This window comes from Zingiber officinale, chromosome 4B (assembly GCF_018446385.1).
Source record: "Zingiber officinale cultivar Zhangliang chromosome 4B, Zo_v1.1, whole genome shotgun sequence".
Lineage (NCBI taxonomy): Eukaryota > Viridiplantae > Streptophyta > Magnoliopsida > Zingiberales > Zingiberaceae > Zingiber > Zingiber officinale.
The window spans coordinates 123,864,715-123,936,192 of record NC_055993.1 but is presented as its reverse complement, the minus strand read 5'-3'; the positions used below and the strand labels follow the sequence as shown (position 1 = coordinate 123,936,192).

The following is a 71,478-nucleotide window of genomic DNA, read 5'->3' as shown; positions in this document are numbered from 1 at the left end:
ATGATATTGGTGCAGTAACAAACTCGAAGAAACCATAAGTCTATAAGGTAGGTAAACACAATAGAGCGCAAGTACTACCCAATACGAGAAATTGTATAACGAGGAGAAGTTGTTGCCGCCTAGATTGCATCAGATGATAACCTAAGGTCCTTAAGGCAAGAGCTTTTTGAAAGGCATGGGAATCAGATGTATGGCAGTAGATATGACAGCTTAGTCTTTTAGTATAAGTGGGAGATTGTTAGAATGTATACTAAAAGCCTAGCTTTTGGTATAAAATATTTATCTAGAAATAAGAATCACATTGGTCAAATGTCTACATTTGTGATAAATGTAGTTGTTCAATTAATTTATATTGTAGATAACATGGTGTGTGGTGTCACACACAGAAGATCATGTTATCAGTACCTTATAAATTATAAACAGTAGCTCACGACCATGATGGAAAGGAACAAACCATTGGAAGGTCGTAGTGTAATTAGGTGTTAGTTATCTTAACTATATAATTACACTAGTACACTAAGAGTGTATTGAGTAGGACCATTAGAGGTCGTTTCTTTTATACTGACTTTATAAAGAAACAAAGACCTCAGTTATTGTGGAAGTGTGTGCTCTTAATCTTAATATAATAACAAGCACATATATTTGATATTTATTTCTTTAATTTATCAATGGGTGAGATTTAGTTCGATGAATCAATAAGCCCGATAAGTTGGGAAATGATATCACTTATAGTGTGTATTGTTGATTATAGAAGGAAACTGTGTCCTAGTAATCTAGGTTGAGAATGTCCCCAAGAGGAGCTCATAAGGATTGTCATGTTAAACCCTGCAGGTGGACTTAGTCCGACATGACGATGAAGTTGAGTGGTACTACTTTTGGTGCTAGATATTAATTAAGTGAGTTGTCAGTAACTTACTTAATTAGTGGACGTTTGTTATCTTAAACACAGGGAGACTAACACACTCATGATAAGAAGGAGCCCAAAATGTAATTTGGGATTGGTGCGGTAGTTCAATAATAGTTCTCTAGTGGAATGAATTATTATTGATAAAATTAAGTTGTGTGTTCGGGGCGAGCACGGGATGCTTAATTTTATCGGGAGACCAAAACCAATTCCTCCTCTCGGTCCCTATCGTAGCCTCTAGTATATAGAGATTTATACCCACCGCATACCCACCTTCTTACCCATCCAATGGGGCCGGCCAAGCTAGCTTGGAACCCAAGCTAGGGCCGGCCAAGACCAAGTGGATGAGCCATGCAGGTGGCCGGCCAAATCTTGGGTCCCAAGCTTAGGTGGTCGGCCACTAGAATATTAAAGAGGATTTTTATTAAAATTATTTCTTATGTGGATATCATGATTTTAAAAGAGAGTTTAAAAATTAAAAATTTTCTTTTATAGCTTTCTACAAAAGATTAAGAGAAGAGATTAATCTCTTTCCTTATTTGTAGTTTAAAAGGATGGTTTTAATTTTTTGGTAAAAACTTTCCTTATTTGTAAATCATCTACATGTTTAAAAGAGAGTTTAAAATTTGAAATCTTTCCTTATTTGTTGATTAAAGGAGGATTTTAAATTTTAAGAAAACTTTCCTTTTTAATCATGTTCATGATTTAAAAGAGAGTTTAAAATTAAATATTCTCTTTTATAAGTTTCTACAAAAGATTAAGAAAAGATTTGATATCTTTCCTTATTTGTAGATTAAAAGAGATTTTAATTTATAGAGATAACTTTCTTTTTATCCACATGTTTAAAAGAAAGATTTTAATTTATTAAATTTCCTTTTTATAAACCAATCATGAAGGGATAAAAATTATTGGAGAAATTTTTATAAATTTCTGGAAGCAAATAAGGAAGTTTTAATTGGTGTTTAAAATTTTATTTGCTTGGAGATTTTATTTGTTATGGCCGGCCATTGTAATTTGAAAAGAGAAAATTGTTTTAATTAAATAAATTTTCCTTTTCAATGGCAAAAGAATTAAGGAAGTTTTTATTAAATTTTCCTTATTTGCCAAGACCAAGGATTATAAAAGAGGGGGTAGAGGAGGCTTCAAGGCTAAGGACTCTATTCTATTTTTCTCCCTCTTTTCCTTGGTGTGGTGGCCGGCCCTTCCCTTTCTCTTCTCTCCTCTTGTTGTGGCCGAAATCTATCATCTCTTGGAGCTTGGAGGATGTGGCCGGATCAAGGAAGGAGAAGAAGGAGAGAAAGCATGCATCCCTTGGAGCTTGGTTGGTGGAAAATACTTCATCCTTTGGAAGTTCTTGTGCTTGGCCGAAACTTGAAGGAAGAAGGAAGAAGGAAGAAGGTGCCTAGGTGATTCTCATCTTGGAAGATCGTTGCCCACACAACGTCCGAGGTTAGAAGAGGAATACGGTAGAAGATCAAGAGGTCTTTCTAAAAGGTATAACTAGTAATTTTTCTTTCCGCATCATACTAGTTATTTTTGGAAATAATACTAAATACAAGAGGCATACGATTCTAATGTTTCGAATTTGTTTTTGATATAGTGTTTTTTTGTTTTTCTTTTCCTTGTGATTTGATTGTTCTTTTCGGTTGACCTAAAGTTATTTTAGGAAATTAAATATTAGCTTTCCTTAAAAGGTTTTGTCTAGTCGGTGGTGGTTGCTCCCATATCCAAGAAGGCCATGTACCTCGCCACGTCAGTACTGGGAACCAATTTTGGAAATTAATATTTAATGGAATTAATAACTTAGGTGATTTGGATCAAACGTGTTAAGTTCCGCAGGAGATCCAAGTCAAAACCTAAAAGAACAAATAGATTAAGTTTTGGATCAAACGTGTTAAGTTCCGCAGGCGATCCAAAATTTAATTTAAAAGAACACATGGTAACTAGGAAAAGGTTCAGACCTTTGTACAAAATTTTTGTACAGTGGAACCTCTAGGTTTTCCGAGTAGCAACCAACAGGCCGGATACTACTTGGAGAAGAAGAAGAAGAAGGAGAGAAAGCTTGCATCCCTTGGAGCTTGGTTGGTGTTATTCTTCATCCTTGGTGAAGCTTTTGTTTTGGCCGAACCTAGCAAGGAGGAGAAGAAGGTGCTTAGGTGTTTTCTCATCTTGGAAGATTGTTGCCCACACAACGTCCAAGGTTAGAAGAGAAATACGGTAGAAGATCAAGAGGTCTTTCTAAAAGGTATAACTAGTAATTTTTTCTTTCCGCATCATACTAGTTATTTTTTGAAATAATACCAAATACAAGAGGCATGCGATTCTAGTATTTCGAATATGTTTTTCAATGTTGTGTTCTTTTGTTTTTTCTTTTCCTTGTGATTTTATTGTTCTTTTCGGTTAACCTAAAGTTATTTTAGGAAATTAAATATTAGCTTTCCTTAAAAGGTTTTGTCTAGTCGGTGGTGGTTGCTCCCATATCCAAGAAGGTCATATGCCTCGCCACGTCAGTACTGGGAACCAATTTTGGAAATTAATATTTAATGGAATTAATAACTTAGGTGATTTGGATCAAACGTGTAAAGTTCCGCAGGAGATCCAAGTCAAAACCTAAAAGAACAAATAGATTAAGTTTTGGATCAAACGTGTTAAGTTCCACAGGCGATCCAAAATTTAACTTAAAAGAACACATGGTAGCTAGGAAAAGGTTCAGACCTTTGTACAAAAAATTTGTACAGTGAAACCTTTAGATTTTTCGAGTAGCAACCAACAATGAGTTCAATATCTTTTATATTACTGATGACGTAATCATGCACTTATGGTTCGTAGCAGATGGGCAAACAGAAAGAACCATCCAAACACTCGAAGATATGCTACGAGTATGCGCGCTAGATGTTAGTTCAAATTGGGTTGACCATCTGCCTTTAATCGAGTTTGCTTATAATAATAGCTACCACAGCAGTATCATGATGGCCCTGTATGAGGCACTATATAAACAAAATTGTCCATCGCTCTTATACTAGAATGAAATAGGAGAGAAAACTCTTATGGGGCCCGAGCTTATACAAGCCACCATGGGTAAGGTGAAAATTATTTGAGAGCAACTAAAGACGGCCCAAGATCATCAGAAAAATTGGGCTAGTGCAAAATAAAGGCCCTTAGAATTTGATATTGATAAGAAAGTACATATAAAGGTATCACCGATGAAAGGTGTGGCGAGATTCGAAAAATTAGGAAAGCTAAGTCCTAGATATATAGGACCATTTAAAATCTTAGGAAGAATCGATATCTTAGCATACAGACTGACCTTACCTCCGGCGTTATTGAGAATCCACAATATCTTCCGTATCTCACAATTGGGAAGATAGTGGTGGACCTGAGTTATATCCTGAAAGCGGAACTGTTGGTGACTCAAGGAAACTTAAGGGAAAACCTGAAGTATAAATATATCCCAATTCGAATAGTGGATTCAAAGGGTCGGGTGTTGATATGAATGACTATTCCGTATGTTAAAGTCCAATGATCCAACCATACTCCCAGGGAGGCCACTTGGGAATGAGAAGAGAAAATGTGTGTAATGTACCCACATCTTTTTAAGGTCTAAGGCAAGCCGAGTTTTGAGGACAAAACTTCACATAAGGAGGGAGGAATGTGAAGATTGGTCAGATAATGGAAGGAGTGGAGTTAGTGGGGCTCGAAACACTTGAATAATGAAAGTAGTGGAAGGGATGGAGTTAGTGGGATAATGGAAGTTGGAAGTAGTGGGATTAGTAGGAGATCAAATCTTCACCCGAACCACTCTAAATAACTTCACACCTATCGAAGAGAAGGTTTAACCGTAAGAGAAGATAGAATCTCGACAGATTTGTTTTGGGCAAGGAAGAAGAGATCACGGTCGTAGCAACTTCTAAGGAAAGAGTAAGTGGACTTATTATGCAAACTCTGGATTTTTCAAAAGAAATAGTTTTTATTCTCTGAAAATTAATTTGTTTCACTTTTGAACATTTCTAATTATTGATTACTGCTTACTGTTATTTTTGTAATTTTGGGCACTAGACTGATTGTGAACTAAATGGTAGGAATATGTATTCTGAACATGTTTGGCTTCTGACTTCTGCAATATTTCTGATCTCCAACTCTCCTCTAGGAGGGATAATTCTAGAGGGTTGATATCAGTTAATCCATGAGGAATATGATTTAATTTAAGTGCCCATGTGAAAATCTGTGTCTAGATTTTTTTTTTTTTTACTACTGCTTCGTAAGAATTTCAACATTTGTGTTTTATCCCTCGCTTGCTAAGTGATTCCCAAATCACTCACCCCCTTATAAACCATTTTAGTTAGAGATGAAGGTGGTACTGAGAATGAGATCGAGGATAGAGAGCAAGTCGAGTTCTAGGGATGGTGAACCGGCTCCAATTACTGACGGCGGGACTAGAATTCTACTGTAACTATTAGTTTTTTAATTTAGTTAGGGAATGTAATTTAATTCGTCGAACAGTGAAAATAGTATGCTTTTTATGTTGGGAATGTAAAGACTGACTTTATGTGGTAATTACTATAATACCGAGGCTAGTTGTTTTCAAATTTTGGGTTGAAAGCAATGTCGATGTCAGTCCCCAGTCTTGGGGCGTGACACAAAGGGTCAGGAAGTCAAGGAGGTAGTGACCCAAGAGTTGGGAGATGGGAAGTTAAGGAGCTAGGAGGCTCAAAAGGCCAAGAGGCTAAGGAGCCAGGAAGCCGGAGGGACCAAGAGGCTAAGGAGCCAGGAGATTCGAAAGGCCGAGAGACTATAGAGCTAGGAGGCTAAGGAGCCGAGAGGCCCGAAAGGTCAGGAGCAGGAGGCCCGAGAGGCCAGGAGGCTAAGGAGTCAAGTGCCGACTTGACTTTCCTCTGTTGGAACCACCTCATCAAGTTTCACCAATCTTCTCTTATGCACATGACGCTCATTGATCATTCCCTGAATCAATACACACGCCTACATATTTCGACTTAATTAATCCCAAAGGCGGATGACTTTCTCTTGATTTACCTATCGGGTAAATCCGAAAACACGAGTGACTCCTCATCCAATGGTCAACATCCTAGATTTTCATTCTATTAGAGGAAAATATCTCATAATATAATGCGTCGTAGGTTAAATTCAAATAATATGTGTTTAAGAAAACAGATAGATATCTTACCATCACAGTGTAGCCCCGAGATACTAACATGCAAAGCCTATAAAGGAAGGGAAATATTTCAAAATTTGCACATTCTTAATGGGCAAAGATCAAGAAGGCATCTCTTTTTTGCCTAATCGTGAGATGTCCCACTTTAATTTTCTTATCAAAAGGGTGTTTCAACCCATATAAAATGACACAACTATCCTCCAGTATTATTCTCATTATTATCTTCTCTAAATTCTGAATTGGTCAGATTCATTATAACAGCTACAATATGGAAAATAACCTTAATAAATAGAACTAAAATTCTTCAAAACCTCTAAAAAGGCTTTAAACGATATTTTTTGGACCTAAAACTAGATTGTTACTAATTACACCTGATAATAAATGTAAATCTCTCAACGAGCTTCAATTTAATATATTATATATCTCATGTTTCAACCCAAATAAAAAATTATGATTACTAAAAGCTTAGCTAGCATTCACATTGTAGTATCTATGATTTTGTAATTGTTACAACTTGTCTCCAGTTCAAGATTTAGATGGAAAATATAGGTAAGAGACAATAATGAGAATAGTATAGTAGAGGGCAGTTGGATAGTTGTACATGTGGGTGGGACGTACTTTTGATTAAAAAATCAAAGTACAACGCCATCTTGATAAATCCAAATTGATTTTGACCTAAGGTTTTTTTTTTTTTTGATAATCTAGAGATCAGCTTTTCGAACCAATTAATTCTAAAGGTGACCGACTTCCATCAACTACCAAGGTAAATCGAAAAATACTCACAGAAGCTCATCAAGTTGCCGTCGTTTTTAGAGTTATCGTCCCACTGGAAAAAAAATCCTTGCAATGTATCGTAGCTTAGATTCAACCCTTAGATGTCTGATTAACCGCTTGAAAGACTTAAATGTTGTACCATTGCTCCAGGATGATTTTTTACTAAGTTAGAGCAAGTTTACTCCTAAGCGCCCAATATCGCCGACCCCCTAGCTAGATACAGACAGATAAATTAAGGGGGGCATTTTGCCCTAGTACAACGTCTTATGCATGGGGGAGGTCAGACATCCAACGAAGTATTTTGCACCCATTGGGAATTGACCCCAAGATCTATTGGAGCAACCACCCATACAAGCACCAATTATGTCAACTCATTGTAGCAAATGGTGATTACACTCACCCTAGGCATTCCTCACTACTCGTCTCCAGGTTATATGAATAGAGGTAAATCACAGGGTCAGCTTATAGCCAACCGCCAAGTGGTTAGAAGTGGAAGGAATTTTTTTCTCCGAAGATATATCTCTATTGGGAATTGATCTATATTCCATTGTAATAAATCTGTCACCTGGTCACCCGTGGGGATAATTGTCCAACTTGTTGTAGCAAAAAATAAAATTCGTCATCCCAGCGGCCTCACATGGTCGGCCCCATGACCATCTGCGAGGAGGTGAATCGAGAAGCTATAATTGGCCACTGTAGGAGAAGGTTGTTCGTTCGGCTTTGCTAAAAATTGATTCCTACCCATTATAACAAGTTCTGTCCCATAATAACCAACTCAATCTTGTCTCAGAGGCAACTGTGCCAACCCGCGTGGTAAAAAAGATGATTCATTCACTCCCAGCACCCCTGTCAACTCGTTCTTAGGACAACACAGATGAGATAAATTATGAGTGACTACTAACTATTTGTAGGGCTGTAAACAAGCCGAGCCGAGCCGAGCTTTGGGGTGTTCAAGCTTGTTTGATAAGATAACCGAGCCGAGCTTAAAATGAACCAAGCTTTTGAAATGAGTGTTCAAGCTTGGCTTGGTTTATTTTTTATGAGCTTGAGTTTGTTTGAAGCTTGGCTTGAGCTTGGTTCGTTTAGATGTTATCAAGCTCTCAATTCAAGCTTGGCTTGAGCTTGATTCGAGCTTGGCTTGAGCTTGGTTTGAGCTTGGTTCGTTTAGATATTATCAAGCTCTCAATTCAAACTTGTTTGATTGTTTGAAACTTTTAATTGTTTGATTGGCTATTAAGATTGATAATTTACATTTATTTATTTATTTTATTTTATTATTTATTTAGCATATTGAAAAGAGTTTTATTAATAAATACGGTTCATGAACATTGTTCACGAACGTTGTTCACGAACGTTAACGAGCTGAACACATATGTGTTCAAGCTTGTTTGTTTAGTTTAACTAGCTGTTCAAGCTTGTTTGTTTAATTAATCTTATGTATATTGAACGAACATAAACAAACTCTTACCAAGCCGAACACCAAGCTTGTTCACGAACGCTTGGTTCATTTACGACCCTAACTATTTGTGCAGGTGGTCAAGATATGAGAAAGGCATGCTCAAACAAACTAAGTAATTTCGATCCTAAAATTTTATATAGTAACACTATATATTTTAGTCATCGTACTGTCCCGAGGGGATTGAATTGTGCCAACCCGTGAATTGAGAGGAAGTGAGCCCAAATAGAGGTTGATGAGGTGATGAGGGTAATCAGGGCGAAGACGGTTAATTCCTATGGTTATTTCGGACTAGGTCGAAAAGTAAGAATAGAATAGAGGAGAAAATATATATACAAAGATTGATTTAATATTGCACAATAAAATTAATGAGTTCATTTGGATTCTCTTGTTTTTTTTTCTTTTGAAATATTAGACCACATAAAACTTACAATCACGCTGGTGATAAATAGGGTCGAGTAATCATTTAAAATTAAATTGAATTGAATTAATTATAATCGAATAAATTAAATTTGTTGAGTAAAATTGTTAATAAAAATTAAATAAATCAAATGATAAAATAACAATTAATTCGATTTCTAATATTCTAACTTCATTTTAACTTTCTAAAATCAATCTGATTCAAGCTGACGGTGCAGTGTGCAAGAGGTAGGGATATAAGAAGGTGACGGTGATCAACTGAAGAAGAATGATTTCAAGGGAGAGCTCCGATAACTGATCCAGAAGAGATGAGCTAACTGGTTCACAAGAGCTGCAAAGCAACCAAAGAGGAATCGATAATAAAAGAAGAAAAAAAGGAATAGCAAAAGTAGAACGAGAATGAGGAGTACTTCGAGGGCGCTACTTGCAGAACTCACGGAGGATGTTGATGGCGAGAGCAACGGGATCCTTCCGAGGGTGTCCCACCTAGCGCCACGTCCGGCCTTGGTTGTCGAAACGGCAGGGGGAGGGCGTCGGACAGACAGTTCAGATCCTTTGTCTCCAAATTTTGTTGTTCCTGTGTCCTCTGCCAATCGGACGGACCAGATTACATCTCAGCATCATGACATCTTTAAGATGTGTCAGTATTCTTATGATGTACAAAATATTCTTGAGATGTAATCTAGTTCATCCGATCGACAAAAAAACACGAGAATAGAAAAATATAAAGACAGAGGATCGGAACTCTCGGGCAGGAGGAGCTAGTGGCGAGCGTGGAAAAAATTTGTGGGCCAAAATTAGCGGCTCCTTTTTTTGTTTAAATGGAAGATTATTTAGTCAAAGTCAAAATATATTTATTATTCATTCATTGAATGAAACAGCCACTTATCTTCATAATTTTAAACATTATCACTCAAGATATTCAAGAAAAATAAATTTGTAGTTTTCTGATTCAGCAAATTTTTATTATTCAAATATCTGTATGTATTTTAATGGATACTTTATAAATTAAGTAGGGCTAATTGTGTGAGATGATGCATGTGGGAAGATATCGACATCCCTCATTATTCACAATTATCAAATTTCAACTACAAACTATTAAACTATTATGATTATACACACAATTTAAAGCACGCATAGTTATTTTTTAAAATAATTTAAATATCCAACTTTCACGAACTAATTAATTTTAAAAATGACCATTCTAATCAGATAAAATTTTTCTACTAACCACCAATGGCGGCCGTTGCAACCAACAGAGGGAAGGGAGGTTTAGTTATATATATTTTATATTTTAACATGCGCATTAATTGTACAAATACTTAGAAGAGCATGAAGATGGATTGTTTTTTAAGGTTGAATGCCTAGATTGAGGGGAGCAAGGAGTTCGATGGATCAAAGGGATCAAGTTCTAGACATGATAATCATCGAGAATTAGAGCCTTGGATTAAGGCATAGCAAGTGATTATGAAAGTGTAAACTTAGTTTTGATGTAACATCTTGTAATAATATTGTGATTGTTTAGATAGTAAGCTACCTAGGATTTGGTTATGAAACCTTAAATTGTAGGATACCTTTGTGTAGGCTGTTACCTTTGTGTAGACTATGTTAGCCGAGTGAAAAGAGACTAATCTTGTCTCAAAATTAGGAAGATGGCTAGCTGGACACTCCTTTCTGATGTTAATTAGATGAAGACTTCTCGTTATCTTGCATGTCGCAAAAAACGTTAGTATCGGACTAGGGAAGGGGTTCCCAGCATTGACCCTCCGATGCTAAGTCAGTGATCGAATTTTAGAGAGGAATAGTGAAAAGACTGTAGCAATGTGTGTGTAAAAAATTAAAGGTTGCATCGCATACCTCCGTCTGTGGATAGAGACCCCCTTTTTATAGTGTTATTGTTGTGTCTATGCACGAATTCCAAAATACTCCTAAGAAAGGACATGTCATAACACATTTCCTAAAATAAACCTACAAATCTCCATGATTTAACAAGCTAGAAGTTTTGAAAGTGCGATTTGTTTACAGGATATTCTCTGTCCTATGTGACACAAAATGCCAAAAAAGAGTATGAAGTCATTGGGCCATGTAGCCCACCATAAGCCGACCGGCCAACGTTTAAGAGGATCGCCAGCTCGACCTTGCAGGACATAGTCGGTAACTCGATCTTCACCCGGCTTCTTCATTTTCCTCAAAGGTAAGGTATGTCCGCTCGGTCTGTAGGTTCGATCGGTTGGGATAGTTGATCGAGTTAGTTAATGCTTAGCCTTAAACCTTGTCAGTATGTCGTAGATTGAGACATTATCTCCAGTCGATCGGAAGGCCCGATCGGCTGGGTTTCCACTACTCATTACACTCTGCCTACGCATAAGAGGATTTGAGATCAGACTCCCAGGCCTAGTTGATTGTTCAAGGTCTGATCGGCTAGTCGACCATTTAAGGTCCGATTGGCCATTCGAGGCCCAATCAACCATATGGTCTGGTTAGATAAATTCTTGCTCTTGTTGGTAATTTTAAAGGTTGATTGTTTTTTGACTTTGACTGTCTCGTCAGCCACTTCTCCCGGCCTTGACCTACCTTTTGGGGGTCCACCCTTATCACCGTATTAGAGACTATCTAGGCTTTCAATCAATTGAAGGTGATTTTCCATTGACTAATCATGCCCATCAACTAGGAACTTAGTCTTGGCACACAAAATAGTTTTATTCGAGTAACAATCCTTCCTTGTGATTAGCAACCATCACAATGTTTTAATGTTCGATAACATGATTAAGTGGATGTTAAGTGTGTAAACAAGATAGTATGTAGGTCTTATTGTGTAGGTGATGATTTGAGATGAAATCTAATGGAAATAAAATTGAAGAGACATCAATATTCAGTCAGCAGAGTTGTGTAGTTTTGTTGTGTCATCAATGAGTCTTAAAGGGAGTGTCTGTGTGATGAGCTTACTACAAGTCAACAGCAAATATGAATAGAGCATGGCAGTGCTCAATAGAAAGCGAGACACATAAAGTTCAACCCCAACACCCACAGGGTCATCATGGTCCCTAGTTCCTACAGGACATAACTTAAAACAAGGCTTTGTCCCATCAATTTTGAGTCGGCCATCTACATTTTTGTTCTTATCATTAACTTCCTCTCGCCCACAATGATATGAGGGAATCCAAAACTAACTAATATGGTGCTAGTTTATCATTATCACACTTTTACAAAATGAGGTTCTACTTGCTAATAGCTTACTAAACATTAAAAAACGGGCAGTTTATGTAGCAAAAGAGGATCCTCAGTTTGCATAAAGGTTAGTCTCGTCTCTATTTTAGACTTTTGCAAAAGGGGGCTCTACCAAGTGGCAAGAAAACATTCTTAACAATATAGATTCTTTCTAGCTAGTAATCGTGTAGAACGCTTGATCAGAAATCCTAAGTTGTTCAGATTAAACAAAGGAATGGATTTCTGAATCTAACTTGACTGCTTACTTTACTGTTAGCTAATGCAAGATTGGCAAAGAATGAACACTTGGTTTTCTGAAATATGAAAGATTTGAAAAGGAAAAGAAAAAAGGTATTTACTAAATCACACACTTAGGTATTTGATATTGACAAAATCAAGTTCCTTGTAGAGTCAACTTCCTTCGTCCTTCAAAATCTGAATGCTAGTTGATTTGCAACTCTACATGTTGACACCCTGTCATTTTTCATCATACAAGTTGATTTATAAAGTCACACTCTAAGCTTATAAAAAATTATAGGAAAAATTTCTTACTAATCATCCAAGGTCGAAAGGAACTTAAATATTTATTGTCTGTCTTGAAATTATATATGCTGCAAACTGATTTGCAAATTAGTAATAATCAAATTGCAAATTCAAAACTCTGAATTTATGCAAAATAAAGGTGTGAAAGATCCCTTACATTTTTTAAAAGTATACTAGTTTCCACCAAACAAATTAATTTGCAAATCACCTTGCATTCATATTTTGACAAGTTGAACAGAACTTAAAATCCAGGCTAAAAGAAAAAAATATTATGGAACGTCATTTGGATAAAACTGAATATCAAGGCCATGATTGGGCAAACAACCAAAAATGAGCATAAGTAATATGCAAACAAGGTCAAAATAAAGAGACAAAAAAGCTCGTCAACCACATAAATGAACACAATGGAGTTTTAATCAAGTGCATAGAATAGTCAAAAAATCAACAGGAAGTGAGCTTCTCGGCACTACTGCCGCATGTCTCACCCACTCCAGAAATTTTTGAAAAGATATAACAAACTTAGCTAAGATATGTCTCGATGGCTACTTTAACAAATTAATATAATCTTATTTGGTCTAAGATTAACTATGAATCATCATATGATCAGAGATTGAAGGAGTTGCTTCTAGCTACCTCAATAAGTAGCATGAGGTGTCTCTACATTTAACACTTAAAATTAAGTCGGTTCAAGGCATAGGTCTATGTTGAAAGTCCCTATTATATTAGGTATACAAGTCATAGACGTATGGTGGAATAAACCTTAAGTCGTCGGCCCCTTGTCATTACGTCAAAGATGTCATGTGTCCACCGTCTGTGTACGCCTTCGGGGTGCCAAAAGTATATTTGAAGCTCTCACTAATGCAAGACCCCTAAGAAAAAAAGGTAGATCCGTTACCTTAGCGGCCCCCCAGTGTCAGCCCCACGGATATGGAGGGAGGTTCATGCAGGTACACAGGCCATAGGCGCATAGCGGGGTAAACCCCAGGTCGTCAGTTCCTGAGAATCGACCCCTGGCCATTACGTCAGAGATACTATGCGCCGACCGTCTGCGCTACACCCTGGGGGCATGTAAGACCCCTAAGAAGAATTTATTATGCACAATGATTATATCTACTACATGAACCTATTATCTTTAGCTTACAAATAATAATTTTATCATTGTATCAATAATTTTTCATTAAAGTTAAAAATGATTGATATTTTTTTAAATAGTAATTATAATGCATATTAATAGTATTATGATAATTTATTATCGCTATATTAGTTAGTATTTTTAATATTTTATTTAATTAAAAATATGTATTAGATATATATTTTTTTTAATAAAGTTTAAATATTTTTATTAATATTTTTAATTAAAAAATATATTAATGTCTTAAATTTATCTTTCTATCTTGGGCCTTAAGAATTGTTGTGATGGCCCTGCTGAAAACAAACTGATTGCATCAAATGACTAATTTTCTTTGAATAAAAGGGGGGGGGGAGGATAGGAATGTATTACGGAATTATGGAAAAGTGTTATACTTGATCATTTCTGGGCAGGTCAATTAGGCATTTATCATGCGAATTGAGATCAACTGCCACAGGTTCATTGCTTGAATCTCGGACGCCAAAGATCCCTCATTTCCATCACTCCGTCCCTAAGGATCTTCTTGGCCCGCTGCGAGGTCGGATCCAACATCTTGTCCATGCGAGGGCGAGGGCGAGGGCAAGGGCGGTGTGACAAGAGTCTCCATGGCTGCAACCCTCTTGGTCGGAACTCCTTCTATAGTACGAGTAAAGACTCGTCTTCCCAAACATGTCTCTATCGCCAGCATCACGAGCACTTTCTCCTTCCCATCCTTTCTCCTTCTATAGTTATGCGATCTAATTTAAGGAAAAATTTGCATGCAATCCCCATTAACAAACACAACTTTACATGCACTCCCCAATGGAAAAAATCTTTCTTTTCACTCCCTAGTCTAATATACTTACTTAATTGCCCCTGATATTTTAAGTATAAAAAGTCTAAAAATGAATATAAATCCTCTTAAATTCAGTACATTAAACTAGAATCTAGTATGTTTTCTATCAAATTGAGTACGATTCTTTTTCCACCTCAATTTGATAGAAAATATACTAGATTTTCTTTAAATGATACTCAATTAGATGTAAAATATACTAGATTTTCTTTAAATGATACTCAATTGGATGAAAAATATACTATATTTTTTTCAAATGGTACTGAATTTAGGAGGAATTATATTAAATAGAAAAAAAGTCGTACTCAATTTAATAGAAAATATACTCGATTCTAGTTTAAAATGCTGAATTTAATAGGAATTATACTTATTTTTAGATTATCTATACCTAAAATATATGAAGGACAATTTTAATTAAAAATATACTCGAATATACTAGATTTTCTTTAAATGATACTCAATTGGATGAAAAATATACTAGATTTTTTTCAAATGGTACTGAATTTAGGAGGAATTATATTTAATAGAAAAAAAGTCGTACTCAATTTAATAGAAAATATACTCGATTCTAGTTTAAAATGCTGAATTTAATAGGAATTATACTTATTTTTATATTATCTATACCTAAAATATATGAAGGACAATTTTAATTAAAAATATACTCGAATATACTAGATTTTCTTTAAATGATACTCAATTGGATAGAAAATATACTAGATTTTCTTTAAATTATACTCATTTTTGAACCTTTTGTACCTAAAAAATCTGAGAGGTAATTAGGTCACAATATTTGCATGAGGGAGTTGAAGCAAATAAAACTTTACATGCAGGGAGTGGAAACAAAGTTTTTCATGAGTAGGATTACATGTAAAATTCAATTTGTGATTGGGGATTTTTCTCTACTTTACTCCTAGTTTAAATGTTTTTAATAATATTTTTAAATTTTAAAAAAACATCAATGTCTTAAATTTATTTTTCTACCTAGGGCATAATGAATCGTTGAGATGGCCCTGCTGAAAACCAACGGTTGGCATTAAATGGCCAATTTTCTTTAAATAAAAAGGGAGAAAAAAAATAGGAATGTACAATGGAATTATGGAGAAGTGTTATACCTAACCATTTCTGCGTAGGCCAGGCATTTATCATGTGAATTGAGATCAACTGCCACAGCACCACCACTTGAATCTCAGACGCCAAAGGTCCCTCATTTCCATCACTTCTGTCCCTAAGGATCTTCTTGGCATGCTGCGAGGTCGGATCCCACATCTAATTGTCCGCGCGAGGGCGAGGGTAGAGCCACAAGAGTCTCCATGGCTGCAGCCCTCTTGGCCGGAAGTCCTTTTGTAGTACGAGGAAAGACTCGTCTTCCAAAACAGGTCCCTATCGCTGGTGTCATGAGCACTTTCTTCTTCCCATCCTTTCTGATGGTACCTTGGCGGTCGACTAAAGGGGGGTGAATAGCCCTGTAAAATTTAAAAGAATCTTTCTTAATCTTTATAGCTTAAAAGCAATCAACACTTGTAGGGTTGTAAATGAACCAAGCGTTCATGAACAAGCTTGATGTTCGGCTTTCAATATACACAAGATTAATTAAATAAACAAGCTTGAACAGCTCGTTAAACTAAACAAGAAAGCTTGAACACATATGTATTCAGCTCGTTAACGTTCGTGAACAATGTTCATGAACAACATTCGTGAGCAATGTTCGCGAACCATATTCATTAATAAAACTCTTTTCGATATACTAAATAAATAATAAAATAAAATAAATAAATAAGTTTAAATTATGAAACTCAATAACCAATCAAATAACTAAAGTTTTCAAACAATCTTGAATTGAGAGCTTGATAACATCTAAACAAACCAAGCTTGAACCAAGCTCAAGCAAAGCTCGAACCAAGCTCAAGCCAAGCTCGAACCAAGCTCAAGCCAAACTTGAACCATGCTCAAGCCAAGTTTGAATTGAGAGCTTGATAACATCTAAACAAGTCAAGCTCAAGCTCATAAAAAATAAACCAAGCCAAGCTTAAACAATCATTTTAAAAGCTTGGTTCATTTTAAGCTCAGCTCGGCTCGACTCGGTTACCTTATCAAACAAGCTTGAACACCCCAAAGCTCGGCTCGGCTCGGCTCATTTACAGCCCTAAGCACTTGCATAAATAAAATAAGCGACTAAAAAAATAAGAGGCACGAAAAGGTTACTTGGTTACAACCGGAGAGGTTGTTAATCCAAGGAAGTTGGAAGCACACTAAACTCTCCTTTAGGCGGAGAAGCCTCTTTACAGCAATTAACACACTCAATTATAGAACAGAACTCAAGGGGATTCAGTTACAAGTGTTGTGTTCTATTCCTAGGTCCAGGGGTCTTTTTATAGCCCTTGAAAAATCTTAGCTTGGGCTGGAAGGCGCCTCCAGTGAGGCACCAAAGGATAAGGCTTTATCCTTTGCCAACGACAAAATTTGCCCACACGAAGGCGCCTTCGAATGATTGAAGGCACCTTCCATGAAAGGTTGAAGGCGCCTTCCAAGCCTTCATGGAAGGTGCCTTCCACCAGAAGGTTGCGAGGGTGCCTTAAATCCATTGAAGGCGCCTCTAGCAACTACTACTGAGCTCCAAACTTTTCCTTTGGTTCTTCTGTTGCTCCGCTCACTTGGGTGATTTCGGCCAATCGGAATAGGGCTCACCCAAACTCATTTTCCGGCCTTCTCCTCGAGGAGTCTTCCTCCTAGCTTCTCGTCCCTCGGACCGCCGCGCACATCCTTCTCGTCTACTGGTGTACTCTTTCGCAACACCTCGTCCCTCGAACGCACCAAGCCCGTTGGCTCTCTCCCTTGTCATCCTTCTCGCTAGCTGCATCTCTCGCTCGACTTCCTGTGCTCCTAAGCTCCTACACACTTAGACATAGGGGTTAAATACCAACAAGACCTAACCTGACTTGGTTGATCATATCAAAACTATCACGGGGTACCAACAATCTCCCTCTTTTTGATGTGATCAAATCCAAGTTAAGTTAGGGTAAACCGCGAACAAAAATAGTTTTATTTTTTGCAAGTAAAAAAAAAATTAATCTTCACGACTCCCTCTTTTGATCACATTAAAAATGGGGTATCTAAATGAATAAGGAAAGAAAAACAATTTTTGGGTATTAAAGTGTAAGCCCAAAAATTTAAGTCAAAAGGAAACACTTTGAAAAATTTTCTAACGGTTAAAAAAATATATAAGTGATGAAATTAAAAAAAAATAATTTATAAATAATTTCTGACAGAATTTTTGACAAATATTGAAAGTTTTAGTTAATTTAAACACTTAACAATTAGTCAATTAAACATTAATTTCATTAATTGACTTTCAAACTGTGGTGAGGTATTAGGTTTTCTTGATTATTGGAATAATAACCAATTTTTAGACAAAGCCTCTTAAAGAAATTAAGCATTTAATTTTCTCTCTGAAAACCCTGATTTTAAAATTTAATCCAAATATGATTTTGGAACCCAATATAGGTTCCTTCCTATTGGGTTAATTAAAAATTTCCTATTGGGTTAATTAAAAATTTCTTAGGTATATACTTCTTTGATAATTTTCTAATTTGACCTTTATGATATCTAAAGTGTCAATTTAAACTAGTATATCTTTAATATGTGAGCATGCAAGATTTTTCAAATTTTCTATTTCTATTTTCAATTTATCATTTTCCAACTTCATTTTATCAAAATATTCTAATCGACAAGGTTTAGCTAAGTTTGATTTTAGTTCCTATTTTCTTTTTCTAACTTACAACAACTTTTCAATAACAATTTTACGAACTGAAATAATTTGTCAGGGAGAAGAGATCGTACCTGACTTATTTTATTGATATCATGATCCGAAGCTCCTCCTGAGGTACTACTTTCTTCCGATGTCGCTCCCCCTTCATCGATGCTCTTGATGCTTATTTCGAATAAGCTTTCTTTGTCTATGTCTTCTTGGTGACTTGCCACTAGCGCAAGTCCGATGAAGGCTTCTATCTCTGATTCGAACGACGTTTCATCTCACGTCGCCTTTAGGTTTCAATGTTTTATTTGAACTGGTCTTTTGTCATTACTCTTCAATTTAGGGAGTTGTCTTTCACGTACCCTTCTTCATTGCAGTGATAGCATCTTATTTTTCTTCTTCTTCTTTTATCCTGCACTTGATTAAATTTATTAGATTTAAATAAATTTTTAAATTTTCTTACCACGAATGTCATTTCATCATCGTCAAGGGAAGATTCAGTGTCTCGTTCATCCGTCTTTGCCTTTAAGGCAATGTTGTGCTTTGGCTCCTTCTTCAGATCTGCACATCTCGTTTCATGGACTTCAAAAGTTGAAAATAATTTTTCTAAAATAGTTAATTCTAGATCCTTAGATATATAATAAGCATCTACTAATGATGCTCATTCACTATTTCTAGGGAATGCCATTAAGCGCGTACCTTAATGAATCTCGGTTGTTTACCTTTTCTCGGAGATTCGTGAGTTTGGTGATGAGCTCCTTGATTTTTGAGTGAATGTGTGCAACAGTCTCACCTTCTTCTAGTTTGATGTTGTTGATCTGGTTTCTGAGCAGATTTTGTCTCGCGAATTTGGCTTCGGATGTACCTTCGTGTAGTTCCAGGAATTTCTCCCAGAGCTCCTTGGCAGACTCGTAGGCTCCAATCCAATTGACTTCTTGTCACGCCCCAGAGGAGTCTCTGTCCGAAGAAATTTCGGCAGCATCTCCCCTGTACGGCGGACAATCTGAGACTTTTCTACAAGCACTATATACCTCAGCCACATGCGGCTGGAATAATACAATAAAAGAAAGCAAACACCACGCAGTTAATAATAAAGCAGCTCACTCGGCTGTACCAAAAACCAAAACACAAAACTGCTAGCCGGCTAGACTTACACAACCAACAACAAATACAAATACCACATAACAACATCAACACTCCAAAAATAAAACCGGAGTACAGAGCTAAACAACTGATACAATAAACAAACAAAACATACGTGAAACCAATAAGTCTTCTGATGTGACGTGGGGACCAGCAGACAGGATGCTCCAAGCGACACCATAAATAACCTGGTACCTGAAAAGATAGTGTCAACGGGGGTGAGTTCAACAACTCAGCGAATACCAATGGACATGAGTAGTAAGATATATCTAACAACAACAAACATGGAATACAGCTTCCTAATCATATATAGGGAATATGCAAAACTGAAAGGTAACTGAGGAAGCTGTACTCACCAGGAACTCCTATCCAGACAAAAAGAAGTCGTCAAACCGAAAGTGTCAATAATCCTGTATGCAGGTCAAAAGTATGTATCCAACCAAAATGCAGCAACCAAATGCAGCAAACACAATCATAAAAATATAAATGCATCAATGCATATGATGCTAATGATGCGTCCTGGTCACCCCTGACGCCAGTCAGTCATCTCACACACAAATGGTGAGACCGAGTGGGTAGGGCTGTGACAACCGTGCACTCTGTCGTCACTGCTCCTGATAAGTGACCGAGTGGACGGGATCTTGTCGGAGTACTCCGTCTGTGACCCCAAATCATAAATGGGGAGCTCAATGCTCTCACCCGGTACACGATGACGGGAGGATATCTCTGCCGGCTACTACGCGAGTCTCGACCAGCGGAGCCAAACGAGTCCACCGTCTGCGGCTACTACTGCTACACTACATGCCGGTGAGCCAAACAGAGCGATCACGGCTACCACGGGTCATATGACCAACGGAGCTAAACAGCAGAACCGCCACACACTGCATGATATACCACTAAACCATGAGTGGGGGTGTGCGCAGTAACTAGCGATGGGCTCAACCATAGTGAAGCCGATAATCGCACAAAGATGAAATCATGATGCATGTCACTATGCATAACAAAAGCGATCAACATAACCATATCCATATATACAAAATGGGTCTTGTAAAGCGATGGTCACATACAAAATCTATAGTACAGGTCGGATAGAATATCAAAACCTATGTCCTGAACATAATAAGTATGGAATATCTGATCATAGAAAAATCCATATATACATAATATGGGTACCACGGTCAGTGGGTCAAATCCACGGATCTAGGGCATACGGTCCTCTATGGTATAGCAACCTAGATCCTAAACATATCTCCTTCCATAACATATGTACCAACAATATGCACATATCAAGAATCAAGGTCTAGGTACACGAATCATATATGATATACAAATAGAGGTACACAAGTCAGTCATGTCATAAAACCTAAGTATCAGACAGTCTCGATACACATGACTGAAACCAAAAGTCCAGAACCTAGCCCTAACCTCAGTAAAACATGGTATGTCACTCTAGAAACTAAGGTACTCATGGCAATAAGATACTCATGGTAATAAATCACGAGATATAAGCACGGATACATAACAAGCGACAAACCCAACATGCTATGGATATCAAACAGTGACATACCAAAGACAAACATGTTCATTGTTTGCAGCTATAAAGTACTATGCATATCCAAATGACGATATCATAACAGATAAGTCAAGAGGTACCCGCCTCCGATATAGATCGAACCGAACCAATCCGATGTCGAGACGCCCGTCTCGAATCACAGTCCTCAACACCAAAGTCTCTTCTGTTGGTCCACAACAGGTGGTTCCTGTCGGAATAAGGGCAGCCGCTAATTTGTCCTCCTCTGTTGAATCACAACTGGAGAAGTTACTGCCAGAATAATGCTCGGAGCTAGGTGGAACCGCTAACCTCCAAATCCAACACTACAATTCCCAAATCCTGCTGTATAGGTCAAATAGGTCAAATATCCATCATATAGTTTACAATTCCAGTACAAATCATGAAGTCAAATCCTATAAATCCAATACCTTGCAAGCTTCACCCCCAAACCAGATTCACATCTGCCGAAGGAGACCCCAAGTGCAGCCGAAGCAACCGAACACCCTTGGAAACCACAGACCAGAAGCTAGGGCTCGGCTGGAGTGCTGCCAAATCGCAACAGAGGGGCTAGGGCATGACTTCCGCGATAGAGGGACTCTGCAACTCCGGCAATAGCAGACGGCGTTGTTGATCGGAGAAGAATCGGAGATCAGCAGATGGGAGAAGTGCGGAATCGGGCGGTGTCGGTGTTGTGAACCCAAACTAGCGCACAGGGAATCGGCCGGAGACGAGAGCTCGGTGGCAAGCGATCGGCCGCGACGGCTGTGGCGTCGGGAGTGGGTCGTCGACGCTAGGGCAGAGGCAACGGTGCTGGCTTCCCTGTGGCCGGTGATTGGCGCACGACTCGGCATGGATGAGGAGAGGAAGAAGATGAAGAGGAGAAGGTGGAACCGTCGCGTGAGAGGAGAAGAAGGAAGGCGTCGGCGCGAGGTGGTTAGGGCTCGGCGTCGCAGGGGGAAATCGGGAGGAAAGGCACAGTTCGGTGAGGATAGGGAAAAGAAACGAGAAAAAGCAATAAAAGAAAAAGAAAAGAAATAAATAAGGAAAATAAAACATTTCCTCAATTAAATGGGTAGCCTAAACTGGCTTTTTTTTCCGGGCCCTATCTTATCCCCGTAAATCCCCGTAAACTCGTCCATATGAGCTCCGAAAAATTCCCGAAAAATTTCTAAAAATTCCGGAAAAATCCCTTATCACTATTCGCTAATTTTCAGTATTTTACATTCTCCCCCACTAATAAAAATTTGGTCCCCAAATTTCGTTATCTACCATCAGCAAATACTAATAACAGGTAAAGAGTATAAATGCTGAACGGTAAATAATATCACACACCTCAAGTGAAAAGATGGGGTATCGTGCTCGCATAATATCCTCGAGCTCCCAAGTTGCCTCCTCGTCTGTATGATGCTGTCATCCGACATCAACCAGCCGGATAGTCTTGTTTCACACCTGACGCTCTTTCCGGTCCAGTATCCGTACCGGAATCTCCTCATAAATGATGTCGAGCTGAACAGAACCGAGATATCTGTCAGTTCATGTGTCGGGTCGAGTAGGTATCTGCTTAACATAGACACGTAGAACACATCGTACACGCCTACCAATGATGGTGGTAGTGCTAACCAGTAAGCTACCGCTCCAATCCTCTCCAAGATCTGAAAAGGACCAATGTATCGCGGAGCTGGCTTACCTCTGAGGTCAAATCTCTTCACCCCTTTCGTGGGTGGAACTCGCAGAAATACATGGTCGCCAATAGAGAACGCTAGGGGTCTGCGTCTCTGATCAGCATAACACTTCTGGCGATCCTGCGACTCTAACATCCTCCGTCTGATAATACGGACCAACTCTGCCTCATACTGAGCTCTATGAGGTCCCAACAACTGGGCCTCCCCAACCTCATCCCAGAGGGTGGGTGTCCCACAAAACCTACCACCGGCTGCAGACTCTGACAGAAACGAGTCGTGAACCGGGGGTCTCTATCCAAAATAATACTCAAAGGAACACCACGTAATCCGATGATCTCTCGGCAATGCAGATCTGCCAATCGATCCAGAGAATCAATCTTCCGGATCGCTAAAGAGTGTGCAGATTTGGTTAATCGATTAACGACTACCCAAATCGCGTCATGCCCTCGTCGTGTCCTCGACAAACCCACCACAAAGTCCATGGTAATAAGTTCCCATTTCCACTCAGAAATAGGAATCTGCTGAATTAAACCGGCAGGTCTCTGGTGCTCATACTTCACCTGCTGACAAACAAGACATCTAGCTACAAATTTCGCGATGTCTTTCTTCGTACCGTTCCGCCAGTAGGAACGCCTCAAATCTCGATGCATGCGGGTCCCGCCTGGGCGGACCACAAATCGAAAGTGATGAGCCTCCTGAAGTAGCTCCTGTAAGACCGGATGAGACTGAGGTACGCATAATCTGCCTCGGAAGTGTATAACACCCTCTTCGTCTCGTGTGAACTCGGTCTGCTACCCGGAAGCTATCTGGCTGCAAATAAACTGCAAATACTGATCAGCAGCTTAGGGCTCTCGAATCCTCATCCTGATTAACGACTGAGCAAGCATGGTAACCAAAGTACCCTGCTCTGTCTGTCCTATCCTCTCAAGGCCCCAAATCGGAGAAACCTTGAATCAAGTCTGTGACCACAACTCGGTGGCAAGCTAAAGTCCCTCTGGACTTCCGGCTAAGTGCATCGACAACCACATTAGCTTTTCCTGGGTGATAGCTAATGGTACAATCAAAATCCTTCAGGAACTCCATCCATCTCCTCTGTCGGAGATTTAAGTTCCTTCTAAGCGAACAAATATTTGATACTCTCATGGTCCGTGAGAATCTCAAATGTAACGCCGTATAGATAAGGCTACCAAATCTTCAAGGCACAAAATAATGACGGCCAACCACAAGTCATATACTGGTAGTTCTACTCATGCTCCTACAACTTTCGAAAAACATAGAAGACTACCGTGTCGTGCTGCACCAAAATAGAGCCCAAACTCTGTAGTCATGCGTCGGTATAGAGCACGAATCTGTCCTCTTCAGAAGGTAAAACCAAAATCGGAGTCACCCCTAGTCTCCGCTTCAGCTCCTCTAAGCTGGTCTCGTAGTCCTCGGACCACGTGAACTTCACGCCTTTCCTGGTCAGGCGTGTAAATAGCATAGCAATTCGTGAGAAACCCTCAACGTATCTCCGGAAATATCGAGCCAAACAAAGGAAGTTGCGAGCCTCTTATATCGACTCCGTCTACTCCCAACGGTAACAACCTCGATCTCCTGTGGAACCACGGTATACTCCTGCTGGTGACCGTGTGTCCTAGTCATCATCACATAAGACAATCCAAATAAGCACTACTGGTCATCACATATAGATGTTCTCGTCGAAACATCTCTAGATCTAAGCAAAGGTGGTGTACGTGACTCACCGCGGATCCGAAATAGATCACAACATCGTCAACAAAGACAATGGAAACCGATCCAAACATTCTAGGGATACCCAAATCATCGAGTCCATGATAACATCTAGGGCACCGCAAGCACTAATGGTAAAACCAAGACACATACTGTCCGTATCACAGACATTCCTAACAATAAGATCCCCAACAATAAACAGATCTAATCACCAACGATATATAATCACCAAAGAATAGAACCTCCAGTGTGAGAGCAATGATCTATCACACGAAATACCACATATGTGGGAGCAACGCTCTACCACAAGAAATCCTCCATATGTGGGAGCAACGCTCCACCACAAATAATCCAAAATATGTATCCATAATAAATATGGGGGCAATGCTCCGCTACAAACAATCCGCAATATGTAGGAGCAACGCTCCACTACAAAACAATCCCTAAATATGTGGGAATCCATAATATGTGGAAGCTACGCTCTACCACAAACGATCCATAACATGTGGAAGGTACGCTCTACCACAACAATACATAAGTGTCCAAAGCACCTAACTATCTAACTAGAGATTGCACGAGATCTCTCTACCACAGATCACTGTGGGTAGCCTAGGATATAACCACCCAGTAAGCAAATCAAATCCATAGTCAACTCTATCATCCTCCTAGTGGGTCGGTCACCCACTAATGGAAGAATTAGTTGACAGGGTAAAACAACCAATATCATAATGTAGACATTTAACATTCTGCTTTTAACATAGGTAGAATCATCATGATGCTACCAACCATACATCTGACACACGTGCATACACAACATATGTATGATCGACATAATCCTTCAATTAGTACACACTAAAAATACTCACGTCATAGGTATAATTCACCATGATACCTCCAATAATGTATACCGAACCCGTGTGCACATATCATCGTAGGTAAAATCAACAATACCCTCAAACAACACTCACCTGACATATATAAACATATGCCAAGAGTATAATCAACGTAATACTTCCAACAAGGCATACTAAAACCTAGGTGCTTTCACAAATCACACATAATCAACAAGATACCTCAGATACTACACCAAACACATATGTACATATCACAACACCGATGTAGTCGACAAGATACTTCCAACATGACATTCACACCCATGTGCACATACCACTACACAGATTTAAATCAATAAGATACCTCCAATATGTCAATCAGACACGTACAGCTAACTAAGAAGCTATAATCCACAAGGAACATACAACAACCATATCTAGATGTGAATACTCACCCTTCCTGCAAATGAACTAACCATCAGAGACCTCCTACAACTCATTACAATCATATGTACACGAAACAAAGCTAGGGATAATCAACATATTTGACCCAATCAACCTTCTAAGTTATCCAATTAGGTACATACAGTCTAAAATTAAAGTATCCATAGAATATGATACATCAATCCTCCATAGACTGACCAAAATCGACAATGATATACGATCAACTCAGTCTTTTCCACATCAGTACAAAACATGTACTCAAATGTGCTTTAGATACCAAACTAAGCACAAACTACCCAAAGATTCAGATCGGACCAATAAAGCTATATCGGTCATCTATTAACTAATCAAGAATACCTTAATCCTCCATAAGCTACTAAGGTATATCAATCTACGACTACCCAAGTCGACAAGCGTAAGTCAGTCTTTCATTGACCCATCTAACAAGAGTAAATCGGTTATCTACTGATGTAATTAATTAAGATAAAATGATATACTACTGGCTAGGTCAACATGAAGATATAGATACTATCCACTACCCAGCTAATACTAGCAGAGGCTGGTATGTGCCTCAATATGCTAATCAACTAGTAGTAATAGAAGCTAATACTACTAATGGTGTGATATGAAAAATCAGCAGAGACCTGTAATCCTTGATCCCTATTCCGGTCTACCATGATCAGTGGTTTACCTAACACATAAAATATATGATATATCAACTAGACAGGTACCAATAAATAATGCTAATACAGGTCATAAACTGTAATAGTGAACAGGGCATATACTAACAAAAAGGTAGGACAACAGTATACCAACATACCTCCTATAGCTTGGAGATGTCCTGCTGCTGCCAGGTCCCAAAATCCGAAAAGTCACATCGAGAAGACCAAAACACAAAATCCGAAACACCGGAAAAAATAAGTCACGTAAGTCGATCTCTGATACCAAATAAATTGGTACCAGATAAATCTCGAAAATCCAGAACACATAGCAAGTATCGTATACCTGCTCTGATACCACTAAATTGTCACGCCCCAGAGGAGTCTCTGTCCGAAGAAATTTCGGCAGCATCTCCCCTGTACGGCGGACAATCTGAGACTTTTCTACAAGCACTATATACCTCAGCCACATGCGGCTGGAATAATACAATAAAAGAAAGCAAACACCACGCAGTTAATAATAAAGCAGCTCACTCGGCTGTACCAAAAACCAAAACACAAAACTGCTAGCCGGCTAGACTTACACAACCAACAACAAATACAAATACCACATAACAACATCAACACTCCAAAAATAAAACCGGAGTACAGAGCTAAACAACTGATACAATAAACAAACAAAACATACGTGAAACCGATAAGTCCTCTGATGTGACGTGGGGACCAGCAGACAGGATGCTCCAAGCGACACCATAAATAACCTGGTACCTGAAAAGATAGTGTCAACGGGGGTGAGTTCAACAACTCAGCGAATACCAATGGACATGAGTAGTAAGATATATCTAACAACAACAAACATGGAATACAGCTTCCTAATCATATATAGGGAATATGCAAAACTGAAAGGTAACTGAGGAAACTGTACTCACCAGAACTCCTATCCAGATAAAAAGAAGTCGTCAAACCGAAAGTGTCAATAATCATGTATGCAGTCAAAAGTATGTATCCAACCAAAATGCAACCAAATGCAGCAAACACAATCATAAAATATAAATGCATCAATGCATATGATGCTAATGATGCGTCTTGGTCACCCCGTCGGTCCTCTCTCACACAAATGGTGAGACCGAGGGTGGGTTGTGACAACTGCACTCTGTCACCTTGCTCACGATAAGTGGAGTGGGCGGGATCTTTGTCGGAGTACTCGTCCTGTGACCCCAAATCATAAATGGGGAGCTCAATGCTCTCAACTCCGACACGATGACGGGAGGATATCTCTGGCTACCAGCGAGTCTCGACCAACGGAGCCAAACGAGTCCACCGTCAGCCGGCTACTACGCTACTACACTAAACAAAACTGACTGCCGGCTACCACGCCGGGTCATATGACCAACGGAGCTAAACAGCAACACACCGCATGATATACCACTAAACCATGAGTGGGGTGTGTGCGGTACATGTAAATGGCGATGGGCTCAACCATAGTGAAGCCGATAATCGCAATATGAAATCATGATGCATGTCACTATAAATAAAACTGATCAACATAACCATATCCATATATACAAAATGGGTACTGTAAAAGCGATGGTCACATACCAAAATCTATAGTACACAGGTCGGATAGAATATCAAAACCTATGTCCTGAACATAATAAATATGGAATATCCCGATCAGCATAGAAAAATCCATATATACATAATATGGGTACCACAGTATCAGTAGGTCAATCCACGGATCTAGGGCATACAGGTCCTCTATGGTATAGCAACCTAGATCCTAAACATATCTCCTTCCATAACATATGTACCAACAATATGCACATATCAAGAATCAAGGTCTAGGTACACGAATCATATATGATATACAAATAGAGGTACACAAGTCAGTCATGTCATAAAACCTAAGTATCAGACAGTCTCGATACACATGACTGAAACCAAAAGTCCAGAACCTAGCCCTAACCTCAGTAAAACATGGTATGTCACTCTAGAAACTAAGGTACTCATGGCAATAAGATACTCATGGTAATAAATCACGAGATATAAGCACGGATACATAACAAGCGACAAACCCAACATGCTATGGATATCAAACAGTGACATACCAAAGACAAACATGTTCATTGTTTGCAGCTATAAAGTACTATGCATATCCAAATGACGATATCATAACAGATAAGTCAAGAGGTACCCGCCTCCGATATAGATCGAACCGAACCAATCCGATGTCGAGACGCCCGTCTCGAATCACAGTCCTCAACACCAAAGTCTCTTCTGTTGGTCCACAACAGGTGGTTCCTGTCGGAATAAGGGCAGCCGCTAATTTGTCCTCCTCTGTTGAATCACAACTGGAGAAGTTACTGCCAGAATAATGCTCGGAGCTAGGTGGAACCGCTAACCTCCAAATCCAACACTACAATTCCCAAATCCTGCTGTATAGGTCAAATAGGTCAAATATCCATCATATAGTTTACAATTCCAGTACAAATCATGAAGTCAAATCCTATAAATCCAATACCTTGCAAGCTTCACCCCCAAACCAGATTCACATCTGCCGAAGGAGACCCCAAGTGCAGCCAAGCAACCGAACACCCTTGGAAACCACGGACCGGAAGCTAGGGCTCGGCTGGAGTGCTGCCAAATCGCAACAGAGGGGCTAGGGCATGACTTCCGCGATAGAGGGACTCTGCAACTCCGGCAATAGCAGACGGCGTTGTTGATCGGAGAAGAATCGGAGATCAGCAGATGGGAGAAGTGCGGAATCGGGCGGTGTCGGTGCTGTGAACCCAAACTAGCGCACAGGGAATCGGCCGGAGACGAGAGCTCGGTGGCAAGCGATCGGCCGCGACGGCTGTGGCGTCGGGAGTGGGTCGTCGACGCTAGGGCAGAGGCAACGGCGCTGGCTTCCCTGTGGCCGGTGATTGGCGCACGACTCGGCATGGATGAGGAGAGGAAGAAGATGAAGAGGAGAAGGTGGAACCGTCGCGTGAGAGGAGAAGAAGGAAGGCGTCGGCGCAAGGTGGTTAGGGCTCGGCGTCGCAGGGGGAAATCGGGAGGAAAGGCACAGTTCGGTGAGGATAGGGAAAAGAAACGAGAAAAAGCAATAAAAGAAAAAGAAAAGAAATAAATAAGGAAAATAAAACATTTCCTCAATTAAATGGGTAGCCTAAACTGGCTTTTTTTTCCGGGCCCTATCTTATCCCCATAAATCCCCGTAAACTCGTCCATATGAGCTCCGAAAAATTCCCGAAAAATTTCTAAAAATTCCGGAAAAATCCCTTATCACTATTCGCTAATTTTCAGTATTTTACATTTTGTGGCAGTAAGATGTTCAGCAGATGGAACTCTATTTTGTCGTTTGCCACAAAGTCGACATGCTCCTTCATCCATTGGTATTCTTCTTTGCCCTCAGGTGCTACAAAATCGAATTTCATTATTAAAAGCAAATCAAAATCAGTTTTTAAAAATACCTCCATCTTTTTCTTCCAGCTCGCGAATTCCCGCTCGAAGTTCGGTGGATAGATGCTCGGTCCGGCCATCTCATATGCTTCGTTCAATAGTTAATCCTCATGAAGCAAACCCGCTCTGTTACCAATTGTTGATCTCTTGACGGCCGGCTAGGGGGGGTGAATAGCCTTGCAAAATTTAAACGAACCTTTCTCTATCTTTATAGCTTAAAAACAATCAACACTTGCATAAACAAAATAAACGACTAAAAAAATTAGAGGCACGAAAGGGTTAGTTGTTTACAACCAGAGAGGTTGTTAATCCAAAGAAGTTGGAAGCGCACTAAACTCTCCTTCAAGCGGAGAAGTCTCTTTACATGAGTTAACACACTCAATTACAGAACATAACTCAAGCGGATTCAGTTACAAGTGTTATATTCTATTTCCTAGGTCCAGGGGTCTTTTTATAGCCCCTGTAAAATCTTATCCTGGGCTGGAAGGCGCTTCTAGCGAGATACTAAAAGATAAATCTTTATCAAAATTTGCCTAGTCGAAGGTGTCTTCAAGTGATTAAAGGCGCCTTCCATGAAGGGTTGAAGCCGTCTTCCATGAAGGCTTGAAGGCATCTTCCACCAGAAGGTTGTGAGGGACCTTTCAATCCATTGCAGGTGCCTCCAGCAGCTATTACCAAGCTCCAAACTTCTCCTTTGGCTCTTCCGTTGCTCCGTTCGCTTAGGTGATTTCGGCCACCGCCGAAATAAGGCTCACCCAAACTCATTTTCCGGCCTTCTCCTCGAGCAGTCTTTCTCCTGGCTTCTCGTCCCTCGAACCGTCGCACGAGTCATTCTCTTCTGTGGGTGTACTCTTTTGAAGCACCTCATCCCTCGAATGCACCGAGCCCGTCGGCTCTCTCCCGTATCGTCCTTCTCGCTAGCTACATCTCTCGCTCGATTTCTTGTATTTCTAAGCTCCTGCACACTTAGACACAGAGGTTAAATACCAACAGGACCTAACTTGTTTTGGTTGATCACATCAAAACTATCACAGGGTACCAACACTTTCTTTCCCTCCGCCTCCTCGTCCTGCTTTCATTTTCCACTGACTCCGTCAGTATCTAAAAGCATTCTCTGATAGAAACACATTAGACTCGTATCAGACCCAACGTGTACTGGTATGTATATCAAGCCCAAAATATCGGGTCCAACCAGTAGCTGATATGGACTTCATATATTATGTCGGATTGATTTTTTTAATAATATTTTAATAAATCAAAATAAATAATGGAGGAGGCTGTTAAACTCTTTACCGCTTTAAAAATTCACAAGACCCAATCAAAGACATCTAAGTCTACTAGTGGATTTCTATCAAAACTTACTAATGATATGATTAGATCCATTTCAGGTTATATGGATTTAAAGGATCCAATGATATTCTCCCTTGTTTATTTTAATTTCTCTAAAAATATTAAAATATTATTAAAAGAATTAATTCTAAATATATTTTAGGATGAAAAGTAAAGTCAACTTTTAAATTTTATTTTGATAATCTAAATAACTAACTTTTAAATCGATTAATGTTAAACGTGATCAATCCGACCTAAAAATTGCTATCAAAATAAATTTTCCTATGGGCCAAGCCCTGCATATTTATCGGAAACCAATCCTTTTCAATGGGTTGTTGGTTCACATTCCCGACCGGCCGGTTTAGCAAACAAACAAGTGTCATCGGGGTAATTAAGTAGAAAAGTCGCAGGCATTTCCGCGAAATCGCTCAGATTCCGTTTTAGATCCTTCCTGGTCTCGTCGGGGAATCACGTGATTCGTGCGCAATCTTGATGGACGGCTTAGAAGGATGGCACCAACAGCGACTCTCATAGATAAAACGATCCCCTGCTCCTCCGATGCGCTCGCCTGCCAAACGAAACGCGAGAGGAACGAGGGGAGACGAGCGCGCTTGGAGGCCTCCTCCATGGAGGCGCAAGATGAGTTACGAGGGCGAGGCGAGAAGGTCTTGAAGTTATTCGGCGTCAGGATTCTCGGAGGAGAAGGGGAAGGTATGGGTGAGGAGGAGGAGGAGGAGGAGGAGATGGAGGAGGACATGATGAGGAAAAGCTCCAGCATGGGCAACCTGGTTTCGTGCACCGCCACTGCATCGGCCGCCAATCGTGTCCTCGTCGATCATGGGTACCACTCCGACGGCGGCCTCCTCCCATCCCCGAGCGGGTTGACGAAGAAAAGCCACGAGAGAAAGAGGGGTTCGTGGAAATGATCTCTCTTTTTTTTCAAAAAAAAAATAATAATAAAGCATAAGCCCAGTATTCTCGATTTATCGCTCAAAAGTCACATTTTGATCTACTTTGCTGATATTATATTTTGTGGATATATCTGATGAATCTCTTGAGCTTTGTGATTCCTTATTGATTTGATTATATTTTTGTGGAGGTGAATTAAATTAGCTAATTCGTTATTCTTGTTCATATTCTAACGGGAAGAGATTAGGCACAATAATCTCTTAGTTGTGCTCCCTGTTGATTTTTTTTTTTTTTTTATTCTTTGTCAGTTGTCACAGGATTAGGTTGGTAGAGTATTATCTGAAATTGCTTATCGCCTTCTCTGCACTGACTTTTTTGGGAACCTTTTCTTTTTCCAATGCAATAATCACACTTTTTGAAAATTTAGATACATGCAATATCCAGAATATTCCTGACTGTTTATTGCTATTTTGTTTTCACCTGAATCTGAACAATCGACCAGATTGTGAAGCGCTCTGATTCCCATTTCAATGTCTCATCTCAAACTAATACTGAAACCATGGACTTGGTATTCCTTTTTACTTGTATGTTTAAACTGTTAACCAACAGATGATCCTCTCAATGGTTGGTACCTTCTTGGTTTATAGTCTAAGACGATGGTGGATCCTCATCATAAACATCATCAATCAAGCTGTGTTTGTCCCAATTACCAGGGTGGATCAACACAAATAATAAAAAGAGTACCCTTGGTTGCTTTTCCTGATCAATTTTGTCTCTTGGGTGAAAGATAACATTTTTTATGCATATTATTCTTTTCTAAATGTCCTTTCTATCAAAATATTAATGACTGAAACACTCTGGTATATCAGATTTAATCTCTTAAATTTTCATTGGCGGTGCAGATTTAATTGAAGTTGGTGGTTTCAGCACCTGTATTTGTACTGTGTTTCTTTTGTACATCTAAGAATGAGCTCTGTCCTTTCACAGGGATCCCTTGGACAGAGGAGGAGCACAGAACCTTCCTGATTGGACTCCAAACACTTGGGAAGGGAGATTGGAGAGGGATTTCTAGAAAATTCGTCACGACTAGAACTCCAACCCAAGTTGCTAGCCATGCTCAGAAGTATTTCATCAGGCAGAGTAATCCTGGAAAAAAGAAGCGCCGATGCAGCCTCTTTGATGTTGTGGTCAATGATAAAGTAAACTTAAGAACTCCCTTCTGTGTTGAATTTCAATTGAGAAAGCAGTACTCACCTGCAATCGATCCACTAATTTCCTGATTCATGACTGATGTTTCCAGGTTCTTGTCACTAATGAAGTTCAAGATAGTCATCTCAGCCTGGACAATAACTCTGTAGTATTATTGTTCTTTTTGAATCAAACATATTCCTTGCACAACGGAGCAACCATTCTCTCCATATGTCATCTAACTGTTCCAATTGTTGTTCATGATTTCTAGGTAAGTTTCTCAAATAACTGGTTAATTGGCTCGACTTCTATAGCCGGAGGAGGGACTTCTTCAGACTTTCAAAATGTTACAAATCAAAGTGGCATGACCAATCTCCCTAATCCTAGTCCCACGGTACTACACTTTACAAATTCGCAATCTTCCTGTTCTCTTTACAAATTTTTGTTATGAGCAGGTTGTTGTCGACATACCAACTCAAATGTCTCCACATCTCATCGAATTGTCTTTGTCCTACCCGACGGTTCAAATTCAATCTTCATCGATCATCCCAACAGGGGCCACTGATTTGGAGCTCAGAATTGCACCCCCTCTGCCTCATGACCTCTCTAAAGTACCTGCTCAGAGTGCTGCTGGTGCGATAAGAGTCGTCTAATGAGTTATTATCTACTTGTTCGCCCTGTTTTATTTCTGGTACATTGATACATCTGCTATATAACTCTGCAATAATTGGAAGTGGCATTTCTCTCTTTCTTCTACAATAAATGGAGTTGTAATTTACTTTGGTATTCCTCCATCATATTAGAAAAGGATGAGTAGTTGCTTTTTCTTTCTCCTCGTGGAACATCGCTACGATAATTGCAGTTGTGGGACAGTATCTAGTCTACACAGGTGTCTCTTTGTTTGTCGTTTAACATTTTGGTTGAAAGTTTCTGTGGCTCTTGGCTGCCGGTGCCGGATACGAGTGAGATAATATGGAAAAGGATGGAATGGTGATGGAGCTGCTGTGTGGCAGTGTGAGAGGCCAACTACTGCTCTGTCGTTTCTTTACTCTAAGACAGCAACATGTATGGCTGACAAGGTGGCTTGTGGGAATGGGATTGTTTGTTGGTCTTGCAGCCTTGTGTGAAGAGGGCCTTCTTCTTCTGTTGACTTTTTTTAATGGTGTTAATGTATATATATATATTTTTAATAAAATCGAGATAAATATCTTCTTTGTGTGTTAATTATTATTTCAATAATCGTTCGTAATTTATCTCTTTTGATCTGGGATGAATTAACAGAAATACTGAGGATGAACATATTTTCCTTTACCACCATACACACATACCACATATTTATTAAAAGGCAAAAGTGACTTTCTATTTTACCTAATCATCAAGGGATATTTTATGTTAATCTTTAATCTTATATAAAAGGGTGCTCATTCCATCATTTACAATTTATTCACATTTTTAATTCTCTTTGTTTCTCCCATCTAAATTGGTATTTGCAGTTGCAGTTTAGTAATTACAACAAAATGGGGAAAAAATTTTTAGGACATTAGGAAGCTTTCTGAACATATTTAAATAGTATTTTCTTTAGGTATACAAATGAAATTTGATTTGATATATTATACGTCTCATGTTTTAATTTAAATCAAAAGTTATAATTTCTCAAGTATATGATTTAACATTTATGTTGAAACAATTTTAATTTCGTAAGTGTTATAATTGAGCTATCACATAGTTGTAGTAGCTATGATTTTATAGCTACTATAATTAGTTTGTGGTTTAATATTCATGTTGTAACAATTACGGTTTCATAGTTGCTATAACTAAGCTATCATGCAATTATAATAGTTATGATTTCATAATTACTACATAGTTGTAACAGTTACAGTTTCATAGTTACTACAACGTAAATATTAAAACTTAAATTTTAAGATGACATAATTTTTAACTCAGATATATGAAATTGAAACTCGTTCAAAGATCTATAACTAATTACAAGTAGAATCCGAAACTACTAGGTTTCAAACTAAAAACTGTCATTTAAATTGGAGCCTTCGAATAATTTTAATCTTCAAATTTTCTTTCATATTATAATAACTACGAAAATATAGTTGCTATAATTATATGACAACTCAATTATAGTAATTATAAAGTCTCAATTGCTATAACTATCTAGTAGTTCTTAGCTTATATAACGTGCCGGTTTAGATATAAAAGATTAATAATAATGTGAATAAATTATTACTATATTAATGAAGAATAGTTAGGTAATTGTACAGAGCTTATGCTTTTTTTTTAAAAAAAAAATTCTCATCTCCATGATTTCAAACAAAAAAAAACACGCATCTTTGGACTTTTGTCTTTTATTAAAGAAAAGGATCCTGATTGATAATTTTCTTTGTTTTAACTTTTGAACATTTATGAAGTGTCTTTGAATTTTATCTTCACTGCTCTGTTTTCTTCCCTATAGAATTTATTTAATATTTTGAAATAATATTTGAATATTTTGAAAAGACATAATATAAATCAATAAGGGAGACAAAATGAGTTTTTTTTTAAAAAAAATTGATATATCTTACTATTTAAAATATGAAACTTAAAAATATCAACTCTCAATTAATTTAATTAATTTGAGGAAGTCTAAAATTAAGTTAGTTAATATTATTTTTCATATTAAAAATAATTTTATTTTCAAATTTATTAATAATTTTAACTTTTTATTCTTTTCACGTGACATTCGTATAATTTAATTTCTATTATTTAGATCGCTTATTTTCACTATCTCAATCTTCATCAATTATTCATGGTTCTCATCTTCCCTCTCCTTTTCCAATTTTACTCCTTATCCTTTCCATATCAAAACACATCAATCTCTATTTCAATTTTTTTGTATATCAATACGGTCATATCAATTCATTCATATCTCATCGATTCTTTGAAAAAATAACAGTCGTATCTATCAATTTCTATATCTCATCGGTTATCTCATTAGTTTTTCAAGTGATATAAAATATTTTCGTTATATAACTTGAGATATAATTAATAACTTAATTTTTATTTTATTTTTGGATTAAAATTTTCATAGAATAAATTATATTAGTATAGAATAATATTATTTAATTATGTGATCATAAATATTTATGTGTAATGCGGATGAGTGATGACTAATGTATATAATAATTTATCCCACTCACCGAGTGACCACCGTTGGCAATAATACATTCCAATTTTTTCATTTATTTAATTATTTTTTTATTTATAGATATGTCATTTATAATTTTACTTTTAATATTTAGAAATTAAATTACAGTATTAAATATAAAAAGTTTAAGATGCTCATGAGCATCTGCGAGACATATATCATCCTTCTAGACAGATTAGTTCTGACCGTTTTTCTCAATACTATTGGAAACATATTGGGTTCGAGAGATCTGAATGATTGGATTATTTTTTAAATATATAATGATGGAAAGATAAATAAAATAATTACGATAAAAATGCTTAGTCACGTGTAGTTTTTGTTATCTTCTATTTTGTTTCTACTTTATATATTTGAATGATTTCTTATTTTCATAATAATACTTAAATTAGTGATCATTATTAATTCTGGAACCGATCCATCCGATGAAATTTTCTTCTATCTATGACTATATTAAATTATAAAATATTCATAGAAGTTTATCCAAACTGCCAAAGTTTTTAAATTCATCATTCTACGAATGAAAAATCTTTACAATGTATCGTAGTTAGAAATTTAAATTTTAGACACATGTTAAAAATTTTAATTTGTTTTATTCTTTTTTTATATTTATATCAAATTTATATCAATTAATTCTGAATGGTGAACTCAATAAAAGTTTTCCATTCATTAGAATAAACCAATTTAATATATTTAAGTCAACTATTTATTAAGAAAAATTTAATTCGCCAAGCTATAACTCAATTGTTAAATGTTTGATAAATTAAAAAGATACTTTTGCTATACTATTATTGCCGGGCTAGAAAGACAAGTTATTACAATATAAGGTGATAAATCTCACTTGAGTCCTTCCAAGATTGTCCAATGCAATATGGAAAGGAAGTAAATCATGAGGGATTCATCTAACACAATAACCCTTTGCATAGGGTCAAGTATCTCACGATATATTTCACATATTCTGGGAATCAATCCTATGATATATTATAGCAATGTCACATGTAAATACCAATTGTAATTGTCGGGGGGCTAGAATGTCATGTTATTGAAGCAAAAGGTCATATTGCTTAGTCCAAATGGCTAGTATCAACGGCCCCACGACCATAATGCCAAGTTATTGATAGCCAAAAGTCTCAACAAACCATTCAGGGTGGCCTCCCATTATATGAAAGGGAAGTAAATCATGAGGAACTTCGCACAGTAATAGTAGCACTTGCAAGGAAGGATTGAGACGTCAACGGGGTATTTCGTAGATGTTGAAAATCAATCTCAAACCTATTGACAATAACATCCTTGCATGAACGTCAACACGTGGGAGTGCCAATTTTTTTTTTTTTTAATAACTGCCTCAGCTCGTGGAGCACTAATTTATTAAAGCAAAAGGTAATTATGCTCATCCTAGACCTTCACAATTTGTCTTCAGGTTATATGAAAGGAGGTAAATCACAACGCTAATTTATCATAGCAATAATTATAGCATTATTGGTACAATAAAATTAGCGCTATGATTTATTGATGAACCAAGTAATACTGAATCTGGGGCAATCAGCCCAACCCCATAGAAGTTTTCTACTGGCTGCCAAGATAAATTGAGAAGCGCTTGCAATGAGCGACCCAATGGTTGTGCACTCTATTTAAAAGAAAAATCCTACAAATGCGTTATAGTTGGGGTTTGAACCGGGGATACCTGAGTGATAATTTGGTGTCCTTCCACTGCACCATAGCCCTAGGATAGCACTGTGATTTATTATAGTAAAAAGTGATTACGCTCATTCCAGATGTCGCTTATATTCTGTCCTTAGATTATGTAAAAGGAAATAAACTATGAGCCCAGCATATAGCCTGCCGGACACGCCATGATTTATTAATTCAATGAGTGCTAGGCTTTAATTGACGGCCCATTAAGGACCGGCCCGTGTAGGCCCGCAACGAAGCTTTGATCTTTTACTTCACTTGTAAGGCGCTCTGCCTTTCTCTGTCTCAGTCCTCGCGATAAGGTTCTCTCTCTTTTTCCATGGCCTCCGCCGCGCTCCTCCGCCCTCTCTCCTCGCTACCCACGCCCGCTCTTCGCTCTGCGACGCCAGGCTTGTACTTATCTTCCTCATCCCTCCCCTCGTTCTTGGTGGCTCCGCGTTGGACCTATAGATCCGTTGCGATCCCCCGGAGCAGGGGAATGGCGGCGGTCGTCGTTAGGGCCGCTAGCTCTGAGGAAGAAGAGGCGTTGGCTGACATCGATACAGATGATGTGGACGAGGAGGAAGTTTCCGAGGTGGTGGAAGCTGATGAGAAGTTGTCCAGGAAACCTAGGGTCAAGCTTGGGGATATAATGGGGGTAAAGTTCCTAATTTTGCCGCTTTCTCTTCTGTTATTATCCTGATTGAGTTCGGATTTCGTTTTCTTTGAGACGGTATAGATTCTGAACAAGAGAGCTATCGAGGCTTCGGTGTTGGAGAGGCCTGTGCCGGATATCAGGACTGGGGACATAGTAGAGATTAAACTGGTAAAGTTTATTATTTGTTATTTCGCAACTCTATTTCAAGTTTGGGATTGAGTTTCAGTGGGCGGATGACATCTGCAGGAAGTTCCAGAGAATCGACGTCGCTTATCCATCTACAAGGGAATAGTTATTTCCAAGCAAAATGCTGGTGTTCATACTACCATTCGCATCAGGAGGATTATTGCCGGTGTTGGAGTCGAGATTGTTTTTCCAGTGTAAGTGTTCTGCTTTTGCCTCGCACTTTCTTTTAGGGCTGTAAATGATTGAATGTCTATGAACAAACTTGGTGTTCTGTTTGGAAAGAGCTTGTTTATGTTCATTCAAAACATACAAAATTAATTAAATGAGCACGCTTGAATATCTTGTTAAACTAGATGAACAAGCTTGAACACATATGTGTTCAGCTCATTAATGTTTGTGAACAATATTTTTGAATCATGTCCATCAATAAAACTCTTATCAACATGGTAAATAAATAAAAAAGAGTTTCAAAATGAACAAAAAAGTTTGTATTATCAAGCTCAATAACTAACTAGACAAATTTAAAATATAAAAGTTTCAAACAATCAAACAAGTTTGAATTGAGAACTCAATAACATCTAAACAAATCAAGTTCAAACCAAGTTTGAACCAAACTCAAGCTTATAAAAAAGAAACTAAGCCAGATTTGAACAATCATTTTGGCTTAGTTCATTTTAGTCTCGGCTTGGCTCGGTTATCTTATCAAACAAGCTTTAACACCTCAAAACTTGGCTCAGCTTGGCTCAATACCGTCCTACTCTCATTTGTGCATTCATGCTGCAATATACTATGCTTACTTGGACGGAAGGAAGCAAGGAGGAATTAATTCATTGAAAATGAGAAAAGAATATAATAATTTGACTTCCTCTGTTTTCCATTCATCTTTTTTACTTGGATAAAAAATGGCATTCTGTTTGTGTTTAATAAATATAGGAATTGAAATGTATTAATGCCTTTATTAGGTACACAGATATAAGGATTGCCCCATTTCCTAAAATCTTGAACACTTTAGATAAGTGATCAGATAATCACTTTAATAATCCTCTCTACTTCCTTTCAAGTAAACAAGAGACATGCCCTTGGGGTAATGGTGCAACAGTTAGGCCCTTCAAGCAGTTAACCAAGCATCAAAGAGTTGAATCTCAATGGTGCCGCACTGCGGGAATTTTCTTCTAATGACAACTCTAAGAGCATCCGCAACGCTAATTCGTTATAACATACACCACCTCATCAAAAAGTATGGGACCCACTGCAACATACTCATTATAACAATATATCTCTTTCACTCACATCCCTTTTAACATTAACACTCATTATTTATGGGCCCCACCATTCACTTATTCATCCCTTTTATTAGTTTTTTAAATAATATTAAAAATTTTATAATTTAAAAAAGAAAAAGAAATATTAAAAAATTTAAGAGAGAGGGTGTTCAAAGGTGTTCAAACCTTTGAACACCCTCTCTCCTCTCTCTTGTGAGTGGGCATTATAATGCCCACTCACAATGGAGAGGGGGTGTTAAATGGGCATTATAATGCCCATTTAACACCCCATTGTAGATGCTCTAAGGCCATTGGCCGCTTGGATAGGCCTCTACAAACGCTTCCTGATTTACCTAGTGGTCGGTGGGAAACTTTTGTAAGTTGGTTCGAAGAGCTGAATACCTTGATTACCGAAAAAAAAGTAAACAAGAGAAATGGATAATTTTAATTTTTTCCTTTTTCCGTCTTTGGTCCATATAAGCATTAATGTTTAGGAGTAAAGCGCAAGGTAATTTGACTTGTTATCCTCTTCCATTGAAGAATATATTTAATTTAAGGAAATACAGTAATATATTTCACTTTGTCGTCTTTTTTTATTTCAAAATGATTCCCGCAATAGAAGTTTTAATTTTTCTATAGATCTTGTAACCATGGACACCATGATTAATTTAATAAAAACTAACGTGGCAAATACATGCATTACATGTGATTTTTTAGAATTGGTCAAGTTAAATGAGATGTAACTTTTATTCATGTGCCTCTGACACTGGTTGATTAGGTTGGAGATTACCATTGTTTGGTAGAGCCCGTTCTCTCAAACTATACACACATGATCCGAAGCTCACTTGTTTAGGTTGTGGAATCACGACCACCACCAGGCCACCTGACAGAATTTTATTCTATAGTTGTAGAATCAACGACTTAAGCAATTTAGCATGGTTCTGAATAAACTTGCTCTACAGGCTAAATCCAAATATATAAATATGAGAGAGAAATACACCATGAGCAACACCATCTCATACACAACATAGTTGACATAGATTCTCTCTCTAAAAAACTTATGGGTAACAGTTCCAATTATTTTGTTTGTGAGATTAATAGGAAGTAATAGCATTTGATCACGTAGTATGAAGAAATGCTTCTCTGATCATTTTGATTTGCTGCTTAAAATATCTTAAGATGTTAACTGAAGTGCTGAATTTTTCTTATCAAGAAAAGCTCCGCGCTTCAGTTACTTCTTGTTATATCATACTTTAAAATTGTTGTTACTTTGCCATTACCCAACCACATATAGTTCTGATAAATAAGATATTAATGTGTATGCTCGAGTTGTTTCTTCCGCACTTTCATTATGCTAATGAATTGTGATTTCTCTTCCGCACTTTCATTATACTTGTACTCCAACATGTAACCATACATTCCTCCAACTGTCAGCGATCGGTTACTTGGATCTTTTACTGCTCGTTGGGTCGAGCCCTAGAAAAATCTAGCTAGGCTTACAATCTGTATATTTAAAATCTATTCTTATAACTCCAATATAATCTTTAGCTTGGTCATCAAGGAAACTGAATGGTGTTTTATTTGGAATTCTTCAAATTATATCTTGGAAGCAACTCGGACAAGTGGAATTAATTGTTGCTCATGTTGCAGGTACTCACCTAACATTAAGGAGATCAAAGTTGTAAGCCATAGGAAGGTACGCAGGGCTAGGCTGTACTACTTGAGGGACAAGCTTCCTCGGCTCTCAACCTTCAAGTGACTAATTGCCTGCAAAATTGTATTGCCATCACTCAGCAAATTCTCATATCTGCCTCTGGACCAGGTAAACAGTAGTAATCCCAGACAAATATTACATTTATATTATATTATATTATTTATTTATTTATTCTGATTTGGAACTAGAGTTTTTGTGACGTTAGATGCTGCTGCATCACTGGATTGCATAGGCTTTTTGGCACAAATGGATGTGTGAGAAACTTGAGCTTGATGAGACATTGTTGTGATGAACTCATTTTTTCCAGCTCAGTTCATGTCATTATTAAAAAATGTGGTGTTGATTATTATCTAATCGATGGTGATTGAGATATTATTGGTATTTCTGGAAAAATAGCAACATTTGTAAGAATGTATAATATCAAAACTTTTTTAGATTTATATATTGATGTATAATATTTAAAGTGGGCAAATGGGGGCTTATCTTTTAAATTTACAATTCCAAAAGTTAGTATTGCGCGTGGGGCATCCACTCTTAGGGATGTAATCGAGCCGAGCCGAGGCGAATTTTTGAATGTTTAAGCTTGACTCGTTTATAAACGAGTCAAGTTCGAGTTTTATTTAACGAATATATTCATGGCGTACGAGCTTTTAGCGAGCCTAAATGAGTTTAATAAATATAAATCATAAATTTAAATATTTATTAAAAATTAAATTATATATTTAGAGAAAATTATAATATTATTATTAAAATTTATAATTTTATTCTAATAAATAAATTTAATATATTTGTTTATATTTTTCATAAGTAGAGTGTAAAATTTATAAATTCAATATTAAAATTATTATTATTTTTATTTAAAAATTGTTTAATGAGCTTAACGAATGTGTTCATGAGCTAACGAATCGAATATTACGAAGATTGAGCTTGATTTATTTATCTTAACGAGTTTTATTACATGAGTTTAAACAAATTTTTATCGAATCGAGCTTCGAATAATTCGCGAACGACTTGATTTATTTACATTCTTACCTCTTCGGCTCTCAACAAGCTCCTTGTGGATTACACGGCAAATAAAAATTGGGAGCACTACGTTTTTTAAATAAAATTATTTATGTGGCCAGGAAAAACCTCCCTTGATGTACGACTGTCGGAGATGCTTTTATGTTAATGATATTTAGTTAGATTTATACCTTCAAAATAATTTTATTAGAATTTAATATTTGTTTAATGGATTTCAGTTAGTTTCTTCTTTCCTTTAAAGTAACACTTTGGCTTTTAAATTATGGCAAAATTCAAAGGCAAATGGGCCCATCAGTAATTTTATCTTGAAAATAATAGTTTTTTAGCATGAGTTTAGGATTTATATAACGAATTAATAATTGTGACAAGTTATTTTAAGGGAATTGATTTAGAATTTAGGAATATAACAAATTCATAATGGCTTAGTTTTAAAGTAATTTTGATAAATGTAAATAATTTTAATTAAGTTAGTCAATACTATCTTGATATAATAATATTTAGAGATCCTTAGTTTTAAATTCATCTTAAATATATTATATTAGATTTTAATGACCTCTCTAAAGCATTATATTAGATTTTAGTGGCCTCTCTAAAGCGATCTCACATTTTTTTACAAGGGATAAATAGAGGTATTTGTCTTGACGTAACGACCATTTACGTGGAGAGGTCAAGCACCCAATAACTTATTTTATATAATTGTATTAACCTGTGAGGGTCATCCTAAACATATTATAGCAAGTAATTTCTACCCAATGTAAATTTTAAATTCTCCTTAAATACATTATAGCAGCTAACAAGTAATTTTTATATATTGTATTCTGTAAAAAGTGAAATTCGTCATCTTAACGGTCTCTTCACGGTTACTCCACATCATTGAAAGAGGATAAATCAGAAAATCGAAGGTAACCATCATATGAGAGAGCTTCCTCAATTATGTTGGAATTCGACTCTTCCTCAATTTTGTAACTATGTCATGTGATAATCAACTCGGTTATATCCTAGGGATTATTTTGTATCTCTTATTTGGAGAAAAAATTACTACAAATACGTTATAGCTAAGGATTGAATTGAGAGTATTTGAATGATAATTGAGATATCCTACAACAGTACTATAGTCCGAGATGATTTTTATATATCATAGTGGCAAAAGACGAATATTCTCGTCCCTCGCCAACTCATCTCAGGGCCAACACGGAGGAGACAAATCACGGACGGCTACTGACCTTTGGAATAGTGACTAACACATAAGGCCATCATTTATCTCATGATGGTAATATTTTATGTGCTAACCACTAGACCGTCCCAAGGGGATAATTTTTATATATCATGGTAGTTATGGATAGTTGTTAAAATAGTATTGGGTGGGTATTTTTAGGATAAAATTATTGGAGGGACATGTTTTTTATTTTGTTTTTTTAATGCGTCCTTGATTTGTAACATTTGTTTTCATTTTCGCCCTTAATCATTAGCATAAAAAAAAATGGTGTGACATAATTATATTATTATTCTGTAATCGTTGTGACCATTATCACGCTGACAAAAACAAGGTGTTGTGATATAATTAAATTATTATTCTGCTAAATAAATTAATTGCATTAATTATTAATTCTTAGGTAATAAAATTACTTTTTTAAAAAAAAATATATCCGAGGACATTTTTATTTTTAAAATTACGATTAAAAAAAGTGGCCCGATAAAAACGTGTCTTATATTAAAACCAATGTCACTCCGTCGTCGTCGCCCTGAACTGGGCTCCAAGCCATTCCATTCCTCCTCCCAAATTGATCGCCCGAGACTTCGGCTTCCTTACTCCTGCTAATCTCGTCTCTTACCGAGATTCCTCACCTTCTTCGACTTCCTTTACATCCCCACCTCCGCCTCCTACTGAGATTTCACCTTTCTTCTTCTGCTACACCTCCAAAGTCCAATCCACCGATGCGCGGCGGCGGCCAAATGATCTCCGTTTACCCGGAAGAGCTCAGTTTCGAAGGTAAGCTAACAGTTTCTACTTTCTTTTCCTCACCTTTATGTTTCCCTAAATACCAGATTTCGTGATGAATAGTTGAGTTGGAGAAGCCATCGCCCTGCAATATCAAGGTCGTCAACAACACGGAGCATCATGTCGCCTTCAAGGTATTCAAAACAGTTGGCTGAGTTTTCCCATTTAAGTTTTTCGGGTGCTGCATCTTCGATGTGGGAGGAAAGGGTTTCGATTTTGTCTCACATTGAGCTCTGTGGCAATCGGATCTGATTCTTTGGCTCGATGCATAGGTGAAAACGACGTCTCCTAAGAAGTATTTTGTTCGGCCTAATGCAAGCGTGGTACAACCTTGGGACTCATGTACCGTGACAGGTATCTGTGCGATTGGTATTTTGATTGAATGTATTAGGCAAGTTTACTCATTTATGTTTACTTTTGAAGTCACCCTCCAAGCTCAGAAGGAGCTCCCTCCGGATATGCAATGCAAGGATAAATTCCTCATTCAGAGTGCTAAGGTTCCCCCAACTAACGATATCGATGAAATCCCTAAAGACACAGTGAGTATATAATCTAACATTAAGAATGTGTTGTGTTCTTGGAGTATATGATCTAGTTTCAATCTATGCAGTTCAATAAAGATGGTGAAAAGGTGATAGAGGAACTCAAACTTAGGGTTGTTTATAACCCCCCCTCGCAAAACGGATATGAAAATTTGGAAGAAGAGTCTGGTCTTACTTCTTATAAGAGCAGAGCATCTAATGTAAAACTCACCAGTCCCCATGTTTGTTTTCAAATGTTTTCTTGTACTTTCTTTTATTGCTTATGTTATATGATTCATTTCTTTATGCCTCAGGTGTTGAAAAATTCAAGTTCTGATGAGGTGAGCTACATTTGTCAATGTTCCTTGTCCTTATGGCTTGCTACTCCAATAATTATCGACAAATTCAAGTTTCTCAGCTAGTATTCTTGATTCCGTCTAATGAGACTAAATCTTATATAGTCACCTTATTTGCACGTTATTGAATTCCATGAAAATATAAATGAAAATTGAGAATGAGACGTCTATGTTGATCTTGGAATAGCACATGAATTTTTTTCTTGGAATATTTTTGGATCAACATGTCCTTGTATATTTGTCTAGAGAAAACTAAATTGAATGGGTACCTCACATGGAAATTGTGTGAAGGCTCCCTGTCAAGATGTATGATCCAGCTGGTTTATCAGCTAGGATTAAATGAAAGGGAGATCATGTGGCATCTAAGTGGGTATTTATAGCACAATGTTGTGGTAAGTCTCTTTTATTCAATTTTCATCTAATATATCTACTATTGAATGCTCAAATGCAGGCATTGCAACAGTTGAAGGAAGAACGTGATTTTATTGTTCATCAAAATCATCAGTTCAAAAGGGAATTGGTTCGTCATATCCTTTCATTTTTATCACTTAACAGAGCACATCCGATACTGCTACTCATCTATAGCTTATAAATGATTTCAGAATTCGTGAAAGTAGATGTAATCTGCTACTCACCAAGCTAGGCCTGTCTAAAACAGAATCAAAGAATAGAGAAACACTTACCCTAGATATCTCTCTCCAATTGAAGAAGGTGCATAGATGATTCTAGACAAAGATTAATTCAAAACTGTAAAGAAGGTTGCTGCTGGAATTAAATCTCAAAACACCCTAATTTCTGCTTGTAGAACCCCAAATTAAATGAGTTCAGGTTCAGCACTAACCCAATCAAACTGATTCAACTTATAAACCACAACTAATCCACCGAAATAAATTAATTTAGCTTCAACAAGAACCATTAAACTCTAATTATCCCCAAATAAAAAGTAATTTCTGCTATTTTTCACTTAATTAAATTTAGATTTATAACATAATTATTTGATTATATATCACATACTATATGTTAACAGTCATGAATGAGAAGATTTTAACTCCCCAATAAGCCTCCCCTTATATTCAGTCTTGCCTTTTCTTTTAGTATGTCAGTCAGAAATTTGATTCCTGATGGCTCCTATAGGTTTCTCTCTTTGATTCATAATATTTTTGTATTTGTTTGCCAACATTTTTGGTAATTTATATTTTCAGGAAATGTTGTTTGTAACTTTTTTTTTTTTTTTTTGCAATTCATGTTTTCAGGAAATGTTGAACAAACGCCGAAGTCGCAAAACTGATGCTGGTTTTTCCATGACGTTCGCTGCATTTGCCGGCCTCGTCGGTATAACATTTGGGTTCATCCTAAACCTTCTATTCACTGCATCACCAACTTCATGAACTGTTACCAGACCTTGAGAGCTTAATCAAGTTTGCTTATATCCACGACCACCTCACTCTTCTGTTTCATTAACCATGTCTTTTCTCCCTCGTTTGCTGCACTAAAAAGGTGCGTTGAAATTTCATTAGTTTCGACATTCTCCTGTTCAATTCAGTGGCTTGTGTGCTTGATCTATACCCGTGGGAAAGAAGGAACCCTAGAGGATCATTAATTTGTATACATTGTGATTTTACTCCGTTCTTAGAATGTGTATCATGTTTCTTGATTTTGATTAAGACTGTACTATAACATTCCAGATTATGTTTGAGGTAAATGCAGTTTAACTGAAATGATAACGCATGATCCATTTGACATTTAAATAAACAATAATCTCAGCCAAAACAAAATTATAATCCACATTATTTATCATGCAAAATGTAAATTAATTTGACTAGCACGATATTGGCAATCCATGGCAGTTAATTTAAAATAAAACTAGAAAACCATTTCTTAGCTTTCTCGGTTGGACTTTAAAGAACCTGATTTAACCAAACCAGTAACTAACCATGTATCATAGATTCACCAAACATTAAATAGCACTGAAGATGATAATGCAGTTCGTGGGGATCCACAACTACAGTCATAAAGCACAACATGAAATCTCAAATGACCAAGACACTAGGGTTCTTAGGAAAAGCTGAAACAGGTCATGCCCTTGAATCTTACAAGGTAGGAAGTCCTTCCATCTCTATTCTCTACTCGTAAATCCAGGGGTGGAGGTTGCTCTGCCACCCAGCGATGCCTTCGGGGAACCACAGAGCAATCTCTTTCCTCGCACTCTCGACAGAGTCACTTCCATGAATCACATTCCTGCACGTAGAATTGAAATCATGACCAACTTAACTTTCGGATTCTGCACAATAATTCTCTTAAGGCCAACTTAACTTTTAAAAAAACACTAAAACTAGTGGCATCAATCATTAACCACCTTGTTTAGGCCTTTTAGAAAGTTCATTTGGAGTTGCCAGAAAAGTGATGCAAAAGGTTACATGCACATTCGAATCTTTTCGTAAGAATAGCTTTACAGTTGAACCACCAAGTTTAACATTTGCATTGTACTTTCATACTCAAATAATTATCATATCAATTAATCATATGTATCTTTAGGTCAAGTGCGGGATTCCTTCGATTGATCATATTTACAGAGATGATAGTTGTAGTGACGTATCGTTATTACGTAACAAACCTCTGTCAGGATTCATATCGAGAAGAAGAAGAAAAAAACAAGACAGTTGGGAAAGAAATCATCACCTGCCGATGTCAATTGCATAGTCCCCACGGATGGTTCCGGGGGCAGATTCAGCTGGGTTGGTTGCCCCAATGATCTTGCGTCCAGTAACCACAACATTCTTTCCCTCCCACACCATGGCTACCACTGGACCAGAGATGATGTACTCCACCAGGGAACCAAAGAAGGGCTTAGCAGAGAGGTCAGCGTAGTGCATCTCCGCAAAGGAGCGTTCCACGCTCACCTGCTTCAACCCTGATTAAGCCACAAAATTACCCATAAAAATTTCAGCTTTCTTCTCTACAATATAAAATATAAAGGATCGTAGTTTATATATATGTTTTTCTTTCTTTTACCTTTCAAGTAGAATCCCTTTTTCTCAAACCTGCTAATGATTTCTCCAATCTGATGGGCAAACGGAGAGCAAACAAAAATCGATTAAAAATTGGGGCTTGGCGAATCCAATAACACATGCCCGGAAAAAAAAATACACGATAAAACAATGGAGAAAAGGGAAAATCAAGCGAAAAAAAGATAACGCAAAGGGAAGGGTGAATTTAACATACCAAGCCGCGTTGGACGCCGTCGGGCTTGATCATGATGAAGGTCAGCTCCATCTCTGAACTCGCTTACTTTCTGTCGCCCGCCGACGCCGTGAAAAGAGGAGGATGAGAGATGACAAAAACCAGAGCTTTTATAGAGTGGGAATGGAACTCATCCGGAAACCCTAATCAAAATTAGGATTTGAGCAATTTACCACAGCACCCTCTTCTTAAATGAAAATTACTAACACTTATCAATTGTTTATATATATATATATATATATATAAAAAAAAAAAGGGGCATGAAATCATATTCATCTCAGTAATTTTTTTTTAATTTATTTTAAGGTATATTAGATGGATTTAAGATTTAAAATTATAAGATTTAAGAATTGGATTATAATAGATTTGAACTAATAAAATTTTTTATTTCTGGGCTCATATTTTCTTTGTAGATTATAATATTTAAAATTAAAAATTTTATATGTTATATATATTTAGGATTTAAGATTTTAGAATAAGATTTTTTTATAGTATTTAAGATAAAAAATTTTAAATGTTCATAGAAATTATATATATATATATATACAAAAATGATCTGCTGCAGATTAAAATCGTGCAAATCATTGCGGACTTGTCTTCCTGATCGGTCACTAGACCGATCAGGAAACCTCCTGATCGGTCTGGTGACCGATCAGGAAGCATGTCCGCAACGGTCCGCATGGCTTTGGTCCGCAGCAGATCATTTCTGTATATATATATATATATATACAGAAATGATCTGCTGCGGACCAAAATCGTGCAAACCGCTGCGGACTTGCCTTCCTGATCGGTCACTAGACCGATCAGGGAACCTCCTGATCGGTCTGGTGACCGATCAGGAAGGCATCGGTTCCCTGATCGGTCACCAGACCGATCAGGGAACCTCCTGATCGATCAGGAAGCATGTCCGCAACGGTCCGCATGGCTTTGGTCCGCAGCATATCATTTCTGTATATATATATATATATATTAAAGGATTTTTTATTTTTAAAAATTAAAAAATTTGAAAAACATAGATTCGAGGCGCTGAATTCACACAACCAAATTTTTTTTCACGGATTTACTCGCTGAATTTTACAATTTGTGTAGGCCAAACTGAATACCTGTGCATGGTGCAAATAATATTGCATAAACTGAATAGATAAATTAAATTAAGAAATATAAGTTAATTTTTTTAAAGAAAATTCCACATTATTATGGTTAGATTAACTTTTAAACTCTTCATCCTTCCCCAAATTTTCAAATATATCTCTTAATTATTTTGTATTATTTAATTATTACCACTTAATGAATAACTAAATGATCCAATTTTTTTTATTTCAAATCAAATAGAAACAAAAATAGAAAAAACTGGAATGGTCCATTCTTGACCATTAATAGGAGTAAACAAATAATATGTCACCTCCTCTCTCCTTCCTTTCTAAGCATCACTAGGACTAATCAAGGTAAAAATTTGGATATTTAATGTCAACTAAAAAAATTTATTATGGTTGAACAACAGCTTAATTTTTCAATGAGAGTATGTCCTCGAAGAAAAAAATTCTTCTCTCTTTCTAGTCAATTTGGCGGTCGGTTATAAGTTGACACCATGATTTATCTTCTTTATATAACCTAGGCACAAGCTGTGAGTGACGTCTAGGTGAATATAATCACTTTTTACTACAATATTACCATTATGGTTTATAATTTTTTACCGTGGGAATACTAGTCGTTTGGGGTGAGTGATATCATCTTTTCCTCTAATATTAACATCATAGTTGGCCACTGACGCAGTTGATATCTGCATGGGTATTTACTCCAATAGCTCTTGGGGTCAATTTTTATCAGGTGTTAAATACCTCGTTGGGCGTCTGACCTCCCTCATGCAAAGGCCATTGTGTTAGAGCAAAATGCCCCATGATATACTTCTATTTTGTCATAAGGCTGACGATACTGGGGCACTTAGGGTGAGTGATATCACCTTTTAGTCTAATATTATCATCATGGTTAGCTCCTACGGAATGTCGCAGTTGGTACTATAAGTATCCTGAGTGAGTTTTGATGTGATCAATCAGATTAAATTAAGCTTTATGTTTTTGATACTTTGTGTTTAAGTGTGCAGGGATATAGGAACACAAGAAGTCAATTGGAAGATGCAGTGGACTCTATGGTGGTACGGGAAACAAGTCGACAGGATTGGTGCATCTGATGGACGAAAATTTATGGAAGAGTACGCTAGTGGAACGAGAAGGACGCGCGCGACGCTTCCGAGGAACGAGAAGTCGGAGCACAAGATTGCTCGAGGAAAGAAGGTCGGAGTTGGGTTTGGGTGAGCTCAACTATGGATGACCGGAGAATCACCCAAGCAACCGGAGCAGTAGCTGGAAAAAGTCAACTCTATGTTGACTTTGTCCTAGCGCCTAAACCAAGTCTAGGTGCCCCGACCAAGTTCGGGCGCTTGGACCAGCCTGGTATTAAACAAGCACCTCCTCTTCAAGGTGTTGCTACAAATATCTATTAGAGCCCACGTCAGTAACACTCTAGGAGCCCCTACTAGTCCAGGCACCCGGGCGAGGATAAATTTTTTTCCTGAAGTCGTTGAAGAGTCATTGCAAAGAAGATAGAATGCACCTGGGGGGGGGGCACTCAGACCCACTCCAAGTGCCTGGAGATGTCACGTCAACCAACGGACATTTTTGACTAGCAGACTATAAATAGAGCTTTGGTCATTTTCATTTCAATAGAAAACTCGAAAATGAAACACTTGCTTCTATTGTTCACTTCTTTTTATTTTCTATACTTAATTGTTGTAAGAGACTAGCTACTCCGCCAAAAGGAGATTTTTAGTGAAGATTTCAAAGTTTTGAATTAACAATCTCCTAGGTTTTAACCAAGTAAATCGTTCTTGCCGCTTGCTATTATATTATGCATTATATTTCTATTTAATTAATTGTCTATCCTTGCTAGTTCAAAAGCAAGAGATTTTTTTTCTCTTATTTCAGGGCAATTCAACCCCCTCTTGGCAACCACACTGGGACCAACATTGTGGCAATGTGAAGTGTTGCTATAATAGGTCATGGGGTCGATTCCCAGCATATGTGAAATGTATCACAGATTAACTGACCGCCATGCAAAGAGTAACTATGTTAGGCAAAGTCACCGTGATTTACCTCCTTCCAAATTGTATGGGCAACCCTAAAAAGGCCCTAGGATAAGGGTTATCATCTTTTGCTACAATATTATCATCACGGTTGCCAGAGACGGAGCCAGGGGGGTGGGGGGTGATGGCCCCCCTTTAATTTTTAAGTATAAGAAATGTATGAAGTATACGTATAGAGGGTGAAAGAGAGGCGAATAGGAGGCAACGACATGGTCACCTCCCCTCAACATAAACACATACATTTCGCCCCCTCGATATGAAATTCATGTCTCTGTCCCTGATTGGTTGCCCCCACAGGCTAGCACAGTTGGTACTTATAGAATCATAAAGCGCTAGAGGAGGGAGAATAACGCTAGTTGTTTTTTTTTCACTTTTTCGTAAAAACAAAGAATACATAGCGAAAAATAAAGAGAGAAAAGCAAATACTAACACAAGTTGGTTTTACTTAGTTAGAAGCGTTTTATGACTCCTACTTCAAGATCTGCACTTAGTGAGTGCTTTCGTTGGACAATTCATTATAAGCTTGAATAATTATATAAATTTTAAATACAAATCAAATAAGTAAAATATACCAACAACAAGAAGAGCAGTAGCTTGAGCGTTTGTTGTCGAAGCAGCTTTTCGGTGTCGTAAAGATCTTCTTGGAGCAGCACGTGAGTAAAAAAGTTGGAGCAAATGTTGTACTAAGGATGCTATTCGAGAGTCCTTTTATAGTCATTTCCAAGTGTTGGGCCCACCCCGGGCGCCTGAACTGAGGCCTATCCGATCCTACTATGTCGTTGAATTATCCACCTCCGGGCACCTAACCAACTCCGAACGCCTGGATCGCTGACGTGACTTCACTTTAGCGAAACTCTATCTGGTAGCCTCTATCCACTCTTGAGCGTTTGGATGCTGACATGTGTTGACCAGTTAAAGTGCATCAACTCAACTGAACGTGTTTCTAGATTTGGCCCAATTCAGGCACCTGAACCCACTTCGGGCGTTCAGAACTTTGGGTGCCTGGACCCCTTCTGGGATAGTTGGACTCTTCTGGGGTGCTTGGAAATCCTTTTTTCAACCAACTTGCAGCTTCAATTTCCTACATGACACGTTAGTCCAAACAACAAAAAATAGTCTACAAAATAGAATTAGCACGTTAAAAACAAGATCAATCTATGACTTAGATCCTGTCACACTAAAACCAAGATCTAGTCATGATCTCAACTATACTTTCAAAATATATCTAAGTTGGACCAATGCCTATAGCCCCACTAGAGCTCATCTTCACTGGATCACTCACCTCCAGTGCTTACCTCACTTACCATTTGTCAACTTATTCGACTCTTGACCCACCAGGTTTTCCTATTAGATACCTCATCTAGCTAGACTTTAGTTAGTTGTCAGATCCCACTGATCCAACTAGAATTTCTATTAGATATCAGTATATCTGGTCTTCCCGTGTCAGTTATCAACCTAACTAGATTTTAGTCTGGTGTCAGGTCCCATCAAGTTTTTTTAATTCTGCACACCTAGTAAAACGAATTAGAAAACACAACATCTAACTTTAATCTATTTGTCATTTATCAAAATCTGAGTTTAATCATTAGTACTAACTGCACCAACAATACTTTCATGTGATGTTGTTGCAATAGGTCATGAGGTCGATTCCTAGTGTATGTGAAATGCATCGCGGGCCACCTAATCCCCATGCAAAGGGTCACTGTGCTAGGCAAAGCCTCCCGTAATTTACCTCCCTTCCAGATCATATGGGCCAGTCCTGGAGGGGCCTTCAGGACGAGGGTTATCACCTTTGCCGTAATATTATCATCATGGTGCTTCGAGGGTGTAGTTAAGTTGGTACTCAAGTGGTAAACTTGTATCAATGGGCTTTGAGTCGTGACTTTGACAAATAACCCTCCCACTTAGGGGGTCGCTTAGTACCTTATTTACCTCCCTTCATTTCACCATGGGGCTGACGATGAGAGGCGCTTGGCATGAGCGTTATCATATTTTTGCATCAATATTATCATCATGGTGGTCCCCGAGCAATGTGCAGCAACAAGGCACCTTCTTAGTTTCCCAGGTATTTAAGGATCGAGTCCCAATTTCAATGAATTAATGGATAAATTTCCTTTAATGGGCGGTTGACCTAAGAACACTAGGCTGATGAGTCACCCGTTGCGAGCGCTTCCTGATTTTTCTTAGTGGCCAGTGGGAAACTTCTGTGGGGTTAGGGCTGGTCACCCCATGATTAGTCAACGTAAGTTGGATACTTGGTGTCAATTAATAATATATATATATATATTATCATCATGGTGACCCCAGAGCTATGAAGCAACGATTACGTTATCTAAGCGATTAACCAAACATCTAAGGGTCGAATCCCAACTGCCACAAACTATAGGGATTTTCCTCTAATGGTATGACAACTCTAAGAACATTGACCATTTGGATGGGCCTCCACAAGTGCTTCCCATGGACGGTGAAAAACTTCCTTGGGACCAGACCGGTCACCCCTATTATTAATCAGTTCAAAGAGTTGAATACTTAGATTACAAAAAAATAATTATCATCATGGCGTCTTAGGGTGATGGTGCATCTACAAGCTACACATGCACTTGTGTAGCAAGTGCTAGGTTGCATTGGTCTCCAACTCAGCATTTTTAGGTTAATACCTAGTGTAATCCAACAATTTTTAGGGTTTAGGATTTAGGTTTAATATATTAAGCCCAATTCACCCTCCAAATGCTGACTGCTAATTTCCACTTTCACTGTCGGCATTATTCTCGGGCACAAGTGACTGACTTCTTGTGTTCTCCAACAATAATATAATTAATGGTGAGTGGATTCGCCTCTTGTAATTTAGCCCAGGGCAGTTGAAGATCTTGGCAACGCCATTGTGTACATGTAGTTTCCTAAGCATTCATGGTTCAAGTCTCAACTACGACACATTGCAAGATATTTTTCTCCAATGGGATGATAAATCTAAGATGTTGGGCTACTGTGTTGCCTATTATGAGCACTTCCAGATTTACCTAATAGCATAGGCCGAGCTAGTCATCATCAAGATTAGTTGCCTCAAAAGGCTGAATACATGGTGTGTGTGTGTATGTGTGTGTGTGTGATGGTAGCCCCTTGGAGCTACGTTGCAATGGTTAGGTCCACCAAAAGGTTAACTAGGTATCTAAGGTTTAAATCTTAAATGTGGTGCACTGCAGGGATTTCTCTTCAGTGGGATGACAAACCTAAGCTGATGATTGACGGGAAACATCCACTGAGGCTAGGTTAGTCACCTCTAGGATTAGTCAGTTTAAAGAGTTGGATACCTTGATTACAAAAAATAAAAAAATAAAAATATTGGCCCCCAGGCTAGCCCACACGATAAAAGCATTCCAGATTCACACAAAAGACCACAGTTTGATTCTCTATTGGGATATGAGCCAAGGCTGAATTTTGATGGAAAACTTGTGCTGAGCGGCCTCAATCCAAAGTATTAATGCGAGTTCAATAGAGTAAACTCCTAAAGGTCATAAATTTTGACTCAAATATCATAACAAACCGTTGTTTGACTTGAATAGAAGCTGGTTTAGAGACCTAGATTTATTACCATGTGAAACCTATAACTAGTAAAATTTTAGATCTAAAAAATATCATTTATGGTCTTTTCGGAGGCTCTGAAAATCTTTTTTTACTATTTTAGTCATTTTTATATTTTTGATATTTAACGTATTTTTGGTGTTTTTTAATTAATATATTGGGTCTATATAAGCGTCATGTTTAATATTTTGAAATAATTTTTTATTATTGTTATTTCTAGCCAACTCCTTCTTGGAACATTGAGTTTTTCCTATTTCTTAGTTCTCTTCGAATCAACAGATTATAGAAGATTACTTCTAGTATTCATGCGTAAATCAATGGAACCGATAATTATCTATTATGTTACCATGAGAAAAAAATACTAGAAGTTTGTCTTCGCAAGTAGAGTACTCATTTTAGTGTTGGAACAACCTTACAATGACAGTGAAGACTACGAAGATTGGCTGCTGACGTATTATTGTGAGAGTTTCTGGATGTACCTGTTGGGCGAACCAAGGGAGGGATGTCCACCTGCAGAATTAGTTAAGCAAAGCTTTGACACTTGGATTATAAAATATATATATTATCATCATGACTTACTCCCGGTTGGCACACATTGTAAAGGTGTTTTTGATACACATGAGAGACCACGGTTCGATCCTCTACTGGGGCATATATGCCGGGTGGCCTCGATATGAAGTACTCACATGCGGAAAAATACTGGGAGTTTGCTTTCGCAAACAAAGTACTTATTTTAGCATCGGAATGACCTTATAGGGACGATAAAGACTGTGGAGATCTACTATTGACATATTACTATAAGTGTTTCCGGATGTACTCATTGACCGAGTTAAAGAAAGGACCGCTCATCTCTAGAGTTAAACCCTAAAACTTAGACACCTATATTATTAAAAATATATATTATCATCGCGACACCAAAACAAATGAAATTGAAATTTATAAATAAATCTTATGACCACATATTTTATTCATTATTCCAAAATATTAAAGGTACATATATATCTTTTTATATGTAGGTTTATATGCAAGGGAATATCATAATTTATCTAAAATTCAAAAGATTTTACTAGCCAATATTAGCCTAAAAGTCAATTAAATAATATAATAATGATTACAATAGTTTTATCTTTTAAGATGTCATTTAGTGGAATAAAACAGCATGATTACACTCATTTTCTATCTCCTAATTATATTAAAGAAAGTAAATTAAAGATTCAATTTATAGTTAATTGTTAAGTAGTTAGGAGGTGGAAGAAGTTTTTTATCAAGGGTATGCATCTATCGAGATTTGATTCTGTCTTATTATAGTAAATCTGTCATCCTCTAACTAACTAGGTACCTCGTGAAGACAAATTTAAATATGTTATTCATGATTCATATCATAATTCCTAAGATCTTAATCCTATGCAAAATTGATTTAGAGTCACAAGATAAGATTTGTATGATTGGATAGTAGAATATCATATTAAAAATCCTTAAAATTTTATAGTTATATATTTTTTTAGTGATACATAATTAATAATTAAAAAATGATTATTTATATATATAAACTTATATTAACACAGCGACAATAACCGCAACCTCAAGTATATTCTCTTAATTCACAAAATCAAATATCATAAATTTTTTAACAATCAATTAGTAGCACCAGCCAGCCATTCAACCCAACAAAATAATTCATATAAACACACATTCAATCAGAATAATCCATATAAATACATATTCAATCAACATATTATAATTTAAAAGCTAACAAAGTATGCCCTAATAAAAAATAGGTAGAATCATTTATAACATAAGCGTATTAATTCTATAGATTCTAAATAATCCCAATGATTCTACTCTAACTCCACCGTAAAAGACGATTTCAAAATATCCAGGAGCGATTTGATACTTTTGGACAGTAAGATAGTACGATTTTACTATTTGAATCGTGATTATGAACTATGATTCATGTTAATCTCATAATCATTATAAATAATAAAGCAAGTATTTAAAAAAAAAAGGTTTTAAATACCTAAACGTATACGTGAACGACCCAATGCTTTCCGAACACAAAAACAAAGGGGAAAAGGTGGTACGAATAAAATTAGATAATAATAATAATTATTATTATTATTATTAGATGAATGAAACAAAGAGAAGGAAAGGAGAGCCTCCTCTCGCCTAGTCATCTCTTCTACTTTTCTCCCCCCATTTAATTTTGATTAGCCAGTGGACTCCTTCCTTCCATTGGATTTGCCCACTCTCCTCATCCGACCTTGCAAAATTCCTCCTTTTTGCCTCTCCATTCCTCCACGCTCTTTCTCTCTCTCTCTCTCTCCGCCTGTTTCCTCTTCCTTTCCCCCTTTCCTCTCCTTCTTTCTGTGGTCTGCTTGGACTAGAAACAATAATTCTAGAGCTTTTTTGTTCAAAAGAGGGCTGTTCGTCTTACTGCTTTGTTTTCAGCTCTTTGGAACTGTTGGAACGTAGCAAAGATATTTTTTCCCCCTAATTTTAGCGGAATTCTGCACATAAAAATCAGATCTTTTATTTTATTTTTTGCTCTTTTCTATCCTGCGTTGATTTCTATTGGGATTATTGGAGGGGAAGAGGGAAGGGGTGAGACAAATGGTAAAGGAAGGACCTTGCCGTCATTGTGGAGTTACAAGTGAGTTCCTTTGCACGTTTATGAGCGGTTCTGGATCTTGGACTTTCTTCCCTTATTTGTTCTTCCATTTGTTGTTTGTTTTCAATTGATTTGCTCTCTTTAAATTAACAAATACTTTTGTGGACAGTGATATAAATATGTTCCTACGGTTCTTTCCTTATTGTTTTCATTAATTTCTCCGGAACAGCTGGTTGCTTGCCGTCAGATTTCATTGCTGAAACATGCTGAATGCATTATGGAATGCAAAGCAGTTCCTGAATTATTCAGCTGATGTTTGTTTCTTGTGTTGTGTTGCTCAGTTTGCATAGTCGTCCAGGTCTAAGCTTTACTTAGTTGGATGGGAATCATCATGTCTAATATTATTAATTTAGTCTAATTGAATTGCATTCTCCATTCCATTAGGTTCAGCCTCTAATAATGATTTGAAACCCCCAAGTGGACTGGGGGTAGCTTCTCGGAAACATTATTACCTCTCTAGCAATCTATTAAGATGTAATTTCACAGGCTGCTTTAGAGAAATTCTTGTGATATGCATTTGTATTGGCAAAAGTGGAAGATTTTTGTTGCCTTCTCCCTGTTCCAATTGTCAGTTTAAAAACAAGCATCCACTGCTCGGGACTTAGACTCATTCTTTTTTGCTTCCAACTGCATAATTTGTGCTCCATATCCAGTTAGATGACTGTATTCATTTTGCACTTCTAAAAGGCTCTTTATTCTAGGTTCCAAATTCTAGTGTATCCCAAAATGCAATTTGCATTACATTGTTTTCACTTAACACTAAGCTTTGAGAAAGTGTGATAATGATGAGGGAACTTGTTATTACTTCTTATGAAGAGCTGATATATTTCTTGGTTTACATTGTTGTGTCCTGTTCATTCATCTTCAAATCCTTTTTCGACGTGGTATACTAGGAACATGTCTGGACCTGAAGCTTATTCTCCTGTCATTAAGAATACTTAGCGATGCTAATACTTCATCCTATTTTTATCACTTTTTGTGATTCTTGTGTATTATTTACAAGCAAGTACTTCTTTCAGGCAAAAAATGATACCAATGATCAACAGTGATTCAATCATTGTTAACTTATCTAGAACTTTGAAGTGATGAACCTCCTTTGTTAATCTCCACTCAAACATAGACAACCTTTTTCAGGAGTTCAATTTCATTTACGACGATTCTACAGAAGACCTTTGATAGGAATGTCATTTATCGCGAGGAAAGAATTATATAGATGGTTTATCATGTCATGCCATCATTTTGTGATGTTTTAATATCCATGGAACTAATAGACAATATTACATCCTACTGCTTCCAGAAAAGTTTAAATTCTTATACCCTAAGCTTTATACTTCTCAGTTCCTACTAAAATTTCCCCAGAATTTGCATGTCTTTTCATTGAAAACCATTGTTCTTTTCATTGGCAGCATAATCATGTTATGTTTATCTCAACTTAAATGATTGCTGCTTGTCTTATTTGTTTTACTTGGCTTGAGTTACAGGCAAGTAGATTTCTGCCAGTTATCTCTTTCATTATATAAACTATTATTATATTTTTGGGCAATAGTATCATCACTTAACCTTGATGTGGAATAGGTACCCCTCTTTGGAGGAATGGGCCACCTGAAAAGCCAATTTTATGCAATGCATGTGGTTCCAGGTGGAGAACCAAGGGCTCATTGACAAATTATGTGCCTCTGCATGCTCGAGAAGCTTTCGATGCAACTGAAGTAAAAGTCCCCCAAAAGATTACTGTATTCTTCAAAGAGAAGAAGCTGCAAAAGAAGAACGAAAGATGTATATTGGAAGGTGATCATGAAATGCCACATTCAGACCAGTATTATCATAAGATTGTTGAGGGAGATACAAGCAATCGATCTAGTTCCGGATCAGCCATTTCAGGTTCAGATAGCTGTGTGCATTTTGGCACAACTGATGCAAGTGAGATAACAGGTTATCATCTTTTTTATTTTCTTCTTAAATCAAAGATGTTTGGTCATGATCCTTGCTTGTGAAATCATGAATTGACAATCCTATGCTAGCAGCTTAAATTTTGGGGCTAATGATAGATCTTTTCTCTTTGATTCTGAGCTTGTGAAATTCTTATATAAAGATACTTATTTCTAAAATTTAAAAGAAAAAGGCTGAACTTTTGTACCTAGATTAGCATCAAGTTTGAAACATTTAAGCTCAATGATTGAAACTAGCCTTCTTAGCACCACTTGTCTCCTCTGCTTTTTAGTAGTGCTTCATGAGGAATAGGTAAATATCAAAATGTTCTAATTTCAATGAGAATTCTGGAACGTTCAAATTTCATCACTTCAATTTTGACCATCAGCATCCAATATCCAGAACATCTTCCTTTTGCTAAGCTCTAACCTGTCACTACTGCTTACAAATTGTTCTTCAATTTTTTTAATCTACTTTTCAGGTTCGGTGCAGTCAAATGTATGGGACTCACTAGTACCTTCTAAGAAGAGAGCATTTTTGGCTTGCCCTAAACCTTCTTCTATTGAAAAACTCACAAAGGATCTATATTCCATTTTGCACGAAGAACAAGCCTCAAACATGTCCAGAACCTCAGAAGATGACAATCTGCTTTATGAAAGTGGAATTCCATTTGATTCTTCTGAGATTGGTTATGGAGGTCTACTCATTAAGCATCCATATCCAAAATCCATTGAGGAAGAATCAGAAGCTAGCTCATTTCCAGTAGAAAAACTTAAAACCATTAAGGAAGGATATTCAAGCTCAATATCCGCACCTGTAAATAGTGATAACAAAGGAACCAGTTGTACTAAATCCAGTGTGGACACAATGAAGTCAGCAGCACAAGTATATCGAGATACCATCTACAGGTACTATCTTGAGGCTTCATTTATTGGCAGGGAAAGATTACTCCAGTAACATACTGATAGATTTAAAATTAGCTTGATTTGGAATTTGAACTTCCATCCGTCCTTTTCAGGGACACAATTTCTCATGAACAGATGATCATGTTGCAAGATAGAGATTCTCCCTTGGGTTATGCAGATTTAAATGTAAGAATCTAATTTTTGTTTACATCAATAGAGTGTAGTTTTGTATGTCAGTTAATGTTATATAATTGTCTTCAGTGTGCCATGTAGAAGAACAGAATAATCTCTTCCCTTATCAGCTTAAGTTTATGGGATAAATGTATTCAATCAAATTTAGCATGGTAGAAGAGCAGGAGAAGGAACCTTTTTTAGTGTTTGAATCTCGTCAAGATCACAAATTCAACATATGAATATATAACAGCTTGAGCATTTGGATATGTGATCTGTCATTCGAATTTAATAGTCCTGTAATACACAATAACCATGGTTTGTGTTGCTCATTCTTGCTTCATAGGCTTTGATTGACTATGAGGGTTTCATAAAATATTTGACATTTGAGGAACGACAGAGATTGATGAAATATCTACCATTGATTGACATTGCCAAACCTCCTGAAAGGTTAGTTAGTTGCATCTCTATAGTTGTATTCTTCTAGTCAGAGAAACTTTCTAGCTCTTATGCTGATTGTTTATTTGGCAGTCTCAAGGCAATGTTCTCCAGCTCCCAATTTATGGAGACATTTTCTTACTTCCAACTACTGCTTCAGGATGGAGTTTTTGATCTGTCATTGTCTGAAGCAAATGCTGAGGAGTGTAAAACTTTAAAGAGGCTCGTATTACGAAATTGCAAAAGAATCGAATGGTCAGAATTCTACCAAAAATTAAAGGTACAAAGAACTTGTATACACAAAGCATAAATATATGACATGTGCCAAGTTTTGACTGATAAGTTGCCTCAATTCCTATAGGATGCATCCTATAAGAAGATCAGAGAAGGAGATGGAACACTGAGCAAACCCACATTTCCTCAGACTTCCAATTTAGCATCCCTGAAAAGGCAGCGGGACAAGCAACATAACTGTTCAGGTTTGTTTCCTGGATTCAATTAAATGAAGGAAAACATCGATATGAGCAAACCACTCATTCTTGCACAGTATTTATTTCGAAGCTCGTGTTACTTTGATCATTCTTCCCCAAATGAAGGTCAAATGTATATTCTCTTGATTATTTATGGCTTCAATGGTTTTCTCAACCACAAGTAGACATATTAAGTGCCCATTTCTGAGAAGAAACAATGGTTGAGGATTTTGGCTAGATAGCCACGGTTAAAGTTGTGTAATCTATGAACATAAATCTAAATCCTATTTTTCATAAGACTAGGTCATAACAGGAAGTGACACGAGGAGTTCAACGAAGAGTTATGATGATTCATGTAGCTTACACAAACTAGTTAAAACCAACACTAAGTTAATGATGATATGCTGATGTAGGTATGTCTCCTAATTCAATTGGTGGTATGCTGTTTCTTTCAGATATCAAAAACCCTGTGAAAAGTACTAAAAGAGTATGCAGGCCTGAGCTGATGAATCCTCCTCCTTCACTATCTGCAAATCAGCTGGAGTCTAGTGCCGTTTCGAAAGTAACTGATGACGCAAACAAGTTTCTTGACGATGAAGATTGTTGCTTCAGTCCGAGAAGGCTTTTTGCTTCTCTTCCTGATAGAAATTCAATGTTCTTCATCGCCGACAGTACTGAAGACAATCTGCTTCTCAACGTGCCATCGTCGAGTGCATCATTTCCTGAAGCACAACTACTGTGCCATCATCCATGGGAGCAGAAGATGAACCGAAATAGTTCGACAAAAGAGGGTGGAGTCAAAGCTCGTGAGCAACCATCTTCAAGTTTCAGTAATAGATAATTAAGGGTTTGATACCATTGTAGTAGCGTAGACAAATAGTTGAAGAGTTCAGTCTATGCTGTAGCACTGACATTATATAGAAACTATGGACTGGTTCGGGCTGGTTTTTCTTCTTGTATGATCAACCATGGTGAAATAATTTGTAAACTAATTGAAAAATAGAAAAGAGTGTAACCTATTGACCTTGGAAATTTTTTCTTACGGGTGATGACAACTCCATATTTAAACTAGAAATATTTTCTTCTTTGTTTTTTATTCTGTGTTTATGGTTTCTTTTTCACTTGCTCGGGTTCCTCTTCTTGTTCTTTCTCAACTGCAACGGTGATGGTTGTCCTCTTGTGACTCTACTTTCAAGGTCCTGCGGATCAAAACATGTCAGTCGGGGGTCGGAGTTGGAGTTATTAGTGTGGCCCCTCTTACGATTAAGTTGCTGAAAGGAGGAAGGCTCGCTAGCACGAGAGATCGTTGAGAGCCCAAAAGATGAAAGCGGAGAAGATTAGCCTTTGCGTGTGAGAAGAAAACCACACCTTTACTTACCTTCACAAATTCTTATATAGCCGCGGAGGTGGAAGGTGTAGGGCCAATGCACGTGAAAGAGAGGTGAATCATGTGATTTTAAAAAAATTATCTTTTTCTATTTTGAAATCGAGTACGCAAAAGAAAGATAATTTAAAAAGGAGACAAAACAGAAATACAAACACAAGGATATTTATTTGGTTCGAAGCTTTCAGTGACTCCTACTCCAAGACCTAGGTCCTTCAGACCTATCGATGGACAATCTACTAAATTTTCTCTGGAACCATCAAAAGAGTAATCCGAATACAAAAGATGAAGAAAAGTGTAACAACTCTACACTTTTCTTTTTGCAAGTAAATACACGAAAATGCACAAAATTGTTACCAACGCTTAGAAGAATTAATTTTGGCTAAGCTCGTGTGTTCGAGTTGATTTGCCAGCAACGGTAGGGCATAGTATAGTCGTAGCAGATGGAAAATGTAGTGACAAAACGATCGAAATTGATTATTTGGAAGTTGTGTTTTCTGAGCTTCAAGCACCTCTTTTAAAGCCAACTCGAACTTGATCCAATCCACTAATCTCATGATCACTTTTCGAGATTTGACTTTTATCGATCGATCGATCCTCATCATTCGGTCGATCGAACCTCCGATCCACCCTCAGCTTGGTCCGAACTGCTGTCTAGTTATCCATTGTTCGGTCGATCGGACCTCACCATTAGGTCGATCGATCCCTCTGGTCGAAATCCAATCCTGAGCTGAATTGTAATCTGATCTTTTGGGATTCGGTTGACTGATCCCTAACGTTCAATTGATCAATCAAGTCACCTACAAAATGTTAATATTCCTGTAACACAGAGTTAGAAAAATAACTATAAATACCTAAATGTAGTATGACTTAGACCGAGTCTAGGTCTAGTCAGATCTCAGCCTTAGACTCCTAGGTTGGAGCTGGACTGGATCAGGGCCTAAGTCTCAACGGGACTCGCCCTCACTAGATTACTCTTTGATTTACCTCACTTACTATTTACAATCACTTGACTTGTCTTTTGACCCACCAGGTCTTCTTATCAATTGTCAGGTCTATAGACCAAACTAAAATTTAACTAGCTGTTAGGTCCCGCAGACCTAACTGGACTTCTTGTCAGATATCAAGTCATACCTTGACCTATCTAGACTTCATGTCAGTTATCAAGTCCTAAGACCTAACTGGGCTTCATCCTAGTGTCAGGTCCTTTAGACCTATCAATTCATGCACACTCAGTAAAAAAATTAGACAAATATAATATCAACTTTAATCCATTTATCATTTATCAAAATTTGACTTTGACCCTCGAGACTAACTGCACCAATAAAAGATCATGTAAATTATGCAAGCCCAAGGCAGGTTACGTGGATGATCGCACGAGTGAGGTGTCACCCACAGGCTAACCACATAAGCAAACCGTTGCACCCGGACAACAATCACTCGTCTGTACTACTATGTTGTCTGGTCGCTGGCTTGAGCTGTGACCTGTCTTGCCAAGGCCAGTTGTATGCCAGGGACTATCGGAGGTAGAACTAGTTTGACTAAGATTCCTTCTCCTTCTAAAACCACTATGGTCACTCGAGTAGAGAAGTTCGGGGCTTGACGGGCCTCCGATATTGTGAAGGACGTTGAGTGAGTGTGTGAGATTCTACTAGGATGAAGAGAGCTGCGCAAGTGTTAAATCTAGATGAAACAACAAATAATAATTATAATTTTGTTCACTCCAAGGTAAATCATATAATGAGTGGCCTACTATGGATGGCGTGCTTGGATATCTAGAAAGTCAACTGTCAACGTTGGATGGAGTTTGACCCCGACGACTTTTACCAGATCAGCCCAATCTTACGCGTGAATCCGCGGTTCGAACCGGCAAATTTCTATATACGCCCCTTTTCTTCTTCATTTTACGCAACGTTCTCTTACAGAAATGACCATCTTTGAATGAAAGGACCGTTTTACGCGTGATTAGTAGCTAAGTTGGTTGGACGAAAGGATGTAATTTGAGAATATTGAAACCGAGCGGGATGCTTTTGATAGAAGACAAAGTACCTAACTCGGTTACGAACTCCCACGTTTTTCGGATATTTATGTATAACGGAACAATATAACAGTAGCTGCTATATTATTCGTGCCTGTGCCTTGCCCTTGCCTCCGTCTTTTCTTCTCCTCCAGATCGGAGCGCGATGGCGAGCTACGGCGGCGTTCTCCGGCGCTCCGCCTCCGTAGTGCAGCGCGCCCGAGATGGAGTTCGATCCACCCGCAAGGCTCTGGCTCGCTTCGCCAGGCCTCAGTCCTTCGCCGCGCCGCCCGACGCCGAAGCTGCTGCTGTCCGCGCCGTCCGCAACGTCCGATCCTTCCGCTTCCATTATGCGCTTCTATTCTGGATCCTGATCCTCGCCTCCCTCTTCCCCCACCGCCGCCCCACCATGCTCTTCCTCATGGCCGCCTCCAAGCTCGCCCTCTTCTTCGGCGCACTCCTCAAGGTCTTCCCCAATTCTGCCATTGTCCAGCGCATCGTCGATCGAAGAGTTATGGGAGCGCTTGTGATCTTCGTGATCGGGACCGAGATCGTGGTGACGAACGCTGTGCTGGAGTTTCTGCTAGCGGTGGCTGTCGGCGTGCCCTTGGTGCTTCTCCACGCCGTGTTCCGCGTGCGGGACGACTTAACGGCTGTAGTCGAAGAGACAGCGGCGGTTGTAAACGGTGGAGAATTCAGACAGATCGTGGAGAAGGAGAAAAAGGAAGATCTTGAACTGGGTTCGTGATTCTGTACGATTACTAATCCCTTTCCTCTTGTTCCACACATCATGATTAATGTGTTTACATCCTAGTGCTTAGCTATACTTGTTTCATGTATACGGATACAAAGATTATAGCTTTCCAAGCAAAGTTAACCCATAAAACTGGAGAGAATGCAGCAATGAGTGATGTCCAATCTTGAGAAAAAAAAAAGAGAGAACTTTCTCTCAGATGTATTTTTATTTTATTGGTATTTTGTGATCTATCGTGTAGGATTTCTTAATTTCTTTAATTATGTAAGCAAAGTCTAAGCTGTGAAATTGGAAAGCATTGAGCAAGCGTGTTCTTGATAGAATTTATGCCTAAATTTCTCCTCTTCAGTCAGATTTGAAAAGAAAAACTTTTCCTATTTCCTTCGGATCTGTATTAGGATTAAAACTTATTGCTTTAGATATTAGAGTATTGCTGCAGATGGCCAGTGTTTATTTCTCATTCACCTCCCAGTTTAATCATGGATGGGAATTAAGATTAACTGACCCTGTTTGTGTAGGTTTGTCTTTGGTTCTTCTAATTCTTTGAGCCTGTAAACTTCAATGGAAAATTGAAATCTACCCTTTGTTTTGAGTTCAAGAGTGCCTAACTGTAATGTAATAATAGTAACCTAATTATGGACAGCCAACACCATGACTAGATCAGTGAAAACTATTTAGATTGGATCTGATATCAGCAAAGTTTTTTTCTTCAAGTATGTGAGATTACTTTATTTTTCAAGCTTTGTATCTAGAATCATTGCCTTCAACATGGCTTTAGAATATATTTCTGGTCGAAACTTTTATCTAAAGCAGGTGGAGGATGTTCCAATTATTAATTTGGGTTTGTTAACACATTTTTCTGTGATTTTTTGATTTTTTTTCCCACCCAAAAAGTTAATTGTTAGTTGTGCTTTCCATCTACCAGCCCAATGCTGAAAAATCCAGTTGAACCACTTTTAAGTTTTTCTTGGTAGAATTAATGCAAACATTAGCTGACAGATATAATTGTAAGTATAGAAAAAAGAATGATATGTGCTAACTAAGGATTCTTCATCTACTTATCCAATAAGCTCACTAGTGTTGAACTTTTAACAGCATTTTACTGAACCGTATAAACAAGTTTTGGTATTATCCAAATTACATACCCAACTTTCATAATACCCAAATCACGTACCATATTGTTGTCAATCCGCAAGTGCACGGAAAGTCGCTAAGTAATAAAAAATATCAATCATCAAGGACTATTGATGAAGCACTTGTGACTTCGCAAAGCGAATTATCTAAATGATTGAATTTTTGTTTGAAAGCTCAAAAACTAAAGACTAAGAGAGAGAGGGGGCAGAGAGAGAGAGAAAGCGGGAGAAAGAACAAGAGAGCAAGAAAGTGAGAATAGTTGACTTGGGAATATAATCCTAGTACTTCGGTTTCATTGTAATACTCATTGATATGCTATGAATAACTAATCCCTTATCCTCTATATTTATGTTTCGTAGTGAGTCTAACTAAATACTGGTGCTACCTTGCTACAGTCACACCGGAGTATCTACTCCATTGGCATTCAATGCTATTAAGTAGAAGAGGTCACAAGAGTCTGGTTAAAGAGATACCCTCTATCACCAAGGGCCTCCAGTCATACAGTCTAAATTACACAGATCAATTCCTAATACGAAATTAGGGAAAGCCATTAAGCACTAGTTAGATCATCCCTTATAGAGAATTGACCACCATTCTAAGGTAATGTACAAGATGTTCAGTTAAAGGGATACTCTCTATTACTGAGCCCACTGGTCATATGATCTCGAGCATTCCCTCTATGTGGCGTTCAATCTATACATTTGTTCAATCAAACAATACATATAAGCAATTAAACTTCACACGCACATTTCATCAAACAAGAACAAGACATACACATGTCATTGAAATAGGAAATTGACATATCTATAGAGTTTATATTAAATACACATCACAATTACTCCTTATGTCCTAGAACACAATAGATCTACTCCATGAACGAAGAAAAAGGAGACATGAATGGAAGCAAACTATAACTCAAAACATAAAGAAGAGAGAAGAAAGCTTAGCCAAGATGAAATTGATGTCTTCGGGAACCAATCCTTGTTTGGGAGATGGACGGATGATAGAAACGACCACGAATCATCGAGAAATCATCGGGGTGTGCTCTGGCACTTATCTCTTGTGTCTCTCCAAAAGGAAAACCCTCCTCCCCTGTAAAAGGGGAGAAAAGTCCCTTTTTATTAGTAGGGAACACGATTGCTGCATGTCCGCCCACACAACCATGCCTCAAGGCACGACCAGGGCGTGTATGTCGCGACAAAAATAGGCACGACCATGCCTCAGGGAACGACCTGATCATGCCTCAGGGCACAATCTAACCGTGTGAGGCACGGCCAAATCAAGCATAGTCGTGCCTTTAGGCACCACCTTTCCGTGGGATCTCCGAGAAAACATGACACGACTTGCCCGTGTGAACTTCTCAAAATGGGGCGCGGGTCGTGTCAAAAGACCCTGGTGTCGGCTCTGCTGGAAGAAGGCACGATTGTGCCTTTTGTTGGTCTCTTGGAGGCCGGCTAGAGGGGGGTGAATAGCCCTGCAGATAAAAACTGACATTTCTTGAATTTTAAAGCTTTATTAAAACATACACTTGCATAAAAAAAATAAGAAGTAATTAAAGACAGAGACACAAAAGGAATTACTTGGTTTACAATAAAAGGATTGTTAATCCAAGGTAATTAGAGTTCACTATCAAAGTCTTCTTTAGGCGGAGAAGCCTCTTACAGTTTTGACAACTCAAACAGTAGTAGAACAGACAAAAGAATTGTTTACAAGTATTAATTTCTAACTACTGGGATCAGGGTTATATTTATAGCTCTGATCAGGGCGTCTGGAAGGGTTCCAGGTGCCTGGGGGATAAAATTTTATCCCCATTGCAATGAATCACGCCACGTTGTGTTTCGATAAAGTTCTAGTCCGAGCACCCGGAAGAGTTCCGAGCGCCTGGATCGGGTTGAACTTCCATCTGCAGAGTTGAGGTGCCCCCGGGTTGTCCCGGGGGTCCAGGCGCCTGGACCAAAAAGTCAACATTTTGTTGACTTTCGACCCCGGTCTTCCGCTCCGGTTTCGCTTGCATTGGTCCAAATTTTCCGCTTCAGTTCCACTTGCTTGGGTGTTTTCGGTCATTCGGAATAGGACTCACTCGAATCCATTTTTCGATTTTCTTGAGCAACCTTCCGTTCCGGCTTCTCGTCCCTCGAAAACGTTGCGCGTCTCCTTCTCGTCCGCCCATGTACTCGTTCCTCGGACGCATCGAGCCCATCGACTCTCTCTCGTGTCGTTCTTCTCGCTAGCTGCGTCTTTCGCTCGACTTCCTGTGCTCCTAAGTTCCTGCACACTTAGATACAGGGGTTAAATCACAACATGACCTAACTTAACTTGGTTGATCGCATCAAAATTACCTCAGGGTACTTACACCTTTTGGGTACGGTGTAAGCGTGGGAAAATCTGGATCAAGCTTTGGAAGACACGGTCGTGCCAGGGGGCACAGTCTTCTTAGCTGATTTTTCTCCGAAGTTGCTTCAAAGTTCTATTTTGCTTCGTTTTAGCTCCAAATCACGTCCTGTCAAGGAAAACAAGCACAGAGCTGATATCTAGACAAAAGAGTAATCATGCTGATAAAATGATAAAATCTGGTGCGATAACGTAAATCATAATCGAGACATACAAGTGAATGTGTGTTAATCAATGTCTAAAAACATATATAATCTACGTGCATCACATATTCCCAAAATACTCCTCTTTCTTAATAGGTCCATTAGTTAGTTTCGGACGAAACTAATTGATAGATCTAAAGAATTCCAAATTACTTCAAACGAAAATTAATGTACTCCTGAAAATCTCTTTAATATATTTATGCGATCGGATCTAAATTCGATAGCCTAAATTTAGAATAATGAATTTTTAAATTTGTAAAAACTTGATAAAATTTATCATAAATTTATTATTAAGGCCTAGGATAATTATACTCACCAACACTACCATTGAATTCCTAAAACTCATTCAAAAAAATATCAAACTTTTTAAATTTTTGAATGGTGTAGATTCCGAATTCAATAGAGAATTCCGAAAATATCATCTAATTTCTTAAATTTTGAATTTTGGAATGAAAGTAGAGAATTCCGAATTACTTCAAACAAAAGTCAAATATATTTTGAAACACTTCTTAATATATCTATTATTGATATTTGAATTCAATAGCATTAATTGATCAATGAATTTTTCAATTGATAGATAAAAATTTTAGAGATGTGCTCTCAATTTAATTCATTATTTTTAATTTACGCTATAAATATATTTTAGCGGTTTCCAGAGTATATTAGTTTTGATTTACAGGAAGTTTTTTTTTTTTAAATCTATCAACGCAGTTGATGGACATATAACAAAAGAGGAGGGATATTTCTAAATCATTTGGATAATATGGAAAACTTGCTTACACGGTTAAGTAAAATGCCGAACTTCCAAAGATAGTGATAGTGCCTCTAGCTCAATTAGGATAAGTAAATGGCTTTATTTTATCATCTTTAGCTTTGTCTTAATATGAATGAGAAGGATAGATGCTCCTTCATCAAAAAATGGAATGAACTAGGCATGAGATTTGGTCAAAAACACTTAAGAGAGCTAATGGATTATCTGTTGATTTATGATCTTAAGAATGAACTAGGCATCAAAAATTTCTTAAGCCTGTGCCTCTTGTTAAAGACCCTTTGCAGTCCTAAAACTTTTCAAAATACTCGACTAGAACTATTAACTATTTATAATATTTGTTATTAATTTATGAATAAAAAAAACATGTCAAATTCGGCATGATCGGCGCCGGAATCCGGCCGGATCTGAACAGGGGCTCAAATCGACTGCAGAGGAAAGTCTGCTCAGATCCGATCGAATTCCGACGTCGATCGTGTCGATGACGACTCCCTTGGGTTCACCTTCTCTAAGGGTTATAGTATTGATTGGGGCAGCGGCCGGAGGCCGCCGGCCGCCGGCCGCCGGTGGTAAGCTGAGACGATGAGTGGGA

General features: G+C 37.7%; 6 protein-coding genes across 8 annotated transcripts; 5 read left to right on the top strand and 1 right to left on the bottom strand.

Annotated features, from left to right (window-relative positions):
- Positions 1-31,512: 31,512 nt before the first annotated feature.
- On the top strand, positions 31,513-33,946 carry LOC121976415 (transcription factor SRM1-like). The gene is made up of 5 exons (XM_042528566.1): positions 31,513-31,930; positions 32,915-33,126; positions 33,228-33,281; positions 33,387-33,509; positions 33,571-33,946. Exons 1-5 carry the CDS (start codon positions 31,528-31,530, stop codon positions 33,766-33,768), a joined length of 990 nt encoding a protein of 329 aa, XP_042384500.1. The 5' UTR covers positions 31,513-31,527; the 3' UTR covers positions 33,769-33,946.
- Positions 33,947-38,275: 4,329 nt separating this feature from the next.
- LOC121976414 (50S ribosomal protein L19-1, chloroplastic-like) lies at positions 38,276-42,236 on the top strand. 2 transcript variants are annotated; one of them, XM_042528565.1, is made up of 5 exons: positions 38,276-38,634; positions 38,716-38,802; positions 38,881-39,014; positions 41,733-41,904; positions 42,002-42,236. In XM_042528565.1, the coding sequence occupies exons 1-4, from the start codon at positions 38,317-38,319 to the stop codon at positions 41,839-41,841; spliced, it is 648 nt and encodes a 215-aa protein (XP_042384499.1). In that variant the 5' UTR covers positions 38,276-38,316; the 3' UTR covers positions 41,842-41,904; positions 42,002-42,236. The 2 variants fall into 2 exon arrangements, with proteins under 2 accessions (XP_042384499.1, XP_042384498.1); XM_042528564.1 differs by having other exon boundaries at positions 41,985-42,236.
- Positions 42,237-44,550: 2,314 nt separating this feature from the next.
- LOC121976412 (vesicle-associated protein 2-1-like) lies at positions 44,551-47,391 on the top strand. The gene is made up of 8 exons (XM_042528560.1): positions 44,551-44,809; positions 44,882-44,952; positions 45,091-45,172; positions 45,242-45,357; positions 45,429-45,560; positions 45,654-45,680; positions 46,147-46,215; positions 46,949-47,391. Exons 1-8 carry the CDS (start codon positions 44,755-44,757, stop codon positions 47,081-47,083), a joined length of 687 nt encoding a protein of 228 aa, XP_042384494.1. The 5' UTR covers positions 44,551-44,754; the 3' UTR covers positions 47,084-47,391.
- A 215-nt stretch (positions 47,392-47,606) lies between these two features.
- Positions 47,607-49,074, bottom strand: LOC121976413 (nucleoside diphosphate kinase B-like). Its single transcript, XM_042528563.1, has 4 exons — positions 48,918-49,074; positions 48,708-48,756; positions 48,375-48,606; positions 47,607-47,933 (listed from the first exon to the last, which is right to left on the bottom strand). The coding sequence occupies exons 1-4, from the start codon at positions 48,966-48,968 to the stop codon at positions 47,819-47,821; spliced, it is 447 nt and encodes a 148-aa protein (XP_042384497.1). The 5' UTR covers positions 48,969-49,074; the 3' UTR covers positions 47,607-47,818.
- Positions 49,075-57,815: 8,741 nt separating this feature from the next.
- Positions 57,816-63,276, top strand: LOC121976411 (GATA transcription factor 26-like). Of its 2 annotated transcripts, none has more exons than XM_042528559.1 (8): positions 57,816-58,303; positions 59,897-60,241; positions 60,732-61,158; positions 61,269-61,341; positions 61,673-61,776; positions 61,858-62,044; positions 62,126-62,243; positions 62,690-63,276. In XM_042528559.1, the coding sequence occupies exons 1-8, from the start codon at positions 58,264-58,266 to the stop codon at positions 63,073-63,075; spliced, it is 1,680 nt and encodes a 559-aa protein (XP_042384493.1). In that variant the 5' UTR covers positions 57,816-58,263; the 3' UTR covers positions 63,076-63,276. The 2 variants fall into 2 exon arrangements, with proteins under 2 accessions (XP_042384493.1, XP_042384492.1); XM_042528558.1 differs by having other exon boundaries at positions 59,897-60,253.
- A 2,459-nt stretch (positions 63,277-65,735) lies between these two features.
- LOC121977919 lies at positions 65,736-66,709 on the top strand. The gene has a single exon (XM_042530323.1). The coding sequence runs from the start codon at positions 65,802-65,804 to the stop codon at positions 66,381-66,383; it is 582 nt and encodes a 193-aa protein (XP_042386257.1). The 5' UTR covers positions 65,736-65,801; the 3' UTR covers positions 66,384-66,709.
- The last annotated feature ends 4,769 nt before the right edge of the window (positions 66,710-71,478 follow it).

Coding starts and splice junctions, on each gene's coding strand:
- LOC121976415 (XM_042528566.1), top strand. CDS start 31,528: ATGGCACCAACAGCGACTCTCATAGATAAAACGATCCCCTGCTCCTCC. Junction 33,127..33,227: donor ATGTTGTGGTCAATGATAAA/GTAAACTTAAGA, acceptor TGATGTTTCCAG/GTTCTTGTCACTAATGAAGT. Junction 33,510..33,570: donor TCCCTAATCCTAGTCCCACG/GTACTACACTTT, acceptor TGTTATGAGCAG/GTTGTTGTCGACATACCAAC.
- LOC121976414 (XM_042528565.1), top strand. CDS start 38,317: ATGGCCTCCGCCGCGCTCCTCCGCCCTCTCTCCTCGCTACCCACGCCC. Junction 38,635..38,715: donor AGCTTGGGGATATAATGGGG/GTAAAGTTCCTA, acceptor GAGACGGTATAG/ATTCTGAACAAGAGAGCTAT. Junction 38,803..38,880: donor ACATAGTAGAGATTAAACTG/GTAAAGTTTATT, acceptor TGACATCTGCAG/GAAGTTCCAGAGAATCGACG.
- LOC121976412 (XM_042528560.1), top strand. CDS start 44,755: ATGCGCGGCGGCGGCCAAATGATCTCCGTTTACCCGGAAGAGCTCAGT. Junction 44,953..45,090: donor AGCATCATGTCGCCTTCAAG/GTATTCAAAACA, acceptor CTCGATGCATAG/GTGAAAACGACGTCTCCTAA. Junction 45,358..45,428: donor ATGAAATCCCTAAAGACACA/GTGAGTATATAA, acceptor CAATCTATGCAG/TTCAATAAAGATGGTGAAAA.
- LOC121976413 (XM_042528563.1), bottom strand. CDS start 48,968: ATGGAGCTGACCTTCATCATGATCAAGCCCGACGGCGTCCAACGCGGC. Junction 48,607..48,707: donor AAAGGGATTCTACTTGAAAG/GTAAAAGAAAGA, acceptor TGGCTTAATCAG/GGTTGAAGCAGGTGAGCGTG. Junction 47,934..48,374: donor TATGCAATTGACATCGGCAG/GTGATGATTTCT, acceptor TTCTACGTGCAG/GAATGTGATTCATGGAAGTG.
- LOC121976411 (XM_042528558.1), top strand. CDS start 58,264: ATGGTAAAGGAAGGACCTTGCCGTCATTGTGGAGTTACAA. Junction 58,304..59,896: donor CCGTCATTGTGGAGTTACAA/GTGAGTTCCTTT, acceptor GATGTGGAATAG/GTACCCCTCTTTGGAGGAAT. Junction 61,342..61,672: donor TGGGTTATGCAGATTTAAAT/GTAAGAATCTAA, acceptor CTTGCTTCATAG/GCTTTGATTGACTATGAGGG.
- LOC121977919 (XM_042530323.1), top strand. CDS start 65,802: ATGGCGAGCTACGGCGGCGTTCTCCGGCGCTCCGCCTCCGTAGTGCAG.